The sequence below is a fragment of the Microtus oregoni genome, unplaced genomic scaffold (genome assembly GCF_018167655.1).
Source record: "Microtus oregoni isolate MIOR12 unplaced genomic scaffold, Mior012 000053F_ref0000044, whole genome shotgun sequence".
Taxonomy (NCBI): Eukaryota; Metazoa; Chordata; class Mammalia; order Rodentia; family Cricetidae; genus Microtus; species Microtus oregoni.
In genome coordinates this window covers 10,530,577-10,600,442 of record NW_024543829.1, presented here as the reverse complement: position 1 = coordinate 10,600,442, position 69,866 = coordinate 10,530,577, and the positions used below count along the sequence as shown (strand labels likewise).

The window sequence follows — 69,866 nt, the reverse complement described above, 5'->3', positions numbered from 1 at the left end:
TTTCCAGAGCAGTCCCTTGCCTGACTGCAGAGTACCGGTTCTGAAGAATTTCCCAATGACAGTCAATTTTCACGTTGTTCCTGTCCTCTGAGTCACTTGGTGAGATGCAGTATAAATAGTTCAGCAAGTATGTCCCCGAAGCATCTTTAAACGTTACAAAGAACATGTGTTGATTTGCTTTCTTTGGATAATGGAGTTGTACACTCGAGATTATTGAAATATCTACCTTAGTTTGTGTCTGATTCTAATCCACACATGTATGAGTCTTCTGTCTTGTCATTGTGAAAAAAAAAATACCTGGTAAAACCAACTTAGAGGAGAAAGCATTTATTATGCCTCACAGTCCATCTGGCAGGGAAATCATGGCGGCAATGAGTCTGAGGGGGCTGCTCACTCTATATCCATGGTCAGGAAGCAGAGGGACTTTCCATGGTGTGTTCTCACTCATAAGTGATTACCAACTGCAAAGTAAAGGATGAACATGCTGCGATCCACAGATCCAGAGAAGCTGAGTAACAAGGGCGGACTAGGAACCCCCTGGGAAGGGGAAATGGAATAGACATCATGGATGGAGGAAGGGGTAGGCAGGACGGGAACAGGAGGGATCAGGTCGGGAGTGGGATGGAGGGAGAAAGTCTGGGAGAGACAACTGGGATTGAGTGTGTGTGGGGGGGGATTGGGGATGGCGGGACATCTCGGGGTTGAGCTAGAAACCTAGTGCAGTGGAAATTCTCAGGAGTCTACAAAGGGGACCCTAGCTAAGGCCTGGTAACCAGGCAAGGCTTCCAGTGGAGAGACCGGGACACCAACGCAGCCACATAACCTTCAGGGCAATTTGCCCTGTCTGCAAGATGTGCTGGGGTATAGGAGGTGCAGAAATTGTAGGAGTGGCCAACCAATGACTGGTCCAGCATGAGACCTACACCCTCAGAGGGAGCCCACCCCTGACAACCCTGCCTGGAAGGCCAGGACCCAGGAGCTGGACAACCCAGAGACCTAGGATGGAGCCAAACACAACTAGCAAACAAACAAAACAAGTAAAATCTGTGAAATGACTCATAATGATATCCTGCTATACTTATAGATTGTTGCCCAATTGGCATTGGAGAGGCTTCACCCAGAAACTGATGGAAACAGATACAGACCCACAACCAAACATTAGGCAGAACTCAAGGAATCCTTCAGAAGAGGGGGAGAGTTGTGAGAGCCCAGAGGGGTCAAGGACACAATGAGAAAACCTACAAAATCAACAGATTTGGGCTCACACGGGCTCACAGAGACTGAACCAGGATGTCTACATGGTACTGACCCAGGCCCTCAGCACGTATCTTAGTCTTCTTGTGGGATCCTAACAGTGGGCGCAGGGGCTGTCTCGGACTCCTTTACTGGCATTTGGAGCCTTTGTCTTCATCTTGGATTGCCTCGCCCAGCCTTCAAATTGATATACCATGTTTGGTTGATACCCATGGGAGACCTACCCTTCTCTGAACAGAAACAGAAGAGGAGTGGGTAGGGGGTCAGAGGGGAGATTAGGGGAAGGACTGGGAGGAAAGGAAGGAGCAGAAACAGTAGTTAGGCTGTAAAATAAATCAAATATCTATTTTCAAAATTTTAAAGATTTATTTTACCTTATGAGTGCCTACACAGATGTATGTGTACCATGTATGTGCCTGGTTCCAATGAAGGTCAGAAGAGGGCATCAGATCCCCTGGAACCGGAGTTGCCGATTTTTATGCTGGGAACTGAAGCCAGGTCTGTTGCAGGACCCACGAGTAAGCGCTTGACTGCTGGTCCATCGCTCAGCCCAGGAGGGTGGCTCTTCCCACCAGGGCTAATTTCATCTAGACGACCTCTCGCAGCCATGCCCAGAGGCTTTGTTTTTTTATTCATTTTTGCCAAATTGGCCGTTCCTGTTAACCATTCCAGAGTTATATTCCATAAAGTAGCAGAACGTGTACAAGGATCTATCAATGCATTTGGGAAATATATTTTGTTATGCTACCAAGGAAAGAAATCACATATAAACCAAAAGGTTCAGTCTTCAACAACAGATTGGAAAGGTTGGGAACCACTGCACAGCCCCCCAAGACATTAGAATTTATCATTACTCATTTATTAAGCTAATATGTACAAACTTATTGTAACAGTCAACTGTATCGCTAGAAAAGCTAGCAAAATGTCTGCTGCTGACTTTTCTAAAGCTCACAGTGTCCACAAGGAGATATGTGGGACAACATTAGGAGTATGTGGGAATCATGGCATGAAGGGGAAACTGAGGGTGGGAGGAACCTAGGAGGGTCCTGTGTGCTGGATGGTGCCGAGGGGGTGTGCAGTACACTGCCTGGCACTCAGGAGAGCTCATCTCAGCTGTAGGAAGCCTCATCTACCCAGAGATGCTGTATAGGATGGTATTTTTGTGGTTATGACTATGAACCTGTATATCTTTGTGTTTGTGGGAAACTGGCTGTTCACAGTGGCCCTGCTTTGCATTATTTATGCTTTTTAAAAAACAGTATCGACTTTCATTACAGAGAAACTATCTTTCCTTGTAGGATTTTGTTAATTTTCATTTATTGCAATTAAGTTCCAATGTAGTCACTGCTGATTTTGGTCTTTGGATCCTTGTAGCAAATTCTTTTATTAACTGCTACACATTATGTGTTTAGAAATTTGGCATTAAGTGGATTTGTGTTGAGATTAGATTGAAGACTTGGATTTAAAATTATGTGTATTTTCTGTATGGCAGTCAGCCACTGTTTGCCATTAACTTAAAGGTTACCAGGTTAACATCAGTTTATGAGGGTTTTGGTTTTTAATTATAATATTTAAAAAGTAAATGATTGATCTTAGCATATTGCCCCTTTAAAGGCATAAACTAAACACCCCCAGCTGGCACGCTCCAGTAACTTGATGAAACCATTTGTAGAATTTGGAAGTACATCTTTTTATGATAAGATTAATGTTTTCATTGCTGCTAACTGCAGGATTATGGCTAATATTAGCCAATAAATTCAAATACCATCCTACTATCGTGGAGGAAGTCAGGAGCTCGTGTTTGTCTGGTCTATAATGTCTAGTTCAGGAATCATTTCCAACTGTGGTTGTTCCCTGTTGAGATGATCTGGCTCAAGTGAGTGGAAGAGGAGGGCAGAGAAGGCGGCACAGGTAGACTAGAGACAAAGGGCCAACCGTGATGCTGCACATCTATAACCTCTTCCTCAAGAGGCGGAGGCGGGAGGATCTAGACTTCCATACCAGCCTGGGCGACAAACCAGATCCCACTACAAAAAAAATCAAGGACTGGGTATGTGGCTGCATGTGCAGGGCCTGGGTTTGATTCCTAGCACAGGAGAGGGAGAGGGAGGAAGGGTCATTGATAAACTGTTTAGGCCAGATAATCTAGCTGTAGGTCCAGTCTATCAGTGAAAAAATTATGCGATTGTATATTTAAGACAGAGGAAGGTCAACCTAGATGTTCCTTATCTTCGGTTAGCTCACATTCCTGTCTTTCCATAGAGCTCAAATTTCATAGAACAGAATGTGTTCTTGAGAACTGAGGCTTTCTCCAAAGCGGACAGTCAGCGTTGGCTCTCTGACAGTGCCAAGAACATCATTAACAAAGTTTAATTATTCATTGCTTTTCTTCTCTTCAGCCTCGTCTGGAGATTGCTTTACAATTGCGAAAATAGGCATTGCTGGGCAACATCGCATTTCCTCCCATCCTACGGAACCTGAATATCGAAGGCAGTATTTCTTTTCCAAAATATTTTCCTCGCTCTTCCCTGTCCTTGTGCTGAGTGCTAGAACACCCTTGACTTTATGAACTTGCTAAGAACGGAAATGGTTACAGGATTTTCCAAAGTCTGGCTCTCCCTGGAGTTGGACAGTCTTGAATTGGTATTGTACCATGCTTTGTATTTCCAACCTCCTACCCCACAGCTGTGTGAGCTTCAGCACATCATTTAACCTAAAGCTTTACTACTGGTTTATAGGATAGACTATGGTGACCACCATATGTATGGGTTGGGTTTAAGGATTAAATTCAAGTTGAATGTCCAGTCCAATGCCACCTACTCATGAAGCCCACGTGGCATGATGTCCCTGGCTAAACACTGAGCTCTAGGTTATTCTATATATTGATCTTTACGACTCAGATAACTCAGAATGTGATTGTATTTGGAGACAACACCTCTCAAGGGGTTGCTGTGGTGATGTGAGGTCTTTAGGGATGGGTCCTCGTGTCATATAGCTGGTATCCCTATTAAACAGGAGGTTAGACAACAATGTAGAAGGAAAAACCCTACAAAGACACTAGGAGAAGTGTCTCCATTCTCAAGATGAGGAGAGGGGCTTCAAGGAGTTGACAGCTTGATCTTAGCCTCCAAGCTCCAGAAATGGAAAACACATTTTTGGTGTTTAAGCCACCTGGTCTGTGGCATTCTGTTATGGCAGTCCTTAAAAAGGCGTGTAAAGAACAGAAAGAGTTTATTTCTAAATCACACATTAAGCAGTGTTAGATAAGGAATGTTCCTGGAAGCTACCGTGTTTAGTCTGTTTCTACCACTTTCTTGCATGAGGGGGAAAAAAATTCTAAGCTGCATGTTCTGTTCTCTGTCCCTCAGCTGCCATCTGTGGGTTTGGCTAGCAGGAGTCAGGCCTTAGATGGAACACAGACGGCGACCGTGTGCCAGGTGGTTTAACTGGGATGCTCCAGAGTATCAACAGGCTAACGGCTGAGCTTCTGTATGTCAGCACTGGTTAGAGTGCTAGACCTGAGGTCAGGGAGGCAAAGGTAATTCCCCTGAGCTTATGCCTAAATAGCATGGCTGAAATAATTTGTGTTTTCCTCCAAGCTGAGTTAAAGACGTTTGTTCATTTAGGGCGATGGGAACAAAATTATTAAACACTATAGACTATTTTCCTCCAGCCAGATGGAGTCATGATCTCACTGATGTGGGGGTGAGGGATGACAGTTGCCACATGAATCGCTGATTGTTCCTGGTAGACCACTCCTAGGGACTTTCTTCTCCTCGGCAGTTCACACTTCCGGTGCTGTCTCCCTGGCTGCCCAGTTACCCTCTGTGTTGTTTGTGCAGCAACCCCTCCTTTCAGCTGTCCCCAGATAAGGTAGGTGTAGATGCAGGCAAGCTCTGGAAGCCACAGACCTAAGTCCTCCCTTTATTCAGTCCAGGCTCCCCAGACCTGGAGACGGGACACGAGGGTCTTCCATTCTGCCTGCTTCCTCTGACGTGTCTGCAGCCAAACCGGCTTTTCCTCCGTGTCTCTGTTGTCATTAGCAGGAACACGAAGACTTTGATCCCTGGAGTAACTATCAGGGAATATTTCAAAGGTCAGAAACAGGTTCCCCTCTTGGAGTACTTCGTCTCATGACTCAAAGAAATTTTAAATGGACTCAAATAGAGGCTTAAGGACAATTGTGTTTAAAAGCAAAATCTCAGGACAGGCGTGTTGTAAATCACGTCAGCTACCTGGAGAAAAGAATGAAGACCAGAAGGGGGAAAGTCATGTGTTTGTGTGAACTGGCATGGAGGTCAGCCCCACGCAGACAAGAAGCTACATGATGCAGAGGGAAGCTTTAAGTTCCGAATATAAAACACGCCAAGGCTCCGGCCAACATCTGAAGGAAAGGGAGGGAAAAGAAGAAAAATGTCGACAGAAAGGCTGGTCGATCCAACAGAACCTCCAAGCAGCTTGTAAAGTCTGTGCTGGGGAAGAAGCAGAGGAGGACTCTGGGAAGGGGCGTGTATTATCTTATTAAAGGAAAAATTATTCCTCCCATCTCTGTCGCAGGGCTTTGGGTGACCCCATCTTCCTGAGGGGCCGTGCATTGTGAATGAATCTGCACACCTGAATTAACTCTTACTGGGAAAGATAAAAGCATGTCTCCCCTGAAGGTAGATTCCATTCTTTATTGTGACTCCCCATACTGAAAAAGTAACCCTAAAATCATTTACATGATGGGCTGAGATCGGGAATAGATATAACCCATGTTTTATGAAAGTCCAGAGATACAGCGCTAAAGCCTTACACAGAATAACTGATGTCTGGACTGGAGTTCTACCCACCCATCCCCGCCCCCCTACCCCCACCCTCCCACCCCCACCATCACACAGAGCCTGGAGACAACGGAGCTCATTTAGAAGGCAGTAGGAAATCAGGGGGCTTGTGACCAGAGAACCAAGGACACCTCTGACTGCTGTTCTCAGCGCCGCCCCCACTCTCAGCGGCCTGTCTGGTTTCTATCTCAGTCTACCTAGTGGGACGTTTCCAAGGGAGGGTTCAAGCGGTCCTTACTTCTGTGACTGTGACGTCCTTGGGCCTTTGTTTCCCTCTTGCTCCTGCCTCCAGTGGTGGTGGCAGCATTCAACAGGAGCCCCAGGCAAGGAGGCTGCTGGTTACCAGTGTCCCTGTCCTCACAACACAGTGGAGAGAGAGGTTCAGAGCTGAGGAAACGCAGCCTTGATAGCTCCCCCCCCCCCCCCCCCCCCCCCGCACGCACGCACGCACGCACGCACGCATGCGCACACTGCCTCTTGGCTTCAACTTCATGCCACCCTGACGCCTTGTGCAGCCTCCCCTTACTCCTTAGAGACTTGCTGAGGTCCCAGGAGTAGACTGGAAAGTGGGCTGGACTTCCGAAGGCTTCTGAGTGTCATCATGTTCCTTGTCCTCAGACCATGCTGAGGAGACAGCAGCCCACTCAAGAAAGGATGGGCTGGCCTGACAGACCAGGAGCGTTGTAAAAATCGGCCACGTGTTCAGCAAACTCAACCTACACAGGCAGCTGGGCCAACCTCCGGCTACACTCCCCCCACCCACCCACACACAAACAATTTCGTTTGTGGGGAACTTCTACTCTGACTGAGACCTGAGGGGTGCCTGGAATGTTCCGGGCACCGCACTTTGCAGTGAATAGATTAGCAGGAAGTCTTTATTCCTGTCAGCAATAGTCCCCTGCATCTGGCACAATGATGGCTTTGATGGAGTTTCTTGCTCTAGCTTGCACACAGGAAACATACGGGGAATTCAGGTGAGGGGTATGCGTCTCAAGTCCGTTGTTTTCCCTGTGTGAGGTGGTGCTGGAGAGAGAGCCCTGCTGGGGACTGTCACTCCGTCTGTTCCTTTCAGCACAATGACCTTGGGCTTGCCAGGCAATTACGTATTGATCTTATACTTGTGGCCAAAACCTCTTCCACCTTGGCTTGCCTGCTTCTAGCTTACATAACCAGGCCCATTTCTGAGTCCTGGGGGCTGGCCAGGGTGACAGTATTAGCGAAAAAAACTCAAAGTGAAGGGTTTTGTGTTTAGCCTTCCAATTTGCGTGCCAGCATTCTTGAGCAACTGTGGGAGGAGCCAAGTTTAGAAGACAGGCTGTCCTGCCCACTCGGAATTCCCCTGGATGGTCTCCTGGGGGCCTCCTTGTGAAAGAGAGAGCAGCTCTGAGCAGGAACCGAGGAGAAAGGGCATCAGAAATGGCCTGGTAGGGGGCTGGAGAGATGGCTCAGTGGTTAAGAGTACTGACTACTCTTCCAGAGGATCTGGGTTCAATTCCCAGCACCCACATGGCAGCTCACAACTGTCTGAAGATCCAGTTGCAGGGGATCTGACGCCTTCACACCAATGCACATAAAATAAAATTAAATAAACCATAGAAAATATTTAAAAAAAAAAAAAAAGAAATGGCCTGGTGACTTGGGCAACCCACCTAGGGTGCATTTGGGAAGAAAAGCTGTTGCTGAGAAGTCTGTCGTCCTGGAGCTTTCTGTGGGGCTCTGCTACAGACATCAGGGAAACTTCCTTAGGAGGTTGAGGGGTCTGAGCAGGAGTCTGCTCTGCTCCACAGGCGTGGTTCCTCTGCCCCTTTCCCAGATGTTTTATGGGCTACAACTGGGCAATGCCTAGGTCCAGGCTACAGGTGGCAGGCTACAGGTGGCTAAGGTGACTGAGCTGGAGGCATGTCTTCCCCACAGCAGTTCCTCAGGCCCCCATGTGATCTGTTAGTCATCCTCACAGACAGCAGGCCCACACATGATCAGCCTGTATCTGGAGTGGGGATGAAGACAGGCAGCCTCCCCTGTGGGCCCCACTGTTATAACAACAGAAATGCTTAGATTCCAGGCAGGAATGTTACTGTCCAGCTACACTTTGAGCTTGATGCTTATTAATTAATTTACATAAATATAGCTACGATGACCAAACACTATAATTTGGGTTGGATGCCAGTCCTGGGGACAGAAGTATGGACAGCCTGCCATCACCTCTGGCACGGGTGGTAGTGGGGGAGATACGTGAACTGAATGCCAATACCGTGTCGTGAGTTTGATGATCTGTTTTCTGTCTTCCACACCAAGTCACAGGTCCTTCAATATTTAGAGCACTGACCCTGAGCCAGGCCCTGAATCAGGATGTCGACAAAGATTGTCTCATATCAACCCTACGAGACAGTGGAGCCAAACGCCAGGGTTTAATTCCAGCAGAACTCCTGGCAGTTCTGAGGTCTTGGACAAGTTAACAAACTTGTCAGGTTTGTTGAGGACTGATGAGTTATGCCGCAGTGTGCTCAGAACAGATCTGGCCAGGATCTGGCCCCGTGTAAGTGTTGGCAGATACTGTGGCGACCTCCTGCTAGGGTCTGGATGTGGTTTGTCCCCAACAAAACCCAAGTCGAGTCTTCACTTGGCAGTGGTGTCAGGAGGGAGCTAACTGTGCCCTGAGAGATTTCCTCTTGTGGATGCCTTCAAGTCTTTCTTCAGAGACTAAGTTATGCGTTGTGGGGAGTGGGGGGGGGCTGCTTATTGGTTCCTGCTGCCTGGCTAGCTTAGACCCAAAATAATCACATCAAAAACTGTATTAGTTAGATCCCTGCTTGGCCCATTAGCTCTAGCTTCTTATTGGCTAACTCTTACATCTCAATTTAACCCATCTCCATTAATCTGTGTATCACCACAAGGTCATGGCCTACCCCAAAGTTTCAGCACGTCTATCTCCATCTCTCTGACTCCGCCCTTCTTCCCCCCAATATTCAGCCTAGCTTTTCCTGCCTACCTAAGTTCTGCCTTGCTATATGTCCAAAGCCGTTTCTTGTTTCTTCAGTGGTAATCACAGCACACAGAGAGGACTCCCACATCAGTTATGTCTCGGCAGTGAGCTGGGTCTCCTGGGATGGAAAGAGCGACTGTGAGCATCATCATACAGCAAGTCCTCTTTCATGAGTAGTGCTTCTCGCCGCTCTTATGTGGGTTTCTACTGTGAGTGGCTTTGTGTAGCACAAGGTCCTCCTTAGCCGCGGCACCCCGTCCTGGAGCAGGACTTCTGACTTCTATCCAGGAGTCCTTTACATGTCATCAGCGGAGTCTGCGCCGCAGCAACCTCTGACCCCAGCTCTGGTGTGTCTCCCTTGCTCCTGCATCCTGACCGTGGATCTCCCGCCATCCTGGGTCCCACGGAGCTGCTGAAAGAGCTGACCCCGGTCTTGCCCACAGAGCCCACATCTGGGCTAGAACACTTTTGTGGAGATCTTATGCTCTAGGACAATCCACAGAACACATCTCCACAGAAGCAAAGCTAATGTTGGCCCAAGCTGATCGGATATCAAAGCTCTTGTCCTCTGTTCCAATACCCAAAGTCAAACCTAAAAATACAAACCTGAGGTTGTAGACAACACCAGAGTGCATTTATATATACTACATGTCTTTGCCAGAACAGGAAGTAATCCCAAATAGGGGCTCTCAATTCGTACCTTCTACAGAAAGCCTAGGAAAAGGTCATTCCTCAGGAAGTGGCCTGTTCACCTTCTAACTGACAAGGGGATCTCACCAGGGTGTCTCCCTAAACTCCCAACCCTCTGCCTTTGGGAAGGGGCTTCTCGCTGTCCCAAGCCCCTCTAGGAAACATCTAGAGCTTCCTGCTTTCCCTGCGGTTGGAAAGCCACTGAGAACACTGGCAAGCTTTGCTTGCTCGTCTGATTTCATTGTTCTTGGTTTCTTGTCCTGGGCCTGACTCCATCCCTGCCTTACAAGGGTGGGGCTTTCACCTTGGTTTCAGTTTGGTTTGTCTGTCCCTAACCCAGCGATGAAGCTCAGCTAAGAATCTCATCAACGCTTTTTGATGCTAGCAGTCAATGTCTTACAACCTAGACATCTTATAATTTAGATATCTAGACATAGTGTAGAATAAGCGTGCCCCGCCACCAAAATCCCTGGCTTCTGTCTGTAGTTACTTCAGCTCTGAATAGCTCCTACCCAAGCAGTTCCTTCCCTAAAGGCCCTGGCCTGAGACCTCCAGGAAGGAGCGTGTATCTGGCTATGAACTCACGAAGTCAAAGCCGTCCCTAATTCATTTCCTACTTTTTCCTGGGCTGCAAAGCTTGGTGGTTGGCCCCTTTAGAGTGAGAAACCTAGGTAGAACTGTTTCTACTGAAATGATTTTCTTAGGTGGATGTGCAGCAAAAACAATTCAGGCACAAAATACGACTTTTCCCATCCCAGGAAGCATCTGAGTGTGTGGGGGGGGCGGGGTGGGGGGTGATTCTAGAATCCTATCCATACAGGAGCTGTTTAGGTAGGAGCTGTCATCTGATCTTCCTGAAAAGACAGATAACACACTGCTTGATTCCCCAGCTTTCTGTGACCAAACTTCCCACACACTGTTCTCATCACCCCTTCAGGCTTTGGGTTTTGTTTTTCCAGACAAACCCCACTAGGTTGTCCTAGCCGCCCTACGAGTCACTACAAGTAGTCCAGAATGGTCTTAAATACACCATCCTCCTGCCTCCACACCAAGTGCTGTGATTACAATTGAACACCATCACATCAGGTTTACGTGGTGCTGGGGATCAAACCCAGGACCTTAACCACGCTCATACTACGCACTGATGTATCCCAGCCCTCCCTTACAACCTCGTTATCGTCACTAATAACAGCTAAGGTTTATTGGTCACCTGGTGTGTACGGCAAGGAACTGTGGAGCCTCTTACACACATGACCTCATTTCCTCTCTCATAATTTTGAGGTAGACATCACTGTGATTTAATTTTACAATAAAGGGAAGATGTTAGGGAAATCGCCTTGCTCAGTTGCATGTAGTATATAAATGACAGGGTCTTACTCCTGGCCCCAAATTGCCTGTCAAGTTAGGGCTGATGACAGAGAGGGAAAAACAAAACAAACAACAAAAACACTGCTTTATTTATTTATTTAAAAATGTGTTTTTATTTATATGTATGTGTGTTTGTGGCTGTGTTGAGGACGTGTGCGAGTAAGCTCAGGAGCCTGAAGGGACCAGAAGCGGTTGTCGGATTCTCTTGTAGCTAAAGTTTTAGGCCATTGTCAGCTGCCTAAGGTAGGTGCTGGGAACTGGATTTGGGTCCTCTGCCAAGAGTAGCAAGTTCTCTGAACCCTGAGCCATGCTCCAGCCCCTTGAAATCCAAGCTTTATAACCAACGGTGGTCACATGGCATGTCAGAATCAAGTACAGGGTTCTCATCTGGTCCTTGCCTGCTCCAGCAGCTGGTGTCACTGAGGATTCCAGAACAGGAAGTAACAGGGAGGAAGTTCAGAGGTGCAGAGGGGGGGAAGTGAGGGATGAGGGAGGAGGGTGGGAAAAGACTTTGTAGGGAGGCACAGGGGAGAGTATAGTAGCTGAACCATAGAGGAACCACAGAGGCAGCTGAACCATTAGAGGAGGGGCTAATGGGGTAGACCCACTGCTTTGACTGTGACTTCCAGACGGTGACATCCGTCAGTGCTGCCATCTAAGGGAGAGCTGAGGTATTCCTGTGGACTTCCTGCAGGCATGGGTCAGACTACATTTGCATTCTCCACGGGGTGGATGTGTCCTTCTGAGGGCTGACTAAAAACTCCCCAGCTTGTTCTCACCCTTAACCATCCAACAGAAACACAGACACCTCCAACACCCACTCTTCTGCGACCACACAGCAAGGGGACACCCCAGGAAACACCCAGCTTGTGGGCAGCAAATGTCAGGAGCAGACTGCCTACCACAGCAGGTCCTCAGACCTCATGTCCTCTGTGCCCAGTCTGCAGGAATGATCCAGCAGCTCCAAGTCTTAGTGCAAATAATTTGAACCAGGTTATCCTCGTTGACAAACACATGCGCTCTATGATACGATACAGCCTTGGGAGGCATGAGTGTTTGCGTCTGCTGCTTGATTCATAAACCCCACATTCCAGGAGTCACGTTGCCTACTGGCTGGCACAAACCGAAAGCTTTTTATTGTGTTTCATTCCCTTCTACCAAGCAGCTAACCCCAACTAAAGGCAAGCAGTCACTGCCAATGCACCCAAGGGCAACTGGGGGTTGTGAAGCCACAGATCTGGGTTAATGTTCGCTTCTGTTTATATCTTCCTGGATAGGGTATGGGATTTGCCTAACGATTGTGCTTTCCTGAAAAGTCAGTGTCCTGAAAGGTGAACTCCAAACTCGCCATGTCCCTGAGCAGGGCAACAAGGTGACAGTGAGCGGTGAAAGTGGCCAGGGACACACTGGGACTGTTCCTGGTGATCTGGTCTTCATTTTGCAAATGATGCACTAGCATCCGCCACTGGGATGTCACGTGACCTGCATTACCCAGCACTCCCAGCCACAGCTCAGCTTCCTCTAGCCCTGGATCACCTTGAATAGCGAACCGCTGTTGCTATTTCACTAGGTTACATTTGGGGGGGGGGAATTTTTTGACCAGAAGATACCCCTTCCTCCCTGCAAACGTGTACAAATGTGCCTGACTTTGGGGGAGTTGGGAGGAAGGAGAAGGTGAGCTCCCTGCCTCAGTTGCTGGTCCGAGTTGAGAGAAGGGAGACAACGGGGGATTAATTACATCCCTGGATACTTCCTGCTACAACAGAGGGTCTGCATAGGAGACCATGGGGGAGAAGAATGAACCAGAGCATAGCCTTGGTGGTTAGGGAAGCCCTGCAGAGAAGAAAAATTAAGTCTAACACAGAAGAGACGGGGTTTGCCAGGTTGGCAGCGTGGTTGACGCTCTGAACCTGTGCAGATATTAGGTGGCAAATCAGGCTTTGCTGCTGTGATCAAATGAAGGCTCCTAAGATGAGCGCTGGCCTGCATTATCAGCTGGGCTTTGCTGTCATCATGGTGCCATGGTTAAGGTTGGAACAGCCCCACGGCTTGCGTTCTGAAGACTGGTTCTCTGCCACTGCCCCCTGATGGTGTTTTGAAAGACTGTGGAGCTTTTAGGAGATGCGGCTTAGTTGATAACGGTGGGACATTAGGTGTGGGTCATTGGAGGTCCGCTGTGGTGTGGGGAGCCCTGGCATGGCCAGAGCTCTGCCGTGTCTTTTTCACCACGATGGGATGGAACCATCCCAGGCAACACCCTGACTTTTGCCCATTGGAATCAACCTCAAGATTTCTGGCCTTCAGCACTCTGACAGAAATACGTTTATTTCCTTTTATCCCCCACCAAGTTTGCAAAAGTGTGTTACCGCAACAACAGGAACCCAGTACAGTGGGGCTGTACGGGTGGAGAGGGAGCTCAGGGCTGTGAGCAGCACGGCCAAGGGCTTTGGGGTCCGAGAGAGGAGGATGCCATGGTGACTCTCAGTTGCCAGCTCTACTGATTTCTGAGTGTGTGAAAGGCACCTTCAGAGAGACTTAGCTAGGGACTGGGGCGAGCTCTAAATGAAGGTGGGGCCATCCCCAAAGTCTGGGGCCCACAGGAAAGGCAAAGTGAAAAGGCAGAACTCGACTAGAGCAGGCGTTCTCTGCTCCCTGACCGGGCGCTGGACCTGTTCTCTTCCACACCCTCCCCACCACAGTGGACCAGAACCTCTGCACTGTGAGCTGAAGCAAGCCCTCCTGCCTTTAAACTGCAGACCCAGTCATGGTGACAGATAATCAGACCAGCACAGGCGTCAGACTGCAGAGGACTGGTGTGTGTCGTCAGTGCTGACCCTAGGAATGAAGACGCTCAGTTAAGATTGTTTTTCTAAAAGTCAACTCACGCCTTAATCCCAGTGCTCAGGAGGCAGAGGCAGAGGCAGAGGCAGGAGGATCTCTGTGAGTTCCAGGCCAGCCTGGTCTACATAGTGAGTTCCAGGACAGTCAGGGCTACAGACCTATAGAGAGAGAGAGATTTCTTCTGAGGACACGGTTTGAGATATGGTCAAATGGTGATTGAAGATCCATCCAGACAGCATCACAGACTCCTAGCTAGAGAAGTGGGGGCTGGGGAGGGAAGCAGCCTGATTGCAATGGCAGAGAGACTATGAGGGACCTGTCACTGACCTATGGTCAGAGGCTCTCTGGATTCCCACATTTGCTTCTGAAGTTCCAAGGATGCAGATCAACCCCATTTTTCTCAGGACACGTCTGTTGTTTCTAACTCGTACAAGAGTCACCCAGGTATGTTCTTTATGGTTGCTGCCTACGCATGAAGCTGTATTAGACTTGAATTTTGTGGAATATACAACGACGCTCTGCAGGGTGCATAACCAGTCTTACTAGTAAACAAATACCTAGAAGCCACTGCTCAAAACAAGAATTCGGTGCTGGGGAAATAACTGAGAATGCTGGCTTTCCCCACAAAACTATTTTACTGCTGTCCCTTCAAACGAGAAAGGCGCGGGAAGCTTCACAAGGGGATGCCCTTGCTGAACACAACGTCCAGGGCTCTCGATGCAGGAGATGAGGCCGTGAGAAACCGCGTAAGGCAGGCACATTTACTGGAGGGTTTTAATGACGGGTGCTGTGGCCAGAGGAGGCAGAGGGCAAGAGACCAGGGAGCCTAATGTCTGCTTTCTATTTACAGTTTCAGCGTCTTTGGCACAAAGAGGGTAGGTAAATTGAGAGGAATATGTTAAAGAAACATTTAGCTTCAAAGAAAGCAGGAGGAAGAGAGAATAGGGGAAGGGACTCCCAGGCTGAAAGAAAAACAGATGCATAAAAATAACTACAACAATTATGTTAAAAATAAACCAAAATGTTCCATTTAAGAAGTCAAGAGTTATCAGGATAGGTTTTAAAAAGCAAGAGTCAATATTACTAAAGCAGAATACAAGGTCAGCAGTGAACTGTCAATAGGAGAATAGAAAAGAAATTGTGTGAATTGTTTATAGAGGAGAGAGTGTTTTTAAATTTATTTATGAGATTGTCATGATCCTGATGTCAAAACCAAAGAACGCTAGTTTGATGAAATAAATGACTCACTAATATTCTTCATTAATGTGGTTACAAGAATCCTTATGCGTTAGCAAGTGAAGATTCAAAGGTTGAAGCACCAACAGCTCCATTCTACGTGGGCAGAGACCATCAACATTCACAGATAAGATTTACTACGGTCCAGTAAGCGTGTGGAAGATTGTGTTGTTCTATTGTAAAAACTTATTTTATTTGTTTGTTTATGAGTATGAGGTATCTGTGTGAGTGCCAACGGCAGCAGAAGACACAAGAGGGCCTCTAATTCCTGGAGACTGGAGTTACAGACACCTGTGAGCTGCCACGTGGGTGCTGGGAATTGAACCCTGGGTCCTCTGGAAGAGCAGCTCGTGTTTTTAACCACTGAGCCATCTCTCCAGCCCCATGTGTAAGCTTGTTTAACATCATACTCATCAGTCCCTGGAGAAACGAGAATTAAACTCATGCTGAATAGAACGACATATCCACCGGAAGGGCTAAAATTAGGACGACAAAAATAACGTGTGTCCTTAGGGTGTCGCTCCACCACAAGCCTCACACGTTCCCTGTGCAGCCACTTCGGGAAAAGTTTTTGGCAGTTTCTGTAAAACTAGATCTCCTGACACGACAGCAATCTCACCCCTAAGTATTCATGTAGTAAAAATAAAAACACCCACGAAAGCCCTGCTAGCCTACAAAGCCTGTTGCTGGTGATAGCACCTTTATTTACAATAGCGGAAACATGGAAAACTGCCCAAATGTCAATGAGTAGACACACCACAGCATGCCCACACTAATGGGCAAAGTCAGCGCAGTAAAGGAATCAACCAGTGCAATGAAAGGAAAGGTTCTCAAGTACAACTCTCAGCGACAAGAGCCTTACAGAGAAAGAGCACACACTGGACTTTCCCAATGGTGAGGTTCCGGAAGAGGCCAATCTAAGATGAAAAAGAAGTCAGCGTGGCGTTTGTTCTGGGAGTAGGGGCAGTGTTCCGAGCTCTGGGGTGATGGGGATGACGGTGAAGGGCTCTGCTGTGCACTAGCACACACCTTTAATCCCAGCACTTGGAAGGCAGAGGCAGAAGTAGTGCATTTATGTGGATTTGAAGCCAGCCTGGTCCCGCCCCTTGGCGACCTTGCAGTGAGCATTACCCCTGCACAGGAGCAAGCAGGCCAAAACTCCACCTACTTCTACCTCTTCTCTCCACCCCTCCACCTCGCCCCTCACCCCCCAGTGTGTTTCTCTCTTCTCTTCTGCTGCTCCCATCCCCAGAGGCCGGACTCTCCCCTCCCCTCCCCGCCTTTTCCATTCTCTTCCTTTTAATCAAACTTCCCACGGAAGCTCTGTCTGCCTGGCACGTCTGTCTCTCACCCGCCTGCCGCTGCGTGGGCTCTCACCCGCCAAGGTCTCTCCCCCGCAGAATCATAGCGAACCTTGTCTACACAGCAAGTTTCAGACCCGTGGGGCCACATGGTAAGACTGCTCAAAGCAAACAAGAACAATGATGTCTGGTTTTGGTTCTTGTAACGTTTCAAACATAATTATCTGCCAATACTCAGCTTTAATATATACAGGCTAAAACATTTATAGGTAAAGGATACTTCCATCTGCAATTAGCTTAGAAAGAAATAAAAAAAAATAAGATGAAGGGATGCTTGAATGGATGGATGGATGGATGGATGGATGGACAAATGGATGGGTGGATGGGTGATGGATGGATGGATGGATGGACGAACGGACGGACGGGTGGATGGGTGATGGATGGATGGATGGATGAACGGATGGATGGATGGATGAGTGATGGATGGATGGATGGATGGGTGATGACGGATGGATGGACGGACGGATGGATGGATGGATGTGTGATGGATGGATGGGTAGACGGATAGACAGATGGACAGAAAGGATGGATGGGAAGATGTGAGAGGAAGCAAACATAAAATGTTGACATGTGTAGACTCTAGAGAGAGACAGGGCAGGTGAGTGATAGAATATTTAAGCTTTTCTGCATGATTAACACTTTACATAGTAATATCTTGGCAGAGAAGGATAAAGAATGGGGGAGATAGAAAGAAAGGCGAAAGGGACTCTCAGATTTCTATAATCAAAGGAATGTATGAGGGAAACGCAGGCAGATAGAGATGGTTAGGACATCGTTTCTTACTCTCATGGATCATGAAAATATCATGGGACTCTTACAAAAAATGTCCTTTTGGAAGGACACGGTTTCATGTAGCGCAGACTGGCTTTGTCTCCTATAGCCAAGGATGGCTTTGAACTTCTGACGCTCTAGCTTCTACCCAGAGTGCTAGGGTTATTGGTATGTGTCTACTTTTATGTGCTGCTGGGGACTGAAGCCAAGGCTTTGAACTGAGCGAGCCCCCTCCCAGCTGATCTCAGCTCCCCTCTAAAAGCCCCAGTGACCTGGGGCTTTGCAGACCTGGGGATTGTTTTTCAAGTCTTGCTGGGTGACCCTTGATGTCTACCAGGGCTGGGATTATGAGGCCATAACTGCTTCCTGCTTCTTTGGAATGCTATGAAAGATAGTATGCATAATTAATAATTAACATAAAATAAAGACCATTTTCATTGACGGTGATCTTGTCACTTGGTTAACCCTGAACTTTGACACCAGCATTGCTCTGAGAGTTGTCTTAGGTCTCCATCCACGCTATAAATACCTAGGCCCCTGAGTCTGTTTTGAATGCTGTGCTCCAGCAGAGGCTGGTCTGGAGCCAAGGCTGTGTAAGTAGCCATGATGGGCTGACTGGGACACTAATGAAAGTGGTTTGCTTTTCCCTGGTGATAACAACCTCACAAGCCCTGCAAGTTCCTATTATGTTCGACTTATATTCCAGCTACAGGAAGCATCTACTTCTGTCACCGTAGACCTCAATAGATCACCTGGGTGAATCACGCGTGGTGACTGTGACCTCTGATATGGAACAGTCTCTCCCTGTGACACTCATGAGGACCAAGGCCTCTCCCAGTGTGTGTCAATCACCCATGGAGCACACCAGGAATGGTGGCATGGCTCTTATCAACAGAACGAACCCTGGCAGCTGCACACCAAGCTGCCCCAGCCCAGCCACCCATCCTCAGGGCACTCAAGGTCAATTTTGTGCACCCATCACCCTGAGCACCCGGCCTTCCTGCATCACAGAGGGTGCCTTTGACTTGCTGAGAGCCTGTGTGTCACGAATAGAACTGCATGACTTCATCCTCCACAGTTTACCTAAGGGGACAGTGAGGCCAGACATTAACAGTAACTCCCACTTCCGTTCTCCATCTTCTCATAGATGTCTCGTCCATCACCTGTCAGCGAGGCAACAAAACAGAAGTGGGGGAGGCTGCTCCCAAAGATGCCAATATCCAACAAAAATTTAAGAAAGCCCACACAGGCAGAGAGGTATGAGGTACTTTTCTAAGATGAGAGGGTAACAACTGATGAGGAGCCGTGAGATCCTGAGAAGCCCAGGGTTTGCTGTAAGGGATGGAAAAGCCGAGGCCATCATTCTGGGCCCAGCACCCTGCTGCAGCTGAGCCAGTTTTTGATAGGGACACAGATTCCCAGGCTGGGCCCTCAGGCCTTCTCACTCAGTAGGACTTTGGGAAGACCGGGGATCTGTATTTAGCGAGCAGCTCAGGTGGTTCTAATGTAGTCCAAAGACCACACCTGGGAACGCTGTTCACCTCTAGAAACGGCTAGGGTAAAAACCTACGCATCTCAGAAAGCCACACCACAGCAAAGTACTGCTTACTTAGTCACTGGACAGTAGAGGGAGGACTCGCTTGGTCCCCATTGTCCCCACCAAAGTCAGGACTAAGAGTGAAATGGAGAGACCGTGTTAAGTCACTGGGAAGGGCAGGCTATGATGTCATGGCATTGTCTGAGGTCTGTGTCCTTTGACTCCTGGTGCCTGTACACTGCAGGAAAGCCAGTGTTAGTGTCCCCATACAAAACCCTGCTCACCATGTACTCACCTGGGCCTGATAGTCGCTAACCCAATAGTCCTGAGTGGGCAGGATTCAAATCCACTGTAGGTTTTTAAAATCCCACCGGAAGAGAATAAGACCACTACCACAGTTTTGAGCCAAATTTGAAGCAAGCTCCAACTAAACACTGGCCAGGATGATGACCTCTGGCCAGGTCCAGTCAGAGGTTCCCAGAAAATGGCCATGAGCTGCATCAGCCAGGTGCTTATAAACCTGCACGGAGGAAGTCGCAGATGAGCCACGGGTACCCGGTGTCAGGAAGTACACAGAAGGACCACTAGATATGGATACAGCATTTGGGTGGGGGTGGGGGATGTCACAGGAATGGACTGACAGACTTTTAGGGACCTCGAGTCAGGTCAAATCAGGATCCATGGCTTTGATACAGGAAAGAATTTCAGGACAGTTCACGAAGTAGAGTTGGTGTTTAACAATGGTACTTTTAATAAAGGCTGAAGCAGAATTAAGAGAGAGGTGGTCAGGATGAGGTAAGATAAACAAGAGCACCCATGTGGGCTCCCCAAAGCAACGTCACAACCCTTTTTATAACGCTTGTTTATTTCAGTCTTCTGCAGGATTTTGGTAAGGTTTGAAGTCTTTAAAGAGGTTAAAACAACAACAACAAAAACAAAAACAACCTACCTGAGATCACAAGGTTGTTGCTAAGAGGCTCCTAAAAGGATTTCTGTCAATAAGGTAAAGGGTTGGTACCTGGGCTGACAGGAAGTAGGTTATCTTTAGTGTAAACAAAGTAAACAGTTTTGTTTGAGATTCCCAGCAAGGTCTAGGAAAAGGAATGAGGCCCCACCCAAGCTCAGAAGTGTCAGGTCTTTAAGCTTGGAGACTGAAGCCTTCACAGCAATGGTTGACTGTGCTCAGTCGATGAAAGACTTGGATCCGACTCTGGATGAAAAACTTTCATCAGACCCTTTCCCCTCTCATGTCCCCCAGTTTCTCTTTCTTGCTTGGGACAAGGAAGAGGACAGTGAAAGGGGTTCCAGGCTCAAAGAATGAAGTTGAATGATTGATGGTTCTAGGAGCCAAGGAGGGGAGGGGAGAACCTGCAGGAATCCAGGCCACCGTAGTGTGGTCCAGGAAGTGGTCCAGGCACTGGGGCCCATGAAGGTCCAGTCTAGGGATGACAACAGGGACAGTAGGAGGCTCCCAGGAGGGACAGAGGGAGGCTCCCAGGAGGGACAGAGGGAGGCTCCCAGGAGGGACAGAGGGAGGCTCCCAGGAGGGACAGAGGGAGACAACCGGAGGTTCTCACAGGGAACATGGAGAGGCACAGGTAGTGCCTTCAGGGTGGATAGCACCGAATCTGGAGGTGAGAGACCTTTACCTGCTAAAGGTTAGACCCCAGAACGTCACTAGAATCACAAGCCCTGGGTTGTGAGGTTGTGAGGGTTCGATGGCTGATATTATGTTTAAATAACTGTACTTAAGAGATCTATAAAACCAAAGGCCTCTAACCCATAAGGCACACTTGTCCGAGGACAGACAACTTCCTGGAATGCTGGGGCTGTTGTTCACGTAAGAGAACTGTGTTTTCGCTTCTGTAAACAAGCTTGGTTGCCCCAACTGCTCAGGATGTCCTTGATCACACAACAGGAAGTCCATCAGGATGTGTGTTTGCCTCTGATTGCATGAAGGCAGGAAGTACGTAACCTTGTGAGCTTTGCCTTTATAAACCCCTGATCGATGGTATTCAGTGCCACGCTTGGGGCGTGATTCTCAGGTATGGATTTGGCCAGTGTCCTTTGTACCCGGCAAGTGTTTAATAAAGCCTCTTATTTGTTAAGACGTGTTCACAGTCATGGTGAATGTCTGAGCTACCCCAAGCCCATAACAAGGGTCAGGTGTCAGGACAGCGGCAGAAAGCAGGCCTTCAGTGGGAGGGGTGGGAATCTATCCATAGGTATTTTTGTTTTCCGGGTAGTGGGTTTCTCCATTGATGCAGTCAACCAGATCAAGCAGAATTAAAATGTAAGGGAGCAGTTTTAATCAGAGCAAAACATTCTTGGATGACTTGCAAGCCCCCAGGGGTGAGGCACCAGAGGGAGGAGCAGGTCTAGGGATTGGAGCTTATGAACCCTATAGCTGTAGTCTTGAGTACCTGGTGGGGGGGGGGGGGGGGAGCTGCCTGCCAGCTGGCAGGTTTCTGAGAGGGACCGCGTTTGGAATGGGGAACTTCCAGCTGAATCTCTATCAGGCACTAGTGGCTTGCAAAAGCAGGCAGAGGCTCAGATGTATGTGGCAGCCCTGGCTTTAGGATCAAAGTGCATTCCCAGGGTGTAGATAGAGGAAATCCGTTCCTGTTACTGCCCCTAGGAGGCAGAGGTGTTGACACAGTGGGCCCAGCTACTGGATCTAGTCATTCAGAGCTGAGGGAACCTTGAGAGCTCCGACCTAACCAAAGATGAATTCACTGCAGGGTCATAATCTGGTCGCATTATTAGGAGATGGTGTGGACTGGGGTTAACCCCCTGGAGAGAGTATTATGCCTTCAGGGGATGTATCTGGTCTCCAGCCCCTATCTGAGTGCTTCCTGGCTGCAGTGAGGTGGCCCACTCTCCTCCACGATGCTCCCATCATGATGCCTCTCCCTTACAGTCCTAAAAGCAATGGAGGCAGCTGGCTACAGATGGAACCATACCTTTTTCTTCCTTAAATTGTTTATTATTTAGTATTTTAATTCCAGCAATAAAAAAAAACTGACCCCACAGCCCAGAAAATGGAAAAGTAAAAAGGTTGTCATCTGAGATACTCTCAGGAGTCCAAGGTAACAAAAGCTCTGGAGCCTAAAGCAAGGAGCGGATGCTACCATTCTTAGCAGCAGTGGTCAGGATCAACCCCAAAGCCAAGACGGACAGAGTTACAGGGTGTGCTAGAAGAATCCAGAAGTGACTAGATTCATACAGTGAAGTCTGATGGGTGAGGCGGCTGACAAAGAGTTTTGTTTGTTGAACAGAGGGGACTCCATTGCAAGGAGAAGATAAAGGAAGCATCAGGGAAGTGACTGTCGGTTCCCCCACACTGCCTCTCAGCCGACGGAGCGTACCCCACAGGCCTCTCAGCCGACGGAGCATACCCCACACTGCGTCTCAGCTGATAGAGTGTACCCCACAGGCCTCTCAGCCGACGGAGCGTACCCCACAGGCCTCTCAGCCGACAGAGTGTACCCCACAGGCCTCTCAGCCGACGGAGCGTACCCCACAGGCCTCTCAGCCGACGGAGCGTACCCCACACTGCGTCTCAGCCGACGGAGCGTACCCCACAGGCCTCTCAGCTGATAGAGTGTACCCCACAGGCCTCTCAGCCGACGGAGCGTACCCCACAGGCCTCTCAGCCACGGAGCGTACCCCACAGGCCTCTCAGCCGACGGAGCGTACCCCACACTGCGTCTCAGCTGACGGAGCGTACCCCCCCCACTATGTCTCAGCTGACAGAGCGTACCCCCACACTGCGCCCGTCTCAGTCAGCGGGGCAGCACTGCTGACTGGGAGCTCCTGGCGTCATGTGCCCTCCACACGGCCACTGTGACCACAATGATTTATACACTTCCCAGCTCTTCTCCACCACCCAGGCCTGCAGATGGTTGTCCCCATAGCTCCAGCCCCAACCCCTCCCAGCTCTGTCCCTTTCTTTAGCAATCCTTGCTATGATGCTCCAACATATCTCAGCCAGAGAACTGTCATCTCTTTCTTAGGATCATTTCCCAAGAAACCATTGTCCCAGAGTCTGAGGAAATTAAACTGGAAAGGACAAGACTGTGTAACCAAACTGGAGCGTGAGGTCAGTCCTAATGATAGTCTAGGAGGGATGGAACAGTAGCAGAGGAGGTGAAGGGGACGCCAAGGGGCCCTGTGAGTAAACAAAGAGCCATTAGCAACCATGTGCCAGAGGAGGTCGATTTGTAAGAACAATGATGTCTCCCACATGTCTGAATTAATGTCACTAGTCCACGAGCCCAGCACACAGCGAGACTTGGCCCAGCATCAACACCTTCCTGGAAATGTAGAAAGCCTAGAGTAACCATCAAGTTCTGCTCCATTCTGGATGGTGTCTGGCATGCTGAGGGTAGTCTTAGTAGGGACTTCTTGCCATCTTTGCCCACCCAGAGCCTGAGGGGAAATCTGAGGTGGGAGAATTTTTTCAAGGGATCTATATCAAAAGCAACCACAAGAAGTCATAGACAGGACCGGGATGGTTTTCCTGAGACACAAAGGAAAGAGTGAGGGCAGGAGGGAGGAGGGAGGAAGGAGAGAGAGAGAATGAGAGAGAGACAGGGGACCCTTAGGACAACTGGGAAGAGAAAAGGGACCCACCGTGACAGAAAGTGAGTGACAGCAAGCACCCATTACAAGATGACTAACCTTGCACCATTTCCGAAGGTGACACCTTCAGTCCCCTCTTCCCTCCTTCCCTCATCTCTGGGCCTAAAGCTCCCGTCATTCCATGTGGTCCTAAACAAGTTCCAACGGCCACCTCAACCCTCCTTTTTTTTAAAAAATTTATTTATTTATTAAGGATTTCTGCCTCCTCCCCGCCACCGCCTCCCATTTCCCTCCCCATCCCCCGATCAAGTCCCCCTCCCTCATCAGCTCGAAGAGCAATCAGGGTTCCCTGACCTGTGGGAAGTCCAAGTTTGGATGCTCAACCCTCCTTGATAGCTAGGTTGGACCAGTCTCATCCGGGGTACGGGTGGAAGTCACAGGACCCTCAGGTCAAGGCCAGGACCTGGAGTCAGGTTTTCTTTCTGAGAGATGCTCAGCTGGTGGAAAGCTCTCATTGAAAGCACAGGGCTGAGTTCACTCATAGAACCCACAGAATAACAAGAAAAGCAGCAATAACAACAAAAACAGAGGCTCCTTGTCTCACTGTCCTGTTCCTGTGAAGAGACACCATGACCAAGGCAACTCTTATTAAAGAGTTATAAGTTAAACTGGCTTACAGTTTCAGAGGGTTGGTCCATGTCACCACAGTGGAGAGAACGGCACCACACACGGCGCTGGAGAAGCAGCTGAGAGTTACATCTTGATCCACCAAGGGTCAAGAGAGACACTGGGCTTGGCATGGGCTTTTGAAACCTCAAAGCCCATCCCTCAGTGGCACACTTCCTCCCACAAGGCCACACCCTCTAATCCTTCTAATCCATTCAAATCGTCCCACTGTCTGGTGACCTATAGTGGCTGTTCTCCTTCAAACCACCACATCCCCCAACTCACCTCTGAGATTAGCTCATACCCAGTTGTCTTTTCCAAGACCCTGGCCTGGCGAAGAAAATAAGTACTTTATCGGTTTTGTTTTTAAAAGATGTATTACTGTTATTTTTATTTATGTGTGTATGTTTATTTGCAAGAATGTTTAGCACATGTGTGCAGAAGGAAGGTACATGCGTGGAACCAGAGTGACAGGCAGTAGTGAGATGCCCCGCATGGGTGCTGGGTCCTGAATGCAGGTCAAAGTAGTAGTAAGTGCTTTTGACCACTGAGCCCCCTCTCCAGCCACAAACACCCTTAAATAAATGTGAGATGAGTTTGCTAATGGTTAACACACTCATGACATTAACCATGACCTCATGGGTCCCACACCCACAGATTAAGATCTGCGGAAAAATGTTGTCAGACTAAAGCTAAAACAAAAAACAAAACAAAACAAAAAACCCCAAGATGCTCTTGGGGAAGGAACAGTCATTGAGTAAACATTTCCTTAGGTACCACAAAGACAAGGGTTCCCCCTGCCCTGCTCAGTTGATAAAAGATAGCGTTAGCTTCCAAACCAGAGATGTGGGGCTGAGAGGAGAGACAGTCCAGAGACAAAACAACGTCCAGAGAGCAGAGCTGTCAGTCTGAGCTCACTCCCTCTTCCTCCCAGCATTCTGTTCTGTTTACTCCTGGGTTGGAGCTTCATAGCATGCATCTGCCCAGGAGCCAGGAGCATGGCATCTCTCTGAGGCGTCTGCTCCCGAGAGGAGAGCTGTGGAGTCTGAGCTCACTTCCTCTTCCTCCCAGCGTTCTGTTCTGTTTACTCCTCCCACCTATCTTCTAACCAATGAGGGCCAAGCAGTTTCTTTTTATTTAACCAATGACCTTCCTCCATCAGACTTGGATGACTCCTGCAGTGGTCCGTGGACTTGGAAGACTCCTGTGGTGCTCTGTGGACTTGAATGACACCTGCAGTGGTCCGTGGACTTGGATGACTCTGACGGCTGTCCACGGACTTGGGCTCATAGTGCTGAGCCACCAGCAGCTGTAGCCAGTATGACAGCCCAGCAATTGTACCAGGGAATATAAACTGGCACCAGGTGTGACTTCAGGCAGAGACCTAGAAGGGAGACTGTGAGACATCAGGAGGGTTTGTCTGCTGGAACTTGGCAGTTTGACTTTCCAAGCTGAGAGGGAGGTCCTCGCACCCTGGCCTTTGCCTGCCCCAGGCAGAGGAGTGAGAGCAACTAACCCAGGGCACCTGAGGGAGCAAGGGGACACTAACAGGCTCTGCAGGCAGCAGATGGGAGACCCAGTACCTCACCAGAGGCTCCTGGGGGAATAAGGAGGCATTTGCTCTCTGGTACTGAGCACCACACCAGGCACACTTAGGAAGTTTCACAGGTGTTGGTGGTTTGTTATAGCTCTGATCCCTGCTGCACTGATTCTGATAAGGGATAAATTATAGGGGAGGATGTTTCTATAAATTTCTGGCAGAGCAGACCAGGGAACAGTTTTATGGTCACAGTACTTCTCATACTGGGGTGGTGCTAACACGGCAAGAGACAGGAACAGATGCTAATGACACCCCCGAGGTGGGGGTGGGGAGTCCCACTGGGCTGTATTCAGAAAGAGAGCAGTTCTAAAGTAAATAAGGAAATACACTCACGGATAAAGTAGATACCAACAAATGCCATTTGTATTAGCATTCCAGTTGCTTTGACGGGGATAGAAATAACTTAGGGACACCCCCAACCCCAGTCAGAACTTTGAGATAGCTGCCCCCTCTCTCTCCCTGGGTGACTAGCACCTTGGGGTTCTTCTCCAGCAGGAACTTCTATGAAGATGACAGAGGCCTTCCTGCTGTGGGTATTGCCACTGTTTCAGCTAAGAGATGGTGGCTTTTACCCCTCACAGTGGGAGTCAGCAGGCTTCACAGCTCCAGCAGGAATCCAGGCCTCCCTGAGTGACCATCTGTCCTCCTCAGCAGCCTGCACTTCACCAGGCTCTCCCTGGAGGCAGAGATAACCTGGACATCTGGCCAACTGGGCCTGGTGTCCTTGACAGTTTCATCTCTGCAGCACAGGGGTTTAGGAAGTGGCTTGAGGGTGGCCAGACTTATCTCCCTGCTGCTGAGGAGGAGGTTTTGCATCTGAGGGCACTGGAAGTCTTGCAAACAATGTGTCCAAAGAGTGACGACAGACGGAAAGTCTGTCTAAGCTCTGAGCCTGATAAAACTCTTCAGGGCATTTCTTCTAGACAGGAAGGAGCCCATGTATGCTGCTGGCTTGGTTTGAACAGGGAATGTGTACTTGGTAATAGACAGGGCATCGAGGAATTTATGTCTTATGTAGCATGTTGATGACCTACAGAGATCATGGGAAAACAGTTCCCATGCGCAAGTGACATAGGACCATACTGAGTCATGAGACATCTAACACCGAGACCCCAGCTCATCCATGGCACACCTGTGACTTTCTCGTGGCAGAGGGAGGTGCCCTTGGAGGCAGCCTCAGTTAGCCAAGGCCCACTGACAACCATTCCCCTTTTGATTGTCCCTCTACAGGGTCTGGGCCAGGGAATGTATGAGGTCGGCCCTACCGGTCAAAGAGGGTGGCTGAGGTTTGGGGTATTCACTAACGCTGGGTGCAACAGAGCCTCTGTAGTAAGCTTGCAGAGCTAGTATGTAGAGAGACAAATTGGAATCTGCTGGCATCCTTAGTAGGTGACCGCCACAGCTGGTTACTAGGTTTTCAGCATCATGGAGAGAGCTTTGGTCCCATAGCTCTGGTTAGTAACTAAGCAGAGCGAGGGCTTGCCTGAGGTCCTACATCCCTGAGCACAGAGCACTCAAGAGCCCAAGGTTGTCAGACCCAGGTTTCCACATCTGGCCGGTGACCTCATGTCGTTCCAGCTTCAGGAACTGCTGCTTGAGAGAGTCAGGCGGGCTCTTCAAGAGATGGACCCAAGAGAGGGAGTAGGGAAGGAACCCGAGGCTGGAGGACACCAACTTTGGGTTTGTTCCCTTGGAAGAACAATGCAGTTGTGTGAAGGACCATTTCCAAGGACCCTGGGCTGGGATGTGTCTGCCACACACTCCTCCCTGCAATCACTGTGGAAAGAAAGTGCTTGGTTTGATCTCATTAACCCCTCAGCAGCCAGTGTGGCTGAGTCGCTGCCTTGTGGCCATTCTACAGATGAGAAAAGTGAGGGTGAGAGAAGCGAAGGGACACAGTACAAGGAGTGACAGCTGGCACAAGGGCCCATGATGTCGCAATCTATTCCATGCAGGGAGTGGGCATTTGCTCACATTGCAAATGTTCAGCCATCCAGACAGCGTCCCCAGCGCTGCCGTGGACCAGGAGCACCTACTGATTTAGTAAATCGACAGGCCACATTCGTGCTGGAAGGAGGGGATCTAGAGCGGTGGGTCTTGCTGTCATGGGAAGCTAAGAAGAGGAGGGGAACCGAAGGTAAGGTTGGTTCAGCTCCTGGAGTTCCCAGTGAGCCAGACAGGGCTCTCTAAGCCTCTGTGTCACCTGACCCTCCTAACAGGACTGCAGGGAGCTGCTTTGCAAAGGGCCAACGAAGAGGGAAGAGATCGGTGAGCTGTGCGCGATGCATCCTGACAGGCCAAGTGGAATTGGTCTCAAGTACCCGTGATGGCTTTTTTTTGCTGCCTAAGGTAGACATTACCAGGAAGCCGGGCTCTGAGAAAGCATTCCCTGGTCTATGGCTCTCTGGGCTAGAGAGAGGATCTGAGGAACCCAGATGCCCCTGTGCTGCGGCTAAGAGTACCTCTTGGCTTGGAACTAGAGTCAGGGTTCTTGCCAGCCTCCTGGCAGGGGCCCCGTGCCCACATCAGTGTTCTGTACAGTGGGTGACTAAAGTCTGTTCTGCTGATCCACGGGATGTGCGGTGTCTGTAAACAGGCGATTGAACAGGCAGAGCTGAGGGACAGCAAACAGGGCTGCATGTCAGGGAGGGCCTCTGAGGGCCCCTGTGCTGCTCACCTGTCCTCTGCCCTGGGAGAAGAAAGCACTGCTGAGTCACCCTGAAAGGAAGGCGGGGTTCTGAGACTTCCTGTTGTCTGCAAAGAGTCTGTGTTCAGAGTCCCTGAACACGCACGCATGCGCACACATACACGCAGATACATACACACACAGAGGCATCTACACAGAGATACACACAAACACACACAGGTATATATATACACAGAGACACACACAGATACATACACAGATACACATGCACACACAGAGGCATATACACACATACACAGATACACACAGGTATATCAACAGAGACACACACACACAGACACATACATACAGAGAGACATACACAGGCACACACAGACAATACACACCCAGACACACACAGACATATACCCAGAGATACACATACGTGCAGCCACAAAAAGACATAGACACATACACACAGAGACGCACACACACACAGATATAGATGATACACACATAGACACACTCACATAGGCTTACAAAGACACATACAGACACACAGGCACATACACAGAGACACTGGGTATGCTGAGCCTGGCCCTAGACAGAAGGTCTCCTCTGCACCTAGAGCATAAAAAATAGGATTCTACTTCCATGGCAGCCAGGGGCTGGAGAATTAGCATCAGGGACTTCCATCCCTGATATGAAGGCTTCTGTGTGGGACTCCTTGATGGTCTGGTCTCTACCTAGCAGAGCCCCCAGGAGCTAGGGATGGCAGTATGTGGAGGGGTCACTCTCTCCTGACTGGGTCCGCTTTCTCTCTGAGCTCTGACTGCCACCTGCAGCCCCCACAGAAAAGCAGAGGCAATGACAGACATCAATCACTCCCTGTGGTCTTTCTCAGCCTTTTTCCTTCCGGTCTGAGCCCAAGCCTGCAGCTTGCTGTTGGCGCTCCTTCCACAGGGTGGTGACCCATGGCCCAGGCCTGAGAGCCAGCCCACTGGCTGCCTGCTGGCCGTCTCTGCGTCAGAAAGCTTCTGAATACGGTGAATGTAAGCTTCACTTTTAATCGGGAAAAGTGAAATAGTCACGTGACTTCTGGAAACCCATCAGCAGTTCAAAAGAATCACTCTCTGTAACAAGCTCAGGGGTGCCTTTCTCACAAAGACCTCTGAATTAGGGGAAATTGACACAAATTACTGCAAGAGGCCATTCTGTTAGCCAGATCCTCCTCCACCTCCTCTTCCTCTTCTTCTCTTACTTCCTCCTTCTCCTCTTTGTCTTTTTAAAATTGTTATTTCTTTATAAGCACGTGTATTGTTATTTGAGACAGGAGGATGTCAGCATGTAACCCAGACTGGCCTGGGACATACCATGGTCTGCCTCAGCTTCCTGAGTGCTGGGATGACAGTTGAGTGCCCCAGAACCCAGCACACACTTTGGTCTGTAGTCTCCTGTTCCACACTCACCTCTCCTGGGCAGTGGGTGGCAGTCTTTCCTGTCCCCATGGAGAAAATGACGAAGCTGGGTTCCACTAGGGGTGAGCCTTCCGGCTTTCCTATCAGGCTCTTGAATTCTAGACATGGCCTGTCCTGTTCATAGGTGAGCAGCTGGAGGCTGGACTGTGGCCTAGGACAAGTCAAACTCAGCAAAAGCTCTGACTGAGCTCCAGGGTTCTCCAGATAGCTCTGTCCACGCCCTCCCCCCCCCCCCCCCCCACGCCTTGATCTCCTACACCAAGTCAGCTTGGCCCTCACGGCACTGCAACCCTGTGCAATTTAGTTCATCTAAACTGACTGGAACATCGTGGTGACAGTATCAGGTGGGGCACTCTGAGGTCACTTGAGCCACCTGTGCTTCTGAGGTCCTGTGGGTCTGAGATGAGCCTCAGGGAGTTAGAACCGGAGCCCTAGAGCATAACCTGCACAGGGTGCCACCTACTGCATGCCTAGTGTCAGACCAGAGGGCACAGATCGGAGGGCACAGGTGCACACAGAAAGGGAGTCACTCTCAGGACTGGAGGGCACATGTGCACACAGTGCAGGATGTGCATCTCCTTGAGCTGCCACCTTGTGTTTTGGAGGCAGGGTCTCTCTCTGTGATCTGAGGCTCACCACCTAACCTAGGTTGGCCAGTGAGTCCCAGTGCTTTTCTCCACTTCCTCAGTGCTGGGATTACCACTGTGTGACACCATGCCTGTTTGTCTGTTTTACATGAGTCCTGGGAATCTAACTCAGGTTCCCATGCTTAGATGGCAAATATTTCCCTGGCTGAGCTGTCATCCCCCAGCCCTGCCTGTTTGTATTTTGTGCAGAGGTAAGAGTACAGGTCAAAGAACAGCCCTGTGTTGATAAACTAGGGGAACCAGCCTATGTGTCATTCCTTTGCTCTGACACACAGAGACACGTTCTCCCTCTGGTGACCTGTGTAGAAGGAAGTCTGAGAATTTTTTCATGGCCTCTGTGGAGGAATGGCAGGAAGGAGGTGAAAATGTCCCAGCTTCTGCTGTTTGCCCTGTTGCCCAGATACCATGTTTGGAGGTAACAGGGCCTAAGACCATGATGGGAAGGTACCAAGAAGAAACCTTGGGGGCAGGAGGGATTGAGGTACACCCATCTAGCAGAGATCATCCTGAATCATCATGCAGGGACATAAGGGGACATGAGAGGATGATCAGACCTAAGGTATGGGGCCATGCTACTGAGGGTGGAAATTTCTGGTCAAACTGACTTAGGGAGACTCATGTTAAATCTGGACAACAGATGTGTCCCCAGACCTTCAGGCCTAGTTGAAAAATAGTTCAGGGGACCCAAGCAGAGTTTGGCTAGTGACAGAATTTTTGTCAGAACCCACAGGAACTAGGACCTCACAAGTGTTCAATAGATGTGCGGTGATGAGCCAGGAAAGCGGCACACTTCCACACAGGCACCGTCAGTGTCCCTGTGGGCACCCAGAGATGGTGACAGGCACAGAAGGGACAGAGCTGTGCCTGAGCTGGGGTCCTGTGTGGTACAGTGTGTGACAGCCACACACATTGGTTATAACACACAACCTGGCCCCAGCCGTGTGTATGGGAAGGAACAGACATGTTTCTTTCTTCCCAGCTTTACCCTTCAGTTCTGTCGCCTCAGCCATGACAAGATACCCAGCAGATATGACACTGAACAAAGATGGGGTTTGGTTCACAATTGCAGAGGGATTTCAGTTCCTCCATTGCGGCAGGAAAAGCACGGGAGCAGGAGCAGCCATACCCATAGTGGTAGCTTCTTCCTGTGGCCCCGTCAGAAGGAAGACAGACAGCTCTGGCGAGTCATTCAGAAGCAGATGTGGCTTCCAACGGCCTGCCCCGAGTGACTTCTGCACTTCTGCCAACAGAGCCCACTTTCTGAAGACTCCAAGTTTTCACACAGTGCTACCAGCCGCAGACCGAGCCTTCAAGATATCAACATTCCAGACTCAAATCCCGTCATCCTCCCCAAGCTCTCTTCAGAGCCCCAGCCCCTTTGCGCTCCACAGCTGCGCTGGGGGGCCTCGCAGACTTGGGTGTGTAGACACCTCTGACTCACACACACACACACACACACACACACACACACACACACGCAAGGTCAGGACTACCTGGGAGGCAATTCTACCACTGAGAAACTCGTGCACCTCCTAAGCCAGCAAGGGCTTCCGCCTGTGCTGCCCCCTCCCCCCCCTACTGCTAGAGCTGATAAAGAAAAGATAAATGCTTGCCACCCTCCCAGGCCAGTTGTTTCCCCATTCCTGAGGAGCACTGGCTGCCCTACCCTAGAGGTGACAGATTCTTCCTTCCTGCCTTTCACGTTTGAAGGGTAAGACAGCCAAGGCTTTCAGCTAAAACACTCTTGCTCGGCTTCTTAAACCCAGGGCTGTACAGGATCTGGAGAGATGGGGATCTGGAGGGATGGGGATCTGGAGAGATGGCTCAGCCGGCACTGACTGCTGCTTGTGCACAGAGCCTGGGTTTGGTTCCCAGCACCCACATGGCAACTCACACCCCATTGGGAACTCCAGTTGCAGAGGACCTGATGCCCTCTTCAGGCTTCTTCAGGTACCAGGAATGTGTGTGGTGCACATACATGTATACAGGCAAACATACACATAAAGCAAACATAAATAAACCTTAAAAATAAACCAAGTAGGAACAACCAGTGATTGAGGGAGGGGGTTTCTAAAAGGCTTTCCGGAGGACTCTGGGAAATGCGCCATCTACCTCCCTACCCGCTCTCTACTCCAGAACAAAAATGTAATGGCTGAAGCTTTAGCCACAGGAAGCAGACGACAATCTTGAAAAGGCAAGGCACAATCTAAGTGGGCCCTTAGAGCAGGCCTAGCATCTCTACGGTCTTCCCAGAGGCTGGCCTGGCTGCTGTGCTGATCACCTACACGGAGCTGCCACCAGACAAGACTCCTCTGCAATTAATGGGAAACAACAACTTCCTCTTAGCAGACAATGCCCCACCGAACACAGGCCGCCCTGCCCCTGCTGATTAACCACCACAGTCGTGATTTTATCTTCCACTTCAGCCTCTGTCTGAGCGCCCTTGATGACTCCCATTACTAAAATGTGCCTTCCTGGACTGTCTGTTTCATACAATAAACTTGGCCTCCTTAGACCCTCCTTGACTGATCTAAGCAGAGCCTGTCCTAGGCAGCTTTCCAAACACCTTGCACTGACAAGCTGTGGCTGGGTGGTCTCCCTTGCCAAGGCAACAGGCACGCCTTGCCCATCTGTCCTTGCCCTCGGGACAGCGGTTCACAGGGCTGGAGCAGGACTGGTTCTGTGAGCAGCAAGCTCCCAGCAAGGCCCAGACTGCTGGGTCCCTGGCTGCTCTTTGACCTTGACCATGGGAACCAAGGGCAATCCGCAGAGTGAAAATGCCTTCATTTGAAGCACTGATTCTGGATTTGTTGGTTTGTTTTACTGTCCAACCACAACAAAGTGTCGCCCTTGACCTTCAAGGTTCCAGACTCAGGAGTCACCGCGGTGGCCAGGCATGTCTGCATAGCCTAGCCCAGCCACGGAGACTGGCTGAGCAGATGTGTACATCTGCAGTGAAGTGAGGAGGAACCAGAGAAACCACAACATTCCACTGAGTGAACTGGCTAGAAGTACTCCCAGTCGCCCAGCTGGCTTTAGGAGCAGAAATCGTAGGGCATCCTAAGTGCATTCCATCTAGGTTGCCTGGCCTGGTCTCCCCTTGCCTTCCACCCACGTCCTCTGCCGTGCTATGCTTCAGCAGGAAAACCATCTCTGTCCTGGCTGCCACGGCCCCCACGGCTGGCCTGTACCTCTTCTCTGAGCTACCAGGAGACACACAGACATACAGACTTACAAACATGCAGACATACACACAGAGAGACATACAGACATACACAGACACACAGAGACATATGCAATGCACCGCACCCTCGTGTCTGCACTCTGTGTGCTATTACCCAGGTCGCGAGCTTCGGGCAAGGGGGCTGGAGGTTAAAATACACAGACACACACAGACAGACAGCAACACGGGTCATCCTTGAATTCCCCAAGAATGCCCCCCCCCCCTTTATTGTGTTCAGGGGCAGATTATATAGAGATAGCCATGCCCCAGCCAAACCCACCAGAAACCACTCTCCTGCCATCAGGAACTCCTGAAGGTCTCGTGCTCAGAGCAGCTGTAGGCACTCAGATCAGGGGATTACAAGAAATTTAGGATCTGGGGTCTCACTGCTCCCAACATCTCCCCCCTAAATTTTGTATAAAGTAGAAGACCCTCCTGACCACACAGCCTTTTGGTCTCTACTGCACCTAGATTCACTTTGGCCAGCACTCTATTGAACCTGTACTCAGGAGAGAGTGACAGCATCTCCTCAGGAGAATACTGGCTTTTAGGGAACACAAGAGAGCAACTTAAGCCTGTCAGACAGGTAGATTCAAGTATCCCAGAGACTGTTGGTTCCTCATACTATTTCCCACACACCCTCTTCCCCTCAAGTGAACAGAGGTGTGTGACCATATCAAACTCGGGACTTTTAGGAGTGGTTTTGCCATGACCCCAGGAGCAGTCCCCTAAATAACATACCCTAGCTGCCATACCCCCGTGGCCATTCATTCTTGTCAGCTGAGTGCATGGAAGACACCTTCTCGCTCATGCACCTCTTTGGCTTCCCTAGCAGCCCAGTTGATCCTGCTTCTGCTAAGTGACCATATGCTACATTCTCATGGGTTGTCTGATCTTACACAGGATTTAAAGACAAATGCCCATGGTAACAGGCATTAAGATTGCCAGCAGTAGGGTCCCCAGTCACCACTGGACCCAACCTCCCATTTGGGCTATGGTGTTCAACCATCCCTTTGGCTAAACAGTTACAATCTGGTGAGCTACTTGTAACATTTCAAGGGGGATTCAAGTAACCATTGAGTTGTTTCACCACATAAGAGCCATTAGCAATATTAATAAATGTCATACAAATGAAATAATGAACAAGACATTTGTTGTAAGTCCACCTGCTCCTACAATAGGGCAGTCTCTTGATTTAAATTCGCTCTGGCGCAGACTCTTCAGCATGCAGAGCCTGGAACTGCCACTGCCTTCTCCTTGTCCTGGTCTCGGGCAGCCCAGTGGGGGGTCTGTGCCCCAGCTTGTCTCAGCTCAAGCACTTGTTACTCCTGGCACTGCTGTAACATCCGCCAGGCTGGGCACCGACTGGGCTGAGGCAATGTGCCTTCCACCACAGCCACCTAGCAAAGCTCTGCTCCAGCTGCCTTCGTTCTGGGTCCAAACTGGTGCATGAAGTGGAGCGGAACTCAGGGAAGCAGGCTTGCTGCTCTGCAACCACGGAAGGGGCCCCACTTAAATTATCTTTTAGGGAATTTGGGCATTGTCAATCTGTCTGGCTACTTCCTGCTGAGCGGGGACGCTGCATTCTTGGGGGTATTTACTGCAATTTACTGCCATTTTCCAGACCCGGGTCGGGGGGGGGGGGGGGGGGGGGGGGGAGGGATGGGACGGGGGAGGGCGGAGGCTCCACCTTCCCACGTGGAGCAGCGGCCTCCTCTCCACCCTGTCGGTTGCCCCGGGCTGGGACATAAGATTGTAGTCGTCGTGCTGCTGCACCCTGAGGCCCAGGCTGTAAGCCTTGTTGGTCCTCGAGGCAGGTCCTGGGGTTTGCATGTGTTGCAGCCCCTCAGCGTCCGCCTGAAGCTGCTTGGCCTTGGAGCCACGGCTCACACTCCACTGCAACATTTCAGGAGGTCTCGGGGATTCAAACCACATGAATCTCGAATAAATACTTAGGCTTTCATCGTCTGTGGAGACAAAAACAGAACCTCTTTTCTAAAACATCAAATTCTTAAGACCATATTTTAAAGTCAAGATACCTTTCTTAGCAGTTCCTAGAATCAAATGTCTTTCTCTAGAACACAAAAGACAACACAATCAACATATCATACATCTGTACACATTCATCTCTGAACTATATACATTCTATCTTTTCCCAATACATACGTCCCCTCTGGCCCAGGACAACCCTGTTCTTTTACCCCTCTTTCTCGGTTGACTTCCACTTGCTGCCAAATTGAGCGAAGGACGTCAGGATTAACACATACCCCAATCCACCCTCACCTTCTGAGGGTGACCTCTCAGCATTCCCTAGTTCCCGATATCTTGGCTGGGACCTCCAATTGCCAATATCGACATCTCGGTGGAGACCTCCAATTGCCGCGCACTGCGCCCCGTGTCTGCGCTCTGTGCGCTGGCACCCAGTTACCGAGCTTCGGGCAAGGGGGCTGGAGGTTAAAATACACAAACACACACAGACAGAGAGACAGTGACACGGGTCATTTGCGAGCTGAGCGGTGGGCCCCTTAAAAAGTCAAAGGAGGCCGGGCAGTGGTGGCGCACGCCTTTAATCCCAGCACTTGGGAGGCAGAGGCAGGCGGATCTCTGTGAGTTCAAGACCAGCCTGGTCTACAAGAGCTAGTTCCAGGACAGGCTCCAAAACCACAGAGAAACCCTGTCTCGAAAAACCAAAAAAAAAAAAAAAGTCAAAGGAGTAAAACATACAACACCTGGCTGTCCTGGAACTCGCTCTATAGACCAGGCTGGCCTTGAACTCACAGAGATCTGCCTGCCTCTGTCTTCCGAGCACTGGGATGAAAGGTGTGCACCACCACAACCAGCGAAATATGTCTTCTTAAAATAGTAATGCATGCATTTGTAATAAGTCCAGAAAATCATTTTCCTAAAAAATTATTTTTAAATTGATCCTTAAACCAATTCAGACATTTTAAAACGATGCCCAAGCCAAGCCAAGGTAGCAGCATTGTGGGGGAGGGAGGGGAGAATAAATCCTTACAGAGAAAAGGTAGAACAAGAAAGGGGTTTTACAGAGAGAGGAGGAGGAGCCTGTTGCACACACCACCATCCCCAGGGAGTGGCTCCTGAGCAAGCCAGCTGTGTGCTGAGCTCTCTGCTCCACTCACAGTCTCTTCAGAGGCTGGAAAAGCTGTGGAGGACACGGGGAAACAACAGGAAGGGCTCTGCCAGGCGCTGAGGTGCAATGGAGGGGAGGTCTGGAGTGTCTGTTTTGGTGTCTGGGTCTCACGATGCGGCTTGGGTTAGCCTTGGACTTGGGAGCCTCTTGTCTCAGAGTCCTGGGGACTGGGTTTGTTTCCTCTTGCAGGTTACAACCCATAAATGAAGGAAGCTAAGGCAGGAACTGGAATGGGGCCACAGAGGGCTCTTAACCAGCTTAAGGTGTGCAAGAAAATACCCCACTGGGGCTGAAGAGGGCTCAGTGGTTAGCAGTACTGGCTGATTTTTCAAAGGACTCAGATCAATTGCCAGCACCTAGATGGTGGCTCACAACCTGTACTCCAGTTCCAGGGAAACCAGTGCTCCCTCCTGGCCTCTGTAGGCACCAGTCATATATGTGACACACTGACGTAAATGCATGCAAAACACTTATATGCATAAAATAAAATTTAAAAGTAAAACAGAGTTTGGACTAGTCTCAGACATGGATGCAACCCAAAACTTCGACCCACACCCCAGAACCAGCCCGAGCACCCAGCAACAGGAAGGCAGAGGCCAGAGCACATAAGCTAAAGATTGTGTGTGTGTGTGCATGGGCGCACACTGGGGGTCACCCAGCTGCTGGCCTTCTAGTGACATGAACTAATACATTTCCTGATCCACGCAGCTTTCAATTTGGACTTTGGTTCCTGTGGCTGAACATACTTTGTTCTGTGAACAGTCTCCACAGGCCACAGACCGAGGCTGTGTCTGAAGGAACACTTGAGGCAGTTACGTTCGTTGTGTGTCTACACCAGGGCTTGAAATGCTTGGCTTTGAAAACAGCTAACTGCAATCCATTCCCGAATCCCGAAACATGATACACTGAATGGGTGGCAACCAAGGACTTATAACTACGTTTATTGGTGCAATAAATTTATTATTTATTACTGAACAAATAATGCAGAACACACAATGCAAAGAAACCAGCACGGGGCGGGAAGCAGGGACCTCAGATGCAGCGCATTACATGTTCCAGACATCCAGATCTATGGGAAGCTACTTCTAAAGCGCTTTGTTCTGGACACGCTCTGAACCTGACTGCTACTGGCCTCCAGGCAGACACCTGCTCTCCCTCCTTGCATCCCACCAAACAGGATCAAGTCGGAGTAAGCCTCTGTAGGCTGATTCTGACATCAGGGGCTGGGAAGCAGTACCTTCAGCTAGGACACAGCCACGTGAGAGAAAGTGTCTATACCTGGTGTCTAAAAGCAGAGGAGAAAACACCAGCAAGCCAGAGGCTGGCGGACGGGCCCACTTTCCAGAGTCAACTAGTGGCGTCTGCTACAGAAAGCAAAACCATCAGGTCTTTACTGTGGGTTTCAGATTTTACTTAATGAAAAATTATTAAGCCTCCATAATAACATAAAACATGACTTGTATATTACAGAACCGCAGGCAAAGGACTTCCAAACACTCTAAGAGGCCACCGTGTAGTTGGGGTCCAGATCCCTATCACACCGTGCACCTACACACAGACGGGAACCATGACTCCAGCATGACATCGTTCAGGGTTCTTGAGGCAGACAGACTCCTCCACCTCGGCTGTCAGACACTCGCTGACCTAGACGGCGTTCTCTGGGACCAAGGGTTAGTTGTAATGAACCGTGCACGCAGCAGGCTGACAGGACGGACGTTATGGTGACAGTGGAGGACAGGATTCTTTCTCTAGTGCCCACTTACTATAAAGGGTTTCCTGATGGTTTCTGAGCAGGACATCTCAAAAATAAAGTGGGAGGAGTCTGGGGACTGAGTAGTGAACTCTACAGGCTGATTTTTACAGATGCTGCCATCAGTCTAGAATGAATCAGAATCGTCCCACAGCAACCAAATGTTAGATCAAATCATCCATGTTAAAGACTGTTGGCCGTGTGAGTAGTTTGAAAGCAGTCTTTAAAACTCTAATTTGCCATTTAGGTTGTGAGAAAAAAAATCATAATTTAAGTTGAAAGTTTCACTTTCGGCTCTGACAAAATCCATGGACAAAACAGAATCAAAGGAAAAACCAATCTACTTTCCGGGGGTCACTGCTCCTCCCTCAGGGTGGGGTCCCCGCTGTGACAAGCCTGGGGCAGATAGTCCCTAAACCCAGGCTGTGGCAGTCCGAGGTAGCACTAGGATACAGGGTAACCCACCACAGGGCGAGTTCAAAGGAACACTTCATTCTCCTAAAGAGTCACGGTAAATAAAAATCCAAACGAAAACCAGCCCTCACTGCTGCGCTGAGAATACTAAGAACTGAAGACCAACGCTGACAGGCCTTGCCTTATCTCGGAGCCCTCAGTGCACCAGCTCAGGCTGGTTGTCCACGAAGGGCAGGACCCCGCTCACATAGTAGGCGATGCCCAGGGACAGCAAAGCGATGACCAGGATCAAGAGCAGAACCCTCCAGAAGCCCAGGTCCTCCACGAACTCCTGCCACGTGGTCCGGAAGCTGGACAGGACCCCTTCGCCCTGCTGCAGGTTGGGGTTGAGTAGAGAGTGACTTTCCATGGCACTGCGGGAGGAAGAGGAAGGGGCATGAAAACACACTTTACCCGTAAAGCATGGAGCAAGACAAGCTACAGTACCGAGAAGGCTAGCCCTCTGGTACTGTACTGGAGAACTTCCTGCAGAGATACACTGGCCCAGCAATGTGCTGCCCACAAATTTCTAAGAATCCGTGTATCGGTCTTAGACCACAAACTGATAAACTTCAATGACTGGATCCCTGGTTCACTCCAGCAGGCAAGTTAAAACTCCTAGTCAGGATGTCCCAAAGGGTGTCGGGGAGTGGAATGCACTGCACTTTGAGAAGTCAAAACAAAGACCCTGAGTTTGGCCTTGAAGTTTCACCCGCCTGAGCTGAAAGATTACTGAAGTGGACCCGGGAAATGAGTATGATCAAGATACATTGCAAGCATGTATGAAACTGTCAAAAAAAAAAACAACATTTTGAAAGATCCCCAAGCAGAGACACTAAAATAGGTCAAATGCCTGTCTCCATCAAGACATTAACCCAAGCTCTTGTTCTAGAAGCACCCACATGGCAGCTCACAGCCGCTGGAACTCCAGCTTCAAGGGATTTTCTGGCCTCAGCTGGCACTGCACACGTGATGTACACACATACATGCAACAAAACATTCATGCACATAAAACACCTTTTTAAAGGAAGAAAACTGAGTTTAGAATAATATCCAGAGAAGAGGAGCTAACTTGATTTTTAGGTCCTCCCACACAAGTCACCCTATGTCTCCCAGAGCCTGTGGAGAACAGCACGGTAAATCCATCGACTTGGAGGTGGTCACAGTTACACGACAAGGCCACTGCCTGGTTCATCCCTTTGTATTTTCCCTCCACTCTATTTAGTGACAGGATTCATGCTAAAAGTTTCTTCTTTTTATGTAGCCCTGGAGGATCTGGAAGTCAGTGATCCTCCTGCCTCTGTCTCTAGGGCTGAGATTAAAGTCATGGCCCCACTGCCTGGCTAAAATTCATCTTTTCATTATGCGACTCAGTGGCTCTGAGACTTTCACAGGTGTGGACCATCTCTGTGGTCTAATTCCCAGCATGTCACCGCTGCTGGGCTCAGACTGAGACTTTCACAGGCGTGGACCATCTCCGTGGTCTAATTCCCAGCATGTCACCGCTGCTGGGCTCGGGCTGAGACGTTCACAGGCGTGGACCATCTCTGTGGTCTAATTCCCAGCATGTCACCACTGCTGGGCTCGGGCTGAGACTTTCACAGGCGTGGACCATCTCCGTGGTCTAATTCCCAGCATGTCACCACTGCTGGGCTCAGTGGCTCTGAGACGTTCACAGGTGTGGACCATCTCCGTGGTCTAATTCCCAGCATGTCACCGCTGCTGGGCTCGGGCTGAGACGTTCACAGGTGTGGACCATCTCTACTGTCTAATTCCCAGCATGTCACCACTGCTAGGCTCAGGCTGCACCCATTAGTCACCCTCATTGTTCTCCCTGACCCTCGTAACCACTAACCCACTTCCCCCTTAATTTCCCTATCTGGGACACTGTACACCAACAAAATAAAGAGGCTGTGACCTTTCATGTCTGGCTTCTCCCACAGAGCGTTTTCCGGTATCCATCCTGACCCTAGCATCTGCCAATACGTTACTCACTTTTACAGCAGAGTAACAAACAGGTAACGTTTATGCTTCCTTTAGCTGATGAGCAATCGGTGTGTGCCGAGAAGTGGAACTGTTGGGTCACATGGTAACTGTGTAAGTGTTAACAAGCGGTCAGACTGGTTTCCAAAGTGGTCCACTCTTCTCTGCTGTCTCCAGAGGGGTCTACTTTCCCCACAGCCTCCACAGTATTACTGACAGCCCACTGCAGCTGTCCGCAGAGTTAAGTACTATGCCAAAAAAACCTGTGCTTTTGATTTGCATTTTATAAAGTCGTTTTTAAATGGAATTAATCTCAGCTCTGGTGGCACCGGGGTGGAGCAGGAAGGAGAACCGTGCTGACACTCGGGAGCTTCGGGTGCACACGAGCACTGTGTGAGATCATGAGGACTGGGCTCAGATCCCTGCACCCACCAACAGGCCAGGCACCCCACATGTGCCTGTAACCCTAGCTCCGAGGGAGGGGAGAAGGGGAGAAAACATGAGCCCTGGGTTCAGGGGAGGCCCTGATGGACACCTGGAACCTCTCCTGCCTCTCCACTAGTGCAGACATGCAGAGCAGCAGACACAAATGCACGCACACTCAGAGAGACACACATGTAAATCTTTAAAAGAAGCTTAAAGTAACCTATTATTTTACAGGAAGTTGAAATTACGTCTCCCATTGTTTTGCAGAGGCAGAGTTAACCACTGCTAAAAGTGCCCTTGGCCTGTGGGCTCTCCTCCCTGCAGAGTGAGGAGAAGGGCCACTAGTGTTTGACTTCCTGCTCCCTCTTGTCGGTTTCTGGAAAGCTCGGGGCTTCACCAGTTCAGTGAGGACCCTGCAGCTCCTTCAGGGCAACAGAAAGCACTTAAGTAACTAACAGAGCAGAGCTAAGCGAGAGTGTGGAACCCGGCAGCCAGCACAGGAAGAAGGAAGGTTGGCCTGGCTACGAAGGCGTCAGAGGTGGGCCGTGAAGTGCTGGCCCTCGTGGCCCAATGGTGTATGGGACCCACAACTGGAGGCCTGGGTGACCGGACACCAGTTCTCTGCTGTTCCCTCTGGAAGCTTGGAGGGGGCAGCATGTATGCTGGGAGGGGATGGCGTGTACTACACCATCAAGCCGACAGCACTGATCTCACTTGCAAAAAGCCGAAACACCACGGTGGCCCACCAGACTCCACAGAACTCCACGGTCAGCCCACCTGCAGCCCTTCAGACTGACCTCACCTTGCTCCCACCACACATGACCAGATGAAAAGCGGTCAGATTTGGGGATCTCACCGGCCACCACATCTGAGCTCTGGTTATAGAGAAAAGCCCAAATTTCATCACTTCCAAATCATGCGAAAGTTACTCTTTTCATCTGAGTTATGGGCGCTGTGGACAGGTGTGCGTCTGGCACCGGATCGCCAGTGTTCGCCGTCTTCCTCCCTGCTCACCCCCCAGAGCTTCGCCACCGTCCTGTGAGATGACCATCTGCTCCTCGGATGCTACCCCGCCAGTCTGTCTACCTCTCTTTAATAAATCCCACTCTTGTGACCCACACTTCAAATTTGGAAGCCCCTTCCCTCTAACCCTGCTTTTACCTGTCTCTTCTCCAACACGGGCACTGTGCCGAAGCTAACGGAACACTGTGGCCATGGATACTTTGGTCAAGTTTTGCAACTGTAATCTAAAGCCACAGCACATAGATGAAGTGACAGGCAGCCGCTCAGGGAAACAGCTCTGCGCCCGAGCACAGAGGGGCCCAGGGCTGCTGGTCAGCTGCACCCTCCGTACCTCTCGCTCTCTGCGGTCTGCATAGTCTCCAGCTTCGAGTGTGCGCCTCGGTTAAATCCTTTCACCTCCTGTTCTTCCAAAGACTCCAGCAACCGGATGACATCTTTATTCACGCCCCGGCGCTTGGCCAGAACTAAAGGGGTAGCACCTTGATGGTTGCTGGAAAAGGCCACAAGGAGAAAGTCAGTGCAGTGGCCACGCCACACGCTAGCCCCCACTGGCCGCTATCAGCGAGGAAAGCGCGGGCCAATGATTCAGAAATCAACCCCAGAGCAGACCTGAGCAAGCCAGAAACTGATCAGTGAACTACTGGATTTGTCCTTATAGGAAAGGAACATTTAGAAAAAATAAAGAACAAATGTCAATAAATAAAAGAGAAAAGAGAATACCCTAAGGATGAATTGGAAAGTCTAGTCAGTCTTTGTACACATTGTGAGTATATGCATGTGCACACACATACCTCTAGACTCAGTCTTTGTATACATTATGCATATATATTCATGTATACTTGCACACATACATGCTTATATACATAGATATAAAATGTTTAAGAAGAACAGAACAGACCTCAAATCACACTGGCTCCTGTCCCATTCTGCCTGTTGTCATAGAAATATTTGGGGGCATGCTGATCCAGGTGGCCATGGCCGCAGCACACCAGGGCAGCAAAAAGCTGCAGCTAGAAGTTCAAGCTCAGCTGAGATGAGCTGTCCTTTCCCACACAAGAGAGCAGGCTTACTGGGTCAAACAAAACCGAAGCTGCACGGTGTCATCAAACTGCAGCCTGAGGAGGATGCAGGCCCCAGGGCTCCGATGAGGCCAGCTCTGCAGAGGAACTAGGTCCAATTTCAGTCCCATCCTTTTACAACCTGGGTGACCTCTTGACCCACCTATTCCATGTGTAAAAAGAACAAGGGAAGGGCTGGAGCAGGGGCAGAAGTGCTCAACATAGAAATAATTGGATGAAAAAAAATTTAAAAATAATAAATAGAAAATGAAGATGAGACTAGAGCAGAACTTACTGTGAGTTTATAACAAGCTGATGAGCAGCCTTCTCCTGCTTCTGTTGACTTACACTTTACAGTTACTTAACAGAAACCAGCTATTATTTCTTAGACACACACGCACGCGCACGCACACACACGCACACACACGCACACACGCTCCAGGGCTGGCCTGGTATCCCCACACTCCCCTATAAAGGCTTAAGTCTTCGATGCCTTTCTGAACTCATCGTTACAACGGACCAGCGGGTGATGAGACCCCAGCTCAAAGAAGAAATGACCCGGCTTCAGAGGCGCAAAGAACTCACCAAATATCAATTTTGAGGCCATTGGAGACTAAGAACTGGATGGTGTCCACGTGGCCACACAGGTGGAGGGCGGTGTTGCCCTGATAATCCGTGGCCAGTGGGTCAGCACCAAATTTATGTAGCAGCTGGCAGATGTCCACGTTCCCTCGGGCCGCGGCGAGGTGCAGGCCTGTTCTGCCCCTGCTGTCTCGGATGTTGGGGTCAAAGCCACTTTCCAAAAGCCGCTTAGAATAGGTGAAGTCCCCATCGATGCAGGCTTGAAGCAAGGGCACGTTAGTCTGTGAAGAATCGTTGACAAAAACGTAGGACATGGTCGGATGTGGCGGGTGGACACTCCTGCAGTGAGGGATGAGAAAGGTGACATTGCTGAGGTCAGACAGCCGGTCAGAGACGTGACTGCGCTTCCTGGCCTCTTCCTCACCACACAACAACAACCACAAAATCACCAATTACGTTTTATCGCCCACTAAAAGATTTTTATTTTTTTCACATCTGCCAGATCAAAATGGTGTTAAATTACTGTAAAGTTCTCTTTTACTTTTTAATCTCAAAAAGGTGTTGAAATATTTTTGAAGCTAAAAGAGAGCTCAGATTTAAGTTCATTGTTGGAGACACTGTGAGCTGTCCACTCTGAAGCAGCCGTCCGCACAGCACAGCACAGCACTGTGGGGCCTTGTCCAGCAGTGGTGCCTGCTCTTCACACATGTGCCGTGTAACTTCTACAGGAGACACGACACGACACGGTGACACCTTTAACCCAGAGCACGCCAGATCTCAGGCAAAACTTAAGACTCTATTTTTAAAAGTTAAAGGGATAAGCAGACAGATTTCAAAAACATCATTAAGCCAAAAGATTTTTACAGAACGAACCATCTTCTGCTTTACCGTCACCTCAGTACTTGACTTCATCACACTCCGGGTATCTAAGAACAGCGATGAGGAAGACAGGCCAAAGCAGCAGCTGTTCCCAGTCCCACCCAAATCCCCACTCCACGTGGTCCTGCAACCCAAATCTCCTGGAGATCAGGCACGCGACACCAAGTCCCATTGGTGCTCCAGAGACACCACGCCTGAGAAGGCCTAAACTGAGTCCGGCACTGCCCTGCCTCAGCCAAGGTGTGCCTCAACTACAGGTGTGCCTCAACCACAGGTGTGTCTTGGCCGCATGACACTCGGCTTCAAGCTCCGGCCCCACTTTTTGAACTTCTGAAGAGAAAACAGGCAGACAGGGCATTTACAGAGCAGGCTCTTTCTAGAAAACATTTATTTATCTATCATGTGTGCATATCTGTGCACAATGCATGTGTGCACGCCATGGTGCGTGTGTAAAGGTCAGAGAGCAACTTGTGGGAGTTGGTGCTCTCCTTCTACCACGTGAGTCCCAGGCCCCACACTCAGGTCACCAAGCTTGGCTGTGCACACCCTGTCCTTCTGAAGCATCTCGCCAGCCCCTAGAGAGTAGGCCTGTTCACACAGTTTCTCAGGTGAAGTCTTTCTGGAACACGAATGGTACAGCTTTAACTCCCTCTCCCACGGGCACGGAGTCTGTCTGGGTTCTCAGCTCTCCAGCCTGGGATGCCTGACTCCAGAGCTCTGTGGCTGACCCTGGCTCTGAGGCAGGCATCAGCCCATACATCCTGAGGATTTATTCTGAGCAGATATCAACATGGGGTGTTTACTGAATGCTACATGACCGTAGCAACATCAAGGTAAGCTTTACTACCCGACTTCCCATGAGAGTCCCTACAGGGACGGCAGTCTTCCTGGGCTTTCAGACAGATGACCTGGACAGGAGTGTAGAGGGTCAGACAGGAAAGACTAGAGGCAAGCAATCTGTCAATGGACAGGAAATGATGGGATCTTGACCTAGAGCAGTGACAGAAGAGGGGACCTTCCGGAGAGGGACACAGAACAACACCAAGGTTGAGCAATTGGTAAGGACAGCTCTGGACAGAGGTCAAGATGAAGAACACTGGTGTAGCACAGCATGAGGACCAGAGTCTCGTGATGCATGTAGCTCAGGCTGGCCTCGACCTCAAACCCTCCCTGCCTCAGCCTCCCCTAACGGCTTGAAGTAATAAATTATTTATTTATTTTGGTTTTTCTGTGTAGCCCTGGCTATCCTGGAACTCACTCTGTAGACCAGGCTGGCTTCAAATCCAGAGGTACACTTGTCTCTGCCTCCTAAGTGCTGGGATCAAAGGTGTGCGCTACCACCACCCTGATGAAATAATAAATTCTTAAAACTTGATCCCAAGGGCTGGAGAGTTAGCTCAACATTTAAGAGCACTGGCTGCTCTTCCAGAGGACCTGGGTTCAATTCCCAGCACCCCTACAGCAGCTCACAGGAGCCTGTAATTCCAGTACTGGAGGATCCGACACCCTCACACAGACACATTTGCAGGCAAAACACCAAAGCACCTAAAATAAAAATAAATAAATCACTTTTTAAAAAAAAGCACTTGTTGATCTTAAATAAGACCAAGGTCAGTTCTGGCACCCACGTGGTGGTTCACAGCATCCAGAACTCCAGCTGCAGGGAACCCAGTGCCCTCTTCTGACCTCTGTGGGCATCAGACACGTACGTGGTACACAAACAAACATGGGAGTAGAACAGTCACACACTTAAAATACGTCTAGAAAAGTATTTTAAAAACTTAAAAAGGCATAGTTTCCACATAGTGCTTGTCTTCTCACTCAGATGAAAGACGTTAATGTTAATTCTATCTTAAGAATTCATTTAATAAAACAGTTAACAGTTCTGTGGGCGCATTCTCTAGTTTCCCTCTGTACTAGTCACAGAAACAAACAAAGCCTAACACAAACTGTCTGGGTAACAAGAGAGCATATTCCAAGTGTTTTCCAAAAGACAAGGCATGTTGGCTACACCCTGTAAGAAATGATCCTTAAAACCTATCTACTTAGTGTTTTGACTCAGGCCTTCAGGCATGCAGACTGGGAATCTTCTGGAGTAGCCCAGGGCTGGGTAAGGATGTGGCCCTTCTTGTACGCTGAGGTGGGAAGGGAAGTTGGTCGTTTCTGTCCTGGAGGAACTGCTTGACTTCAGCCCCAGTTAAGACTCCATAGGCAGACAGTGTCTTCCCCTTGGTCAGGGAGGGGACTTGCCCTAGTGCAGGCCGCAGTTCAGTGAGGGTTCACACGCTATGAAGGAGTCTGCCCCAGAACACACCTCAGGTGAGAGTAAGATAGTTCCTTGGTGGCCCCCAGAGCTGTGTCGAATTCCTAATAAGGTTTGGCAAAGAAATCAGCAATGCACCCAGAACGATCAACAATGACAACAAGCTTCCCTTACAGCCACGGTGCAGCGTGAGAAAGAACGCAGAGTTCTGGACACACAAGCAGGTCAAGAGGCCGTGCACATTTCACAGATCGCCTGAGGCGAAGCAGCAATGTGCCAGGCCCCCAGAGTACTGAGAAGGGAGAATGACAGGTGTGACGTGGAGCTGCGACCACTGAAAAGAAAGCACAGGCGTAAAGAGTCATGGGGGTTAGAGACAGGAGCCAACAGGGTTCTGGAAGTCGCGCTCAGCCTCTGGAACTCAGAAAGCATCTTCTCCACAACATATGTGAGGCTAACCTTTAACTCTGGCTCATTCACTGTTCCAGGGCCACAGAATTTGGATCCAGACCCTGGATGGTGACCCTGAAGACACCCTGAGACACCCTGATGACACCCCGAAGACACGCTAGTACACGGGGCCCTCTGCTGCTCCTAGCTTTCTGGGCTCCTTAGGAATTTGGAGAAACGTCCTGTCTGCTCCACTTCACTCGATTCTCTTGCACAACTGCTCTGAGCACTCTTCATCGCTCGTCCTGAGAGGCGAAGCGGGCTGTCACCCGTGGTCTCTCTAACATGGACTCAGCCTGAGTTCTCAGGATGAAAGGTGAGAGGGGATGTTCTAAAGTGAATTCATATCACAGGACAATGACAAACCACACAGTTACATCCCAGACATCCTACTGTCCCCTCTGGTCTACAGGAAAAGCCGGGTCAGCCTTTCTGGCATACCAGTGCTGGTAACCAAGTACACCGTCCAAATTGCAGATCGGAGCTAAGTGAGTTTAATGTTACATGAACACATTAGCCTGAATTATAGGCGAACAACTACCCCCAACAACTTCAATTCAGACATCAACCACTAGAAATGTAGACCTTCCCCTAAACTGAATAAAAACCAGAACTCAAGTTAACTATTGCCCCAGGGGTTGGGACTTTATAATTAAATTTATTTGGAGACACCTATAGACCCCTGTAAGATAACACAGGAGCCCCCGTGTCTCCTTCGCTGTTTCCCTGACAGCAGCACCTCACAAACCCGCAGCAGGACATCTCACTCAGGATGCAGGACATTACAGTTAGCACTGACACAGCCCACAGTGTTCACAACCCTAGGGGCTGGCATGCTGCTCTTGCTTTGTCTCTAAGACTTACTTATTTTTATTAAGTGTATAAATGTTTTTGCCTGAGTGCACACGCGTGTGCGTGTATGCACACATACATGTTTGAGCATTCCCTACATGCATGGTGCCCACAGAGGCCAGAAGAGGGTGGTAGAGATGGTTGTGAGCTGTCACACGAGGGTTGGGAATGAAATCCCGGTTCTCTGTGGGAGCAGCAATGCTCCTAGCCCTAGGCCCAGCCCACCCCTACTTCCTTCCATCTTCTCAGCCTGAGAAGCCACTGTGTGCCTTCCACTTCTGGAACCACTGGAGAGTACGACGTAAGCGACACCACAGCACCACACGTGGGCCTTTGCCTGGCTCCTTTTTCCTCGGCACAAGTCTCTTTCATATAAAGCCGTGCATGCGGCTGCCCTTTTCCTCTGAGTGCTGTGCCTTGTGATGGACAGACTGCTGTTCACGATGAGCGTCCTACTGAAGGACACTCGGTTTGCGACAGGAGTTTGTACTCAGCGGAGCTTTTCAGGAATGGTATCGCCTTATTTGTATTTGCCACGGAGCACCATTGCGTGCATGAGGGAAGCAGAGGATAGCTTCTGTTTTTCCCTTCCACCAGGATCTAAGGCGGTTGTCAGGCTGGGCAGCAGCCCCTTCCTTCACTTTCAGAGCCACCCACACGCTGGAGCTGCGGGAAGAATTGGTTAAAGGTTGTGTGAAACCGCTTCTTTTCTCTTCTGCTAGAAGCTGCCTTGGCCATCACGGAACGTGCCTGGCGCTACGCTGCCTGGGAGTAAAGCCAGCTGGGCTCCTTAGCCGTATGGCTCGGCCCTCGGTCCCCATGACCACCAGGCTGAGCACAGGGCCCTCCATGATGAGCACAGGGCCCTCCAAACTGAGGCAAAGCACACTGGTCTCTTGGTAACAGTGGCCTCCAGCAATGAGGTGACTTCTAGTGGGGGCGGGGGCGGGGAATGTCAGGGTGGGGAAGAACTGGCTCTGCAGAGTCAAACTCGGTGGCCTGAAAACAGGAGCAGCTGTGGTGGAGGCATCGAGCCCCAGGGAGCACCCCACCCTTCACGGAGAGCCCTGGTTTATAGGGCTGGTCCAGGGATGGGCACAGTCACAGGACTACGGGGTCAAGTCTGGGGTGGGCTGGGGCGCAGCCTCACAGTTATAACTCTTGCCTGTGTGGTGCTGACCGCCTCTCACTCTGGGGTGAAGCAGTCAGTTAGCCGTCCCCATGCCAACCAGCTCTGACCTGAACCCTGAACCCAAACAACAACCCAGTCGGAGTCCTGGGTGGAAGCTGGAGAGGCACTCGCTTGATGGAAAGTTCCACCCACTACGCTTGTCCATTTATATCCCAAACTCTGGACCCGCAGCCTCGGATCAATGTGGAGAAGGTCTGGGATCAAATTCTCCGTGGTCAGGCAGCAAAGGAAGATGCTCTGTTTTAGTACGGACTGTGCTGATGACCTTAGATCTGTTTCCATACCCAATGCCAACAACAATACTGTATCGATTTGTTTCTCACTTTCAAAGTCACTGGGAAAGGCGTGACTAAGTGTTACATTCCCGGTTCAAAATGACATCATACCTACGAGGCAACTGCAAGGGGGATTAAAGCTAAGACACTGGAGCAAAATGTAAACAAAGACTGGAGGCCAGGAAGGCCCACGCTGTCTACCAGAAAATGGATCGCACCTGGATTTTCTAAGTCCTACTGGTTACTGTCATCTCTGTAAAGGAATCCAGGGGCTTCCAGATAGAATATAACCTTAACGAGCCACACAGCAAGAGTTTGATGAAGCCTTCAGATCCTGACACTGTGTGCAATGAATGATGGGAATCTTTGTCAACCTTTATCTTTAAGAGGTGGGGCCAAGTTAGGGTATGGTTTTCTGGGACCCAGGTGAGCCTCTCTGTGGTTCCCCAGCAGCACAGCTGACCTTGACTTCACGTTCCGTTCTGGTTTGGTGAGTTTGCCCCTTATAATAAATAAAAATATAATTGTTTTATCTGTTAGTTAGCCTGGTTATTTCACGAAACAAGGTAATTCAACAAATGACTGCCCATAACCCTGCATCTACAGCTCCACAGATCTCCAGTGAGCAGCGACTGTTCCTAACCCAAGTCCACACAGATCCACAGTTCTCCCAGTGAGCAGTGACTGTTCCTAACCCAAGTCCACACAGATCCACAGTTCTCCCAGTGAGCAGTGACTGTTCCTAACCCAAGTCCACGCAGATCCACAGATCTCCAGTGAGCAGCGACTGTTCCTAACCCAAGTCCACACAGATCCACAGTTCTCCCAGTGAGCAGTGACTGTTCCTAACCCAAGTCCACACAGATCCACAGTTCTCCCAGTGAGCAGTGACTGTTCCTAACCCAAGTCCACGCAGATCCACAGATCTCCAGTGAGCAGCGACTGTTCCTAACCCAAGTCCACACAGATCCACAGTTCTCCCAGTGAGCAGTGACTGTTCCTAACCCAAGTCCACGCAGATCCACAGATCCCCAGTGAGCAGCGACTGTTCCTAACCCAAGTACACACAGATCCACAGTTCTCCCAGTGAGCAGTGACTGTTCCTAACCCAAGTCCACGCAGATCCACAGATCTCCAGTGAGCAGCGACTGTTCCTAACCCAAGTCCACGCAGATCCACAGTTCTCCAGTGAGCAGCGACTGTTCCTAACCCAAGTCCACGCAGATCCACAGTTCTCCAGTGAGCAGCGACTGTTCCTAACCCAAGTCCACGCAGATCCACAGATCTCAGGCAAGGGAACATGTAGGGGACTCTGTGATCTCCTCAGGATCTTCTTCCTAACAGTGATTTTAACCATTTCCAAGGCCCAGCGGTGTTAGTGGGTCCATCACTGCCCTGCTGGGGCAGAGTGGAGCTTCAGACCTAGGCTACAGTATTTCTAACTGCCCATGCAACTCTGCACATTCAGTCAAGAAATTCAGAGCAAACCATCCACGCAAAACTCATGCTTAGGGAATGGGGATCCCTGGGGGGAGCGCTGACCCCGACTCGAACCCCAGTATGTTCTGTGGAAGGAACAACAAACTTTGCAACTTGCTCGTGGTGGTCATACAACTTCAGACCACATTTCTAGTGGGCAAGAAATGGGTGCCATTTGTCTGAATATCCTGGCAGAGGCTCGGGGCCAGCTCAGTGCCCAGGTGAAGCTGGCTGTGCCTGTGAACGTGGCTCCTCTCTTTACGGCTCAGCCGAAATAGCGACAGCAAGCTTGGTGTCACTGTGAAAGCTTCAAGTCTGTTGTGTGGGTCATCTTAAACCAAGTTTGATTTAAAAGCTTATTTTTTTTTATTTTTAGGAGTCTTATTTTAGAAGTGCCTGGGGATTAAATTTCTATTGATCAACCCTATTGATGGTTAAAATGTGAACTTGTAAGCTTTGAGTTATCTTTCCCAAATAAAGCTAATTATGCAACTATTCATTTGTGGTTCATTTTTTTCCTTTAAAAACAGACTTTTTAAAAAAAAATATGTATGCATTTGGTGCCCTTGAAGGTCAGAGGAGGTTGTCAGATACCCTGGATCTGGAATTACAGGAGACCGTGAGTCTCCTGAGCCAGTTCTGAGAACCAAACTCAGGTCCTCTGCAAGAGCAGCCACCTGTGGGCGCTCAGAGGAGGGACAGCTGACCATAATCTGCAGGTTCTGGTATAAGCACACTAGGGAAGAAACTGGTCAGTCCTCTGAGCACAGCCCAGGGCACGGGAAGGAAGACATTAGCGTTGTCTTCTGACGTTAAAAACGGACACTCAAAATAAGCAATGTTTAGATGAACACGGATCTACAGGCAAGACATATTTTTACTCTGCATCCAAATGTGTAGAGAATGCAGTCTGTGGCGTTTCTAACATTTTAGTCCTATTTCCGCCTTCTGAGACACGGCCTCATGTGGCCCAGGTTGGCCTCGAATGTGGCTGTGTAGCTGGTGTGTGCCATCAGACCCAGTCTGTGAAGACTAAGGAGCAAAGCCAGGGCTTTCCGCAGTCGAGGCGAGAACTCTACCAGCTGCACCGCATCTTAGCCTAAAATTCAAAATTCTGTAACTTCCTCAATGCCATCCTATCAATTAGTTCACAATTAGAACTTAATTAACACAGCAAAGGGAAAGATTAACTAGAAATGTATAAATTACTGAATGATATTTTTAAAGATTTATTTATTGTGTATAGTGTTCTACCTGGATGCATCCGTGCACACGAGAAGAGGGCACCAGATCCCACTATGGATGGTTGTGAGCCACCACATGGTTGCTGAGAACTGAACTCAGGACCTCTGGAAGAACAGGCAGTGCTGTTAACCGCTGAGCCATCTCTCCAGCCCTGAATGATATTCTTCAAAGGGCTGTGTCTCACCAGTGACACACAAATTGTAACATCTGACGTGCACTAAACTATCGTGCAGCAGGCACTGCTTTGGAAACAACACATGTGCTCTGCAGAGAGACCCTGCGTGTCAAAAACGGGCATGACTTCTCTGTCTGATGAAACATCAGGTCACTGTGTCTCACTCAGGAACTGGCAATCCTCCCATCAGAGGGTCTGAGCCTGGCCTCCACAGTCCAAAGCCTCCCTCCCCCAAGAACAATGGAGGCCTGCAGTGTCCCTTGCCCAACAGGAAGCGCCGGGCACAAGTGTTCCGAAGCAACCTTGTTGTCACTGAATACAAAGTGAGTTTTTGTGGAAAAACAGCTAAAAAACCTTTGGAAATATCCTCTACTTTACAGGAAGTGTCTGAATTCCTGGACTTGCTGTTCCCAAGTTTTTCTTACTGTCTGGGATAACAGACAACTGAACCCTTACCCAACTTTTTTTCGCTTCCAACAAGAAACCAAAAACGCTAACCAGGGATGTCTGATGTGATCTGGCAATATTTATAGTATTTATTGCTTTAATGACTAGAGTTTACTCACAACTCAACTTTTAGAAAAGATTTAAATAAGTTCTAAATAATTTTCATAAAAGTAATCACTGCTAGTTTGGACCGTTTAATACCTCTGTTTTCTAGAATCGTTACTACGTAATCAATTATGTGGTGTTTGAAATTCTCACAGCAAGGACTCCTTTCAGGTCATGATCTACACTTACACTGCCCTGGGATGTCAGGCTGCAGACAACAGCTGATTTAATAGCCTTGCGTATACGGCCCAACAGCGCCACCTTGTGGGCCATCTAGTCCTCCGTTCAGTTTAGTTTTGCAGTCTTGCCTTAGACACCAGGCTTGTCTCAGACCCCAGATCCTCCTGCCTCTGCCTCCTGAGTCCCGGGGCTGTGGTATGCCACCCACCTCATCTTCAAGTTCACCTTTATATCTGGCACCAGCGTAAAGCAAGGGAAGAGCCTTTGGGTTTGTCTGTCCATCTCAGTAACTCATAATTCTTACTGTGAATGTGAAAATCCAGAGGTGGAACACGCATGGGTGCTGGAGGTCCCCTCCTTCATGCAAACTCTCCATCCTAATGTCCTGGGGGCAGGGGGCATCTTCCTTCCACAGCCTTGGGGACTTTTCTACTCCATCAGGAGACCCCCCAGACCCTAAACCCAGCCACTCTTGGGAACTCCACTGGAGCCACACACTGCCCCGGAGGCCTCTGTTGGTCGGTCGCACACACTTAGAGCAGCAGAGGCTGAGGAGCCAGCTCCGCCCACTAGCCATTTGAAATGGTATATCGCTCACTAATCGACCCCCATGTTGGGCAGGACCTCCACACAGGTGGTGAGGATGGTTTACAGCTGGAGCCCGAGATGAGCGGGTACCAGAGAGTGAAGGCAGGAAGGAGTGTAGCAAGCTGGATTTAAGAAAGGAAAACAGGTTTTTTTTTCCTATATCTCCAAGATCAGGTTATGGGAATAAAAACAAGAGTACAGGACTGTCTACATGCTGTCATATAGACTCTACTCAGTGGGGAGGAAAGTGGGGAATGCCAAGACCCTGAGGCAGAACAGGACCAGGAGTTTCCAGAGTTTCTCCGGCAGGATAATCATCTCAAGTGGAAGAGCAACAGCCACGGCAATTTCGTTCTGACTGAGAGCCGGCCTACAAGGTCTCTTCTAGTAGGGTGGCAAACAGTCTCCCAGAGAGCTCTGGGAACCTTTCAGAGATGGGAGCAGAGGCTGCAGGCCCCTACTCGCATGATACACACGAGGAGGGGTAATGTTGAGGTGTGCATGTGTGTACCGAGGCCAGAGGCACTGGATCCCTGAAACTGAGCCATCATCCCAGCCTCCCTCTGTCCTAGGAGCCATCTTTATAGACCGGCCACTGTGGCAGTACAGGGGAGAAAGGCTCACTGGTTGTGGGTCTCACGGTTCAACAGCTACACAGAGCCACTGTCGTCCAGGAAGCATCCTCTGGTGCTGAAAAACGGCCTCCAGTGAAGACACGGACACCAGTTAGAGCTACTTTACACACCTCAGCCTTCTTCCAGTTCTTATCCACAATCTCCTAAAGCCAGTATTTAGTCATGTGCACTATGACTAACACTAAAAAGGCTGGTGATAACATGGTAAACGTCCTCACTTTTAAAATGCTCTGTATGACCTGTCACCAGGGCGTGACACTAAAACACTCAACAGTTCTTTATTTAAAGTCTGAACAACTGCTGCTTTGAACTTTTGTTCTGGCACTCAAGAGAACCACATTGTTCGGAAAAGATCACTGTGACACGAAAATTGTTCTTCAAAAGGCTTTCAAAAGACAATGACCTCATAGGCTTCAAATGTTATAATACATTTCTTATTTTTAAATACATGGAACAAATTACAACTCTAAATGCACAAGTTTTTGGATTTTGGAAAATGATCTGAAATCAGAATGTTTTGTATCAGAGGAGACAGAGATTAAAGCCTGCTTTCAGGTCATGGCAGCCAGTAAAAGCCCCTCCCGGCAGCGCTCACAGATCCCCATGCCACCGTTCTTCTGTTTAGCGTTTAATTCTTGTTTACCAGGTGACTTCAGGTGTGTGACATCCCCATTCCCATCTTCGATGCCCTTCCTAGACTTAACTCTCACCACCCAGACTCTAACCCACAAGGGCCTAACCCAGCACTCCTATTCCCCACTTTACAGATGGTTCTTTTACATCCTTCAGTCTCTGCTCTAATCCCCCTGAACACCCCCAAATAAGACACCTGCCAGCAAAACTGTGCTAAATCTCTTCAACCAGCTTCAAGGCCAGCATCTGAGGGTCAGCATGGTCCTCCCACCAGCCAGACTCAGTGAGGGCCTCTGAGGGTCAGCACAGTCCTCCCCCACACTTATCCGCACCTTCTATTGTTTTACCCGGTCACTGGTCCCTTTGTTTTCAGCACCAGGTGATGGGACATTGTATGGATGTATCAGTCAGCTAATCCGTTCATTTACTGAAGATCATACGCTTGATTCCACATTTGCCCACGTTTGAACAATAGCGTTGTAAATCCCTATGTCCAGGTTTTTGTGTGGACATGTTTTGGAGTCCTACCAAAGAATACAACTTCTGGCCTGTGTGGCAGAAATACGCAGTTCTGTAAGAACTGTCACACTCTTGCAGTGTGGGTTGTTAATGTTTTACTTTCCCATCAGTAATGAATGCAACCCTGGGAATTTATACTTTCTTTCGTGGTTCAGGGTCTTGCACGGCAGTCAAACATGCAATCATTAAACTATGTTCCTAGCCTGTCGTCTTTTAAGGCAATGTTCTGCCACATAGCTCAAGTCAACCTCGACCTTACTATGCAGTGGAAGCTGGCCATGACCTCCTGGTGCTCCTGTCTCTGCCTTGGCTCCCATCATGGTGGGCTTACAACCAAGCACCATGTTAGCAGGCTGCTGGTAAACGCTCCTGCCAACTTCCCATGCTATCCACGCTCCAATTCTTCTCCTCCCTTCGGTACCACTGCTCTTCTAGTTACCTACGTGATAACTTAGGTGACAGACTCTAGGCGGTTCCTGGTGAATCCCAGAGCATCAGAGTGTTGAGGGCTGTGCAGCACAGGTACCACAGCCAGGCACACATGTCTAAACTTTAAACAGACATGTGTGGGCACAGCTGTTGCACACGCAGCGTGGCTTGAGCACACTGCACAGTACTGCGGGCGTCTGTCGTGTGGGCACAGCTGTTATACAGGCAGCGTGGCTGTAGCACACTGCACAGTACTGCGGGCATCTGTCGTGTGGGCACAGCTGTTGCACATGCAGCGTAGCTAGAGCACACTGCACAGTACTGCGGGCGTCTGTCCCCACTCCCCACGTTGTTCAGGTCTACAGGGTGCATGTGTCTGGATGCTCAGCCTTTCAGCTGCCTCTGCGATAACACTCCTTCATTTCTCGTAGGACAAGCATCCCAGCCTTGTCCCTAACACCCTTCTGGCATCTGCCCTTTTGGCATCAACTCCATCCCCCTGGCTTGTCAGATCAGTGGATGTCACAGCTGATCACTTTCTCCCTGGCCCCTGCACTTACCCTCTGCCCCTCAAATATTCCAAAGCGTCTCCTCCCGGTGCCTTTACTGTTCTTAATCACATCAATCACCGAACGTAAAAGGCTCCATGGCTCCATTCTCATTTCCTTGGTCTAGATGCCACAGCCTCCTGACGCTAACCTGTCATGGTTTGGGCATTAAGTGTTCCCACCCAAGGCTCAAGGCCTGGGTTGCCAGCTGATAGGCTATTTGGGGAGAGTGTGAGACTTTCCACATGTGGGTCCAGCTGGGGAAGTGAGTCTCTGCAAGCGTGTTACTCTCTCAAGGCTGTCTGTCCCCACGAGACGAGCAACCTTGCCACCTGCTCCCACCTCTGTGATGTTCTGTCTCACAAAGGCTCTAGAAGCCACAGAGCAAAGACGACAGACTAAAATCTCTAAGCTGGAAATAAAAGATATCTTTCTTTTCAACTTATTTAAATATCAGAAATTTTGTCATATTGAATAAAAATTGGTCAACAAAACTGTAACTACCAAACTTCTGTGAGATGGAAAATTCCAGAAGGAATTCATAAGTTCTAAAGCACACACCATTCCAAACAGTGTGACAAAATCTTACGTAGCCATCTCTGACCCAGCCTAGGCATGACTCACCCCTCTGTTCAGCAGGTCCTGTTGACAGACACCTGGACTAGCGTAGATCGATTGCCTCGGTATCGGTATCGCAATGCCTGTGACCTGTGTTGCAATGGCCATAGCCTCCACCCTGCTTCGTTTCGTCATGCAGGCATTTTACCACAAGGAGATGGAGAACACATGTAGACTTTTAAACAGGCAGAGCCATATGCATGCATTTTTTAAAAAGATGTATGTACTTATGTATATGAGTATGTTCTGTCTACATGCATATCTGCATACGAGAAGAGGGCACTGGGTCCCTTATAGATGGCTGTGAGCTGCATGTGGTTGCTGGGAACTGAACTCAGGACCTCTGGAAGAACAGCCAGTGCTCTTAGCCACTGAGCCATCTCTCCAGCCCATGCATGTAACGATTATTGCAGCATAATGCTATTAATTGTCCTATTTTATTACTGTTAGTAATCTCCTACTGTGCCTACTTTGTTAATTTCTTTTTTCTTTAAATATTTATTTATTTATTATGTATACACTATTCTGTCTGTGTGTATGCCTGCAGGCCAGCAGAGGGCACCAGACCCCATTACAGATGGTTGTGAGCCACCATGTGGTTGCTGGGAATTGAACTCAGGACCTTTGGAAGAGCAGGCAATGCTCTTAACCTCTGAGCCATCTCTCCAGCCCCCTGTTAATTTCATCATATGATGTATATAAAGGAAAACAGCACACTGTAGGTAGGACTCAGCATTATTGAAGGCTTCAGGCACCCATGGAGGAGGGGGTCTTGGATCAATGAATGCCTACGGTAGCTCCTACCTGGCCTCTCTGACTTTGCCTTTGCTGACAGTCAGGCCTGCACACATTGAGTTGGGCCCTCTCACCCTTCTGCTCTGAGCATCTCCGTCTCCATGAGTGAAGCTAGCCTTCTCCAGCATCCACTTGGCTTCAGGCTTCGTCCCTTTCTCCCTTCCTCTGCGCAGACCTAGTGGGCCCCTTGTTAGTCTGCTAACAGACTGATGTTCTCCGGGTACTTTCCCTTTGACAGCTGCATGCCCTCAATTCCACTTCAGCATTCTCTCGGCACTGACTCTTTCTGTAAAACGGTAACGCTCCTTTCCAAGCACTTCCTACGCACCCAAGGCTTTATTTTCTTCTTAATAATTGTTACCACCTAACTGAATATATTTCCATTTTTAAACAAATTATTTTGTTTAAAATAATCCCCATATTTCCCCATTAATAAATATACCCATATTTAATAAATCATCATTCCCATATTCCCATATACCCATAATAAAATATCCCCATTTTTCTCTGAGACAATGCTGGCTCCATTAGATCAATGACTTGGGTTACTCTCATGTCCCTGGTTCTTAGAATTGCCCCATCACAGAAGACAGGCTGTATGTGTGCTGCGTGACCCTTGACAACACACTCTCAAATCCTGGGTATGGCTAAGGAGCTGGGACTCCTAGACAGCTAGCATTGGCGGTCAACTTAACACAAGAAAGAGGCCCCTGGGAAGAGGGTCTCAGTGAGGAAGTGTCTAGATTAGGTTGGCCTTTAGACATCCCTGTGAGGCCAGTTGGGTCGACCGCCCTGTGGTCAGCACCATTGCAGGAGCTGAGCCTGTGACCGGAAGGGAGGTGAAGTCTAGCGTGCATCCGGTCACTGTTCTCTGCTCTGGACCGCGGCTGTCACAGACTAGCTGCTTCAAGTCCCTGCCACCCTCACGATTCCTTTCTCCTTACGTTGCTTTGTCGGGGTATTTTATCCCATCCACAGTTAAGGAACGAAGACTGTACAAGCCCCACTCTCTGAGACTGGGAAGGAGCCATCTCCAGGCTCACACGGAAAACCTTTGACCTTGCTCCACAGAATGTGCCCTGAATCCTTCCCGCCTCCTCACACGGCAGCTCCTCTCCCATGTCTCCCCAGTGTCCTGGAAAACATGAGCTTACTGTGGGAGGGGAAAAAGTCCTTCGGTTTGGCATAATACTGCATGTGCCAGGTAAACGCACTAGAACTTCTGTGGAGACACAACTACAGCTATCCTGTGTAAACAAACAGACCCGTTTCCCTTCAGACCACACTACACTGGAGCAGGACCCGGGATGTTTAACTCTATTATCACGACAAGGCTTACAGGACAAACCTGTTTCCTCACCAAACTCCCTTTAAACGAAAAGGACAGGCTCCTCCGCACTGCCACGCACAGTTAGTCTTAAAGAAATCATTTCAGGCTACAAATTGTATGAACAAACAAAATCTTAAGGAGCACTAGGTTTGGAAGGTAATGAGGAAGTGGACGTGAGGTGGGGTCTTGGGAGACTCGGATCCCGTGCCAACTGTCTGGACTTGGAAAAGTTGATTTAGACTCCGTGCTTCAGTCTCCTTATCCGCAAATTAGAAATGTTACTTGTTAGGGTTGTGGCAAAGATGTTAAAAAAGGGACATCACAGGGCACTATACCTGACTACACAGCCAACTGTTACTATAACAAAAACCGTCACAGCACTGACCCGGTCTTAGGAAGTGCCTAGGTCTCGATGCTACCTTCTGCAGAACTGAGCAGTGTTACTCCCTTCAATGGTGCATGCTTATCACTACACTCTGCAGCCAATTCCAAATTCTGTGGAACACTGTAAGGAATAAATAAATCTCTTCCCCACGGCAGTTGTTGGGAAATCTGGAGCGAAACGATCTGCTTTCTTAACGACGCGTGTCAAATGTCAAAGCTCAAGATCACCTGAGGCCCAGGCGGCAAGGGTGCAAACCCTGTCTTACCCTGGGTACCCTGGGCAGTGACAGCGTGGGCAGCTCACACGCGCCTGCACTCGCCCAGACTGCGGACTCCTTTGTGACCTGCTAAGGATTTCCTTTTCCTAATTGTGCTCTGCACCGAGGGGGCTCGCTGGGACGTCGCTGTCCGGCTGGGGTGGGGCATGGGCTGCCGGGGACTCCCGAAGAACCGCGGGCACACTCGGCGCCACCCCTCAGGCCTGGCCCGGGCCCTCCCGCCAGCATCGCCCGCGGGGAAGCCGATCGGACCCGCGCCCGGCTCCAGCGGCCGTCGGGGCCCGGAGGGCAGGTGTCACCGGCTCCCGCCCAGCGGCTGCCCATGGCCCTGGCCCTGGTACCTGCGCCCGAGGCAGCGGCGACAGCAGCAGCGGCGACAGCAGCAGCAGCTCCTCCTCTCCAGCGGCGGCGGGCGGAGCGCGGATAGACACAGAGGTGGAGCCCCGCGCGGGGCAGAGCGGCCTCGCGCCACATGCCGGCGCGCCCCCTGCAGGCGGGAGGCTCTCGCGGCCCCTCGACCACCCCTGGATCAGGCTGCTGCAGAGAGGATTTTTCCCCCCAGTTTGAGCTCTTTCACCTAAATGCACACCCACTCTCCACTAAGTAGAAATTTCGAAGACAAAACCAAATGTATTAAGTGCCACGCGCATTAGCTGATTCGTTTCTGACTGCGGAGGAGAGGTTTAAAATCCAAACCCACACATTAGCCAATAAGGACTGACTAACGGTCCTGCTCTAAGATAGGACCCTGATGGGTTGTTTATTTTTCAGATTGAATGCTTACACTTGACTTACTGTGACCTGTGTGCAGCCAAACCTGAAAAGTGGTGACACACCGTTTACTGGAACATTTCTTTCACACAAGGTTCCTTTCTTCAGTGTATCTGCTCCAGTCTTACAGCCGAGGTGACGTCGAGACGCTCACGGTTTCTCCTCTGGATTCCAGCACCGTCCATTCCACCAGAGGACCCTGTAAGGTGGCATCAGCACCAAGATTCAGTCTAAGTTTTTTCCTGGCAATGCCAAATAAATGTTTAGGATTATGGCCTGGCTTGAGGAAATCTCCCATCTCCTTCACTGAAGGACTATGGAGAGAGCTCAGATGGTAGAGGACTTGAATTGCGAACTTGAGGACCTTAGGTCAATGCTTAGAACCCACACAAACTGCCAAGCATGGTGGTCACATGCCATAATCCCAGTTCTGGGGAGTGGGAGACAGTTCGATCCCAGTGGTCCCCTGGATGGCTAACCTGGCCTATTTACAGTGCCCCAGGCCTCAGTGACAGATCCTGCCTCAAAAACAAGATGGTTGGCTCTTGAGGCTGACGTCTCAAGAGCACTTGACCTCCACGTGCAAAGTGTGCATACATGTACACACAGACAAGTAAGTATTTGTGTGCACACATGCACACACGTGCACACACACACACACAAACACACACAAACATGATTCTAAGATACCAGGGAGGCCAAGTTCAGCAGTTTCCAGAGCTACAAATCATCTTAGCATATTTAACTTACACTTGTACAGTGACTAATCATAAATATTCTTTAAATTGGTGACACATTCATCAATTTGTCAGTGACTGAGTTCATAATATCTTTATGTATGCCCGCACACTGCATCAAATCATTGGGTAATTTAAATGGTAGTTATATTCATATAATTTATTCTTCCCTAGTGGGCTCATCCAACAACCTGAGAGTTTATTGATTGCTTATATCCTAACTTAACTTTTCTTCTTCATGAATTATGGCTTCTGTTCAATAGGAGGAATTTAGGGATGGTGAAAACAGGTTTATTTTTTTTATTCCTCTGATGAATTAAGGCACTGCAAGTTGCATGTGTTTTATGACCCCTCTGCATCACCGTGTCTTGGTACTCAGTGGACGCTGAATGTCTCCATAGGTGTGTTTTTCACCCCAGCAATATCTTGATACTTGCTGGAAGTGAGCATAAAGCATAAGACTACATTCTACTAAATGCAAACAAAAGAGTCTCCTACCATTTTCTTGCCCAGTCAAGTCCCAGAATGTCTGGACCCACTCGGGACTGATTCCCCAGGGAGGATTGCTGAAGAAGTCAGAGGAGCATGGAGCAATCTTAATTAATGGGAGCTGAACACATGGTTATGTGAACACACTTCCAGAATCCCTTCAGGGGCTTAGAGGGGGGTCTGTGTAAGAGAGGACTGTACCTCAGTGTCCCACTGTCATGGTAACAAACCACCACAAATCTAACTGTTGAATTAGTCATTTTACAGGTCAGTAGGTCATGCTTAGATAATCTATAGTGGCACCCCCACTTTACCCCCACCCCACCCTATCCCCCACCTCACCCCACCCCACCCTATCCCCCCCACTTTACCCCCACTCCACCTTATCCCCCCACTTTACCCCCATCCCACCCTATCCCCCACCTCACCCCACCCCACCCTATCCCCCCCACTTTACCCCCACCCCACCCTATCCCCCCCACTTTACCCCATCCCACCCTATCCCCCCACCTCACCCCACCCCACCCTATCCCCCCACTTTATCCCCCCCACTTTACCCCATCCCACCCTATCCCCCCACCTCACCCCACCCCACCCTATCCCCCCACTTTATCCCCCCCACTTTACCCCATCCCACCCTATCCCCCCACCTCACCCCATCCCACCCTATCCCCCCACCTCACCCCACCCCACCCTATACCCCCCACTTTACCCCCACCCCACCCCACCCTATTCCACCTCACCCCACCCCACCCCATCCCCCACCCCACCCCACCTCACCTTATCCCACTTTACCCCCACCCCACCCTATCCCCCCACCTCACCCCACCCCACCCTATCCCCCCACCTCACCCCACCCCACCCTATCCCCCCACTTTACCCCCACCCCACCTTATCCCCCCACTTTACCCCCATCCCACCCTATCCCCTCACCCCACCCCACCCTATCCCCCCACCTCACCCCACCCCACCCTATCCCCCCCACTTTACCCCCACCCCACCTTATCCCCCCCACTTTACCCCCATCCCACCCTATTCCCTCACCCCACCCCACCCTATCCCCCCACCTCACCCCACCCCACCCTATCCCCCCACCTCACCCCACCCCACCCTGTCCCCCCACCTCACCCCACCCCATCCCCCACCTCACCCCACCCCATCCCCCACCTCACCCCACCCTACCCTATCCCCCTACCCCACCCCATTCCCCCACCTCACCCCACCCCACATCTCACGATCTTGCAATGCCCCTTTCCAGGAGTGATGGTATCCAGATAAAATCTAGACCCCTGAGTTTGCCCGGAGAGAATTATCTTGATTACATTAACTAAGGAAGGCAGAGCTGTCCACTGTGGGCGGCACCATTCCCTGGCTGTGACCTTGGTGACCATGGACACCCTCTGACTGGCTGTGCCAATTGCTGCTGCCTCGGATTCCCGGAGAAGATGGTCTGTGCCCTGAACTGTGAGCCCAGGTAAGCCTTTGTCCAGTTAGTTTATCACAGCGACAGAAAAAGCAGCCAAGGCCCTGGGCAAGGTGGCGTGTGTCTAAGTTCTGGGATGGGGACCTGGGCATCTGAAAGACTGTCCTCTGTTTATTATGAGGATTTGGATCTTAAACTTCATTCCAATCAGGAAAACATGACTTTTTATTTTTGTCCCAAGTTCTGACTGTAAAATTTTCACCAAACAAGAAAACAAAAAAGAGGAACCTTTCCCCCTGAGGACAGAGGGCAGCCATGTCTGTGGGGAAACACTCATTCTGAGACTCAAATTACTGTCTACTCTGAAGAGTTAAAGGAGACCATGGTGGTGGCAAAGGACCCGGGTGGTCCAGTTGCATCTTCACCCTGGCATGCTCAGCATGTCCACCGAGTGCCAGCACATGGGCTGTGTTCGGAAGGGTTGCCTATGGCTCTCCACCCAAGTGGCACATTCTAACCACCGGTGCCTGGTCAAGACCAGTTCAGAACAGTTTGGCAGCAGAGTCCGGGTGTCTGCGTTTTGCTGCTCAGGGACTTCTAACGTGTAGCCAGGGCTGAGCAGAGAAAGGGCTGAGAGAACAGGGCTGAGCTAAGACCAGGGCTGAGCGGGGATCAGGACTGAGTGGAGACCAGGGCTGAGCGGAGACCAGGGCTGAGCGGGGATCAGGACTGAGTGGGGACCAGGGCTGAGCGGGGATCAGGACTGAGTGGGGACCAGGGCTGAGCGGAGGCCAGGGCTGAGCGGGGACCAGAGCTGAGCAGGGACCAGGGTTGAGCGGGACCAGGGCTAAGCGGGACCAGGATTGAGCGGGACCAGGGCTGAGCGGAGACCAGGGCTGTGCGGGGACCAGGGCTGAGCGGAGGAGACCAGGGCTGTGCGGGGACCAAGACTGAGCGGAGACCAGGGCTTAGCGGAGAAAGGACTGAGAGAACAAGGTTGAGCAGAGACCAGGGCTGAGCGGGAACCAGGGCTGAGCCAAGACCAGGGCTGAGCAGAGACCAGGGTTGAGCGATGACTGCTGTACTAGAACTGACAAGGGAATAGATGAATACTCAGGGCAGGATTTTCACACAGGAGGTTCCCTCTTCTTAGGGGAAATAAGAGTCTGTGCTGTGTTGATTAAGCCTTTTTACATGGTCTTGGAAAATGCAGAATACCTTTTAAAATACTAATGACACTGGTTATTAGAAAAGCACAATCCTCTGGTTGTTGCAACCAGTTCTCTGTGCAAGAAGAGATGCGTTTAGAAAGGGGAGGTGTTCTTAAAACACTGAGGACTTGGAAAAGAAGAGGCCCATCCTTAGGTAGACTTGGTGGCATACACCTTTAGACCCAGCTATCATGATTTCGAGGCCAGCCTGTTCTATATAAGTGAGTTCCAGGATAGCCAGAGAGCCGTCTATGTTCCAGGTCGTCTTGTTTCTTGTAGTACTGCAGAATGGCCAGGAGAGGGAGACATGCTCCCGAAAAGATAGCTCCCACAGGTGGAACCAATTGTGAATCAGGCTGTGTCTGGTGTGAAGGTTTCTGGGTTCTCAGAACCACAGCCTGAGCAAGCTGCTGCAAGCCATACTACGGCATGCATTTGTCTGCACCAAACCTGGATACATCTCTGTCCCCCAACGCTCTGAAACACTTAAACCATAAGAAACACACACACACACACACACACACACACACACACACACACACACACGCCAGGCAGCATCTCTGCAAAAACTGAGGAAGATTCAAAGCCAAGAGAATAGAATTTTCCTTCAGGAACCAAAGCAATTAGAAAATGTCTCAATCCAAACGTTCAAGATGAGACCTCTTGGGATTGGAGAGATGGCTCAGAGGTTAAGAGCACTGACCTTCCAGAGGTCCTGAGTTCAATTCCCAGCAACCACATGGTGGCTCACAACCATCTGTAATGCGATCTGGTGCCCTCTTCTGTCCTGCAGGTGTACATGGAGGCAAAATACTGTATACATGATTGGTAAAGAAATAAATAAATCTTTAAAAAAAAAAAAAGAAAAGATGAGACCTCTTTCCCTTTTTAATTACAAAATAAACATCTTGGGACTTAATTTTGTTTTTAAATTACAAAACTACAGCTGGAACCCTGGGAAGAGAAAGAACATTTTCTTTGCCACACCGGAACCATCCAGGCTTTACCACAGACAAAACAATTCTATAAGAACACAGATAGTGTCTGGCACTAATTAATTTCCCTCCCACGGCTACCCAACTGCCTCTAAGAGCAAGTTCCTTCTGGGAACGTTTAAGCCAACACCCTGCAAACTCCTTACAGGTGACACCGAAGATGCTGGGCTGCAGGGGTGCGTAACTACTGTACATGTCAATAAGATAAAAAGATCTGTTCTGAGAGCTGCATTATGCAATTGTACCAGCTGCTCGGGAAGTGAAGGTTTAGAAGGGAGTGTTGGGGGAGCAACAGCTAACTACCAGCTGACAAAAATGCACTGACCACCAAACCTACTGACCTAAATTCAATCCCCAGGACTCATGGGGCAGAAGGAAAGAACCAAGTTCCACAAGTTGTCTCTGAAAGCTTGTGATGCAACATGCATGCATCTACCTACACACAAGATACATAGATAGATGATAGATAGATAGATAGATAGATATGTAGGTAGATACATAGATAGGTGATAGATAGGAGATAGATGGATGATAGATAGATAGGAGATAGATAGATAGATAGACAGACAGATAGATAGATAGGTGATAGATAGGTAATAGATAAATAGGTAGGTGATAGATAGGTAAGTAGATAGATAGGCAAACTTGCAATGCACACAAACATGCACCTACCTACACATACAATAGGTGATAGATAGATGATAGATAGATTACAGGTAGACAAGTTATAATCATAATTACAGGTTATAATCAAGTGACCTGGTCTGTCACCTGAGTACCCTGTCCCTTTAAGAGACAAACCCCACCTACTCACAATCTCCCCCTTGGATCTTCCACCTCCTCTCCAGCCTGCTCTCTCTCTTAATGTCCCCCTTCTGAAGAGGTAACTACTGCCTTTCTCTCTTCTTCCCCCTCTTCTCTCCTTCCCTCCGTCTCTCTTCCCTTTCCCCTCCATAACCCACTAAATAAATTCTATACCCAAACTCTCTCTTCATGGTGTATCTGTCAGTCTCCCACCAAGGCCTCCCACCCGCCAGGGACCCGCTGAGGCCTCAGGTGACCCACCAGTGCCCTGCCAGCTGGCCTTGGGCCACTCACACATCTTTATAAATGATAACACTCCCCCATCTGTGTGAGGATGGGAGCAGGTGCCCTCTGGGATGCAGAGAGCACCCTCGGGAGATGGTGAACTGTCAGCATCTTTTTAACAATCTTCCCAGCTTCCAGAACTCTGGAAAAGACACATCTGTGTTTTATGAGTGATCCCATCTCAGGGATTTTCTTATATTAAAGATAAACTTGTCAGCAAAGCACAGTTGCACCTCAGTAAAGGTTGGAGTAAAGGGGAGACCAAAAGCCACGATCGCGAACTCTGGTGTTTTCTAAGTTCGTACAGCACGTTTTAGTCTTGTGCCACAGAACACCCACCTTTTCTTTGGCACTTCTGGCTCACCGAGGACAGGCATGAGGTCGTCCCCGAAGGAAAGGCGATCTCCACTGTGTCTCCTACAGCCGCTCTCTCTGTTTGCCTGGTTGGCACCACACACGTGAGGTTTTCCGTGGTTTTTTCCCATTTGCTATTGTAGGATCTTTCTCTTCTATGTTTTCTCACCACAGCTTGAACCCTGTTGGGTTTTCCACAAATTGTGATCACTTAGCTCTCTCGACGGCTCTCCTGGGCCCGGCAGTAGGACTGACCACTCCAATAGCTGTGGTGCAGATTCACGAACAATGACCAAGACTTTAGATTCTGAAATCAGCTGAACTTCCCAGGTACTGGATGCCGGGGATCGAAATGCTTTGCGGTGCTTCTTGTCTTCCAGGCAGGTGCTGCATGCAGCCAACGCGGCGCACAGGGCAGAAATCGTAGACAGAGGCTTGGCTCACACTGCTGGGAAGCAGGAGTAGCATAGCAGGCACTGTCTCCTCTTACTTACTATAGACTACCCTAACATAAAACCACACGGTCTTTGTTTGAGAGAGGCACTTGGCTGGCCTTGAACTTGTGACCTTCTTGCTTCAGCCTCCCGAGTGCTGGGATCACAGATGAGAACACCTGCCCAGCCTTAGCCTGAAGCTCCACCAGAGAAGAGCAGCTTTGCCCATTTCCTAAGCACCATTCTCTTTCCCATCGCTGACTCTTCTTCCCTTTTGCTAGGGGACCCATCCCCCTCCCCATTATCTGTTCTTTCTCCAAGATCTCTCTCGGAGCCCTTGGTGCAGGGTCACTACATCTTCTCTAGGATGACTTATTCTCATATGTCAAACTGAAACATAAAATGGGCATCAGATTAACCTATAAAAGCAGTAGTCACATGTGTTCAATCTAATCCAAACACAAACCCTTTGTCCCAGTGTCTGAGATGGTCCCTTACACTGCGCATGTTTGGATGGGTCTGAGATGGTCCCTTACACTGCACAGGTTTTCATGGGTCTGAGATGGTCCCTCACACTGTGCAGGTTTGGATGGATCCTGACTGTTCCTCAATTGGTGATAAGCTTCCATCAGACTCTGAGGGTGATCATGACACACTAATCCACCCAGTAGGGGTGAAGCAGAATGTCTCTGCAGAGATCCCACTACAGCCTAGAACACAAACTCAAATCTTTAACGTCCAGGAAGTTATGGCTGTAAGCATTGGTTTATATATATTAGAGAACTCTTATAGACTACATTTCAAAATAAATACACAATTTTCATCAACAAGCTCCATGTTCATTAGATTTTATATTTATTTCATATTTAGCTAACTCAGAAAAGAACATTAGAATATTACACTCGTACCTAGTTATTTTTGCATATTTATCTTTCCCTTTTTACTTTGCTCTTAATTCCATACACAATTTGATGGAGGAAGGTCATTGGCTAATAAAGGAACTGCCCTGGCCCATTTTATTGGTTAGAGGATAGGTGGGAGGAGTAAACAGAACAGAACGCTGGGAGGAAGAGGAAGTGAGGTCAGAGACTCCACAGCTCTCTCGGGAGCAGACGCCTCAGAGAGAGACGCCATGCCCCGCTTCCGGGATGAAGCTCCGACCCAGGATGGACTAGGCTGGAATCTCCCCGGTAAGCGCACCTTGGGGTGCTACATACAGATGATTAGAGGTGGGCTAAATTAATATGTGAGAATTAGCCTAGAAGAGAAGGGCCAAGCAGTGATTAAAAGAATACAGTGTCTGTGTAATTATTTCGGGGCATAAACTAGCCGAGCAGGCGGCCGGGGTGCTGGGGACGCAGCCCCGCTGCCCTTATTACTTCATATGGCGCCCCACGTGGACAACTGCTTCCACATAAAGCCTGAGACAGCTTGGGAAGTAATTCTAGAACAAAATGAAAGCATTGTGCCTGGTTTCTTGGTAGCAGCAATTTCTCGGGTCTACTCTGCTTGCCAGAGGCAAGCAAGCGCCTCATCTAAGAGAGGCTTCCTGACTCAGCTTTAGCTGCAAAGCCTGCAGCTCATTAAGAGGTCCTGCCACGAAACACTTAAACGGTGTTGACGAAAAGCTGAACGCATGCTTTTCGGTTTTCAGCCTTAGCAGGAAAAAAGCTGCGCCATTTAAAAATGCTGGCTTTCTGGGCCATCCTGCCAGGGCAAACTCTGACCGTTTGAGGCAGGAGGGCCGGCTACCAAGAGAGGACGTGAGTGTTGTCTGTTGTAGCTCACTTGCTGGCAGGGACCTTGAAATGCCACACAGTTGTTGCAGTAAACATGGCTACAGCCTGTATATCTGCCATGAGGCTGGAAAGCTAAGGAATGGACTGGATCTAGCTGGCAAAGCCACGCCTTTAATCCTACTGATATTGCTTGGTAAATTAAAGACTC

The 69,866-nt window shown here is 49.6% G+C and overlaps 1 protein-coding gene across 1 annotated transcript; it reads right to left on the bottom strand.

The window, feature by feature from the left end:
- Positions 1-37,769: 37,769 nt before the first annotated feature.
- Positions 37,770-60,818, bottom strand: Ankrd46 (ankyrin repeat domain 46). The gene is made up of 4 exons (XM_041637770.1): positions 60,758-60,818; positions 44,121-44,456; positions 42,809-42,967; positions 37,770-39,419 (listed from the first exon to the last, which is right to left on the bottom strand). Exons 2-4 carry the CDS (start codon positions 44,429-44,431, stop codon positions 39,203-39,205), a joined length of 687 nt encoding a protein of 228 aa, XP_041493704.1. The 5' UTR covers positions 44,432-44,456; positions 60,758-60,818; the 3' UTR covers positions 37,770-39,202.
- Positions 60,819-69,866: the final 9,048 nt, after the last annotated feature.

Excerpts from the sequence above, each read along its gene's own strand:
- Ankrd46 (XM_041637770.1), bottom strand. The coding sequence starts at position 44,431 with ATGTCCTACGTTTTTGTCAACGATTCTTCACAGACTAACGTGCCCTTG. Across the intron at positions 42,968-44,120 it reads GGCCTCAAAATTGATATTTG|CAACCATCAAGGTGCTACCC; the intron begins GTGAGTTCTTTG and ends GGCCTTTTCCAG. Across the intron at positions 39,420-42,808 it reads CAGACCGCAGAGAGCGAGAG|TGCCATGGAAAGTCACTCTC; the intron begins GTACGGAGGGTG and ends TTCCTCCCGCAG.